Source organism: Hypanus sabinus, chromosome 4 (genome assembly GCF_030144855.1).
Source record: "Hypanus sabinus isolate sHypSab1 chromosome 4, sHypSab1.hap1, whole genome shotgun sequence".
Lineage (NCBI taxonomy): Eukaryota > Metazoa > Chordata > Chondrichthyes > Myliobatiformes > Dasyatidae > Hypanus > Hypanus sabinus.
This window is the reverse complement of record NC_082709.1, coordinates 3173267-3245355: the sequence shown is the minus strand read 5'-3', so window position 1 is coordinate 3245355 and position 72089 is coordinate 3173267.

Genomic DNA, 72089 nt, shown 5'->3' with positions numbered 1-72089 from the left:
TTACACTTTTCCAGGATCTGTTTCCCTATCTGCTCCCCGATATCCCTGTTACTATTGGGTAGCCTATAAAAAACACTAAGTTATTGACCCCTTCCTGTTCCTAACTTCCACCCACAGTGACCCCGTAGACAATCCCTCCATGGTGACAACCTTTTCTGCAGCCATGACACTATCTCTGATCAACGCCTCCACCTCTTTTGCCTCCCTCCCTGTCCTTTCCGAAACAATTAAGACCCAGCATTTGAAGTAACCATTCGTGTCCCTGAGCCAACCAAGTCTCTGTAATGGCCACCACATTATATCTCCAAGTACTGATCAACTCTCTAAGCTCATCCGCTTTGTTCACAATACTCCCTGCATTAAAATAGACACATCTCAAACATTTAGTCTGAGCGTGTCTCTTCTCTATCACCTGCCTCTCCTCCCTCTCGCACTGTCTACAAGCTTTCTCTATTTGTGAGCCAACCTCCTTTTCCCCATTCTCTTCAGTTTGGTTCCCACCCCCAACAATTCTAGTTTAAACTCTCCCCAGTAGCCTTAGCAAACCCCCTTGCCAGGATATTGGTCCCCTTGGGATTCAAGAGCAACCTGTCTTTTTTGTACAGGTCAAACCTGCCCCAAAAGAGGTCCCAGTGATCCAGCAATCTGAATCCTTCCTGCTAGCCTTATAATCTTCTAGATCTCTATCATTACATAGTTTTTGAACCTTTTGGAAGCATTTCTTTTCTTCTTGACTAGATTTGCAACAGCCTTTGTACACCACGGTTCCTGTATCCTACCATCCTTTCTCTGTCTCATTGGAATTTACCTAGGCAGAACTCCACGCAAATATCCCCTGAACAGATACCACATTTCTTTCATATATTTCCCTGAGAATATTTGTTCCCAATTTATGCTTCCAAGTTCTTGCCTGATAGCCTCATATTTCCCCTTACTCCAATTAAACATTTCCCTAACTTGTCTGTTCCTATCCCTCTCCAATGCTATGATAAAGGAGATAGAATTGTGATCTCTATCTCCAAACTCCCTCTCGCTGAGTGATCTGACACCTGATCAGGTTCATTTCCCAATACCAGATCAAGTACAGCCTCTCCTCTTGTAGGCTTATCTACATATTGTGTTAAGAAACCTGCCTGAACACACCTAACAAACTCCAAGGCAACACAAGTGAATCTGCAGATGCTGGAAATAAATAAAAACACAAGATGCTGGCAGAACTCAGCAGGCCAGACAGCATCTATGGGAGGAGGTAGTGACGACGTTTTGGGCCGAAACCCTTCATCAGGAGTTCGGCCCAAAACGTCGTCACTACCTCCTCCCATAGATGCTGTCTGGCCTGCTGAGTTCTGCCATCATTTTGTGTTTAACAAATTCCACCCCATTTAAACCCCTTGCTGTAGGGAAATGCCAATCAATATTGGGAAATTATAATCTCCCATCATGACATCTCTATTATTATTACACCTTTCCAAGATCTGTTTCCCTATCTGCTCCTCGATATCCCTGTTGCTATTGGGCAGCCTATAAAAAACACCCAGTAAAGTTATTGACCCCCTTCCTGTTCTTCAGTTCCACCCATAGAGACTCCGTAGACAATCCCTCCATGGCGCCCACCATTTCTGCAGCTGTGACACTATCTCTGATCAACAGTGCCACGCCTCCACCTCTTTTGCCTCCCTCCCTGCCCTTTCTGAAACATCTAAAACCCGGCACTTGAAGTAACCATTCCTGTTCCTGAGCTATCTCTGTATCTCTGTAATGGCCACCACATCATATCTCCAAGCACTGATCCATGCTCTAAGCTCATCCACTTTGTTCACAACACTCCTTGTGTTAAAATAGACACATCTCAAACCTTCGGTCTGAGCACGTCCCTTCTCCATCACCAGCCTATCCTCCCTCACACATGGTCTCCTAGCTTTCTCTATTTGTGAACCAGCTGCCTCTTCCCCAGTCTCTTCAGTTTGGTTCCCACCCCCCGAAAATTCTAGTTTAAGCTCTCCCCAGTAGCCTTAGCAAACCTCTCCGCCAGGTCAGAGCACACCCCTTCTCTATCACCTGCCTATCCTTCCTTTCGCACTGTCTACAAGGTTTCTCTATTTGTGAGCCAACCTCCTCTTCCCCAGTCTCTTCAGTTCGGTTCCCACCCCCCAACAATTCTAGTTTAAACTCTCCCCAGCAGTGTTAGCAAATCTCTCCACCAGGATTTTAGTCTCCCTGGGATTCAAGTGCAACCCGTCCTTTTTAATACAGATCACACCCACCCCAAAAGAGGTCCCAATGATCCAGAAATCTGAACCCCTGCCCCCTGCTCCAATCCCTCAGCCACGCATTTATCCTCCACCTCATTTTATTCCTGTGCTCATTGTCATGTGACACAGGCAGTAATCCCGAGATTACTACCTTTGCGGTGTTCTCTGCAGTTTGTCACCTTGTTGCGGTGGAGAAGCTTGTGTGGTCCCGAGATCCCGTGAGCAATGTTGTCTGGAGCTATGCTCCCAGTAGGGTCACCGATGGCGGTAAGGTCGAGGGTGAGGTGCCTGACAAAGAACAATCCAACCAAGACCTCAACGATGGAACAGGCGGACGAAGTTACTTCAAACTCAATGGCTGTGAAGGTGGATGAAGGCTGCAACAAATCCATCAACTCCAATCGTCGTGGTTTCCATGCCATTGGAATCAGTTGGTTGATTTGTGAAGTATCGTGTGTGTGGTGAACTACATATACCTGTCTGGACACGCCCCCTGCTGACTGCTCCTGTGGCTCCTCCCACAGACCCCAGTATAAAGGCGATTGAGGCCTGAGCCCGGCCTCTCAGTCTCCAGGATGTAGTAGGGTGGTCACTCACTGCTTGTTCCTTCTTCCAGTCAATAAAAGCCGATATCTCGCCTTTACGTCTCAGAGTGAGTTATTGATGGTGCATCAGTGTGCTTCTTGGAATGCAACATCAAGTACACGTCAAACAAATACACACACAGGCGTCTTCGCTCTGTGGAAACAGAACAAAGACCATCATCCTCGACCTCGAGGGATAGCCACGACTACCTTTGCGGTCCTGCTTCTCAACTTCCTTCCTAACTCCCTGTAGTCTTTTTTCAGGAGCTCTTTCCTTTTCCTACCTATGTCATTGGTACCAATATGTACCACGACCTCTGGCTGTTCTCCCTCCCACTGCAGGATATCTTGGACGAGATCAGAAACATCCTGGACCCTGGCACCTGGGAGGAAAACTACCATCTGAGTTTCTTTCCTGCGTCCACAGAATCGCCTGCCTGACCCCCTAACTATAGAGTCCCCCTATCACTACTGCCTTCCTCTTCCTTTCCCTACCCTTCTGAGCCACAAGGTCGGACTCTGCCAGAGGCACGGCCACTGTTGCTTCCCCCCTCCCCCCCACGACTGTGACCCACTTGTCTGTCTCCTGTGGCCCCAGTGTGACCACCTGCCTATAACTCCTTTCTATCATCTCTTCGCTCTCCCTGACCAGACGAAGGTCATCAAGCTGCATCTCCAGTTCTCTAACATGGTCCCTTAGGAACTGCAGCTCGACACACCGGGTGCAGATATGGCCGTCCAGGAGGCTGGGAGACTCCAGGACCTCCAACATCTGACACATAGCACAGAAAACAAGCCTCACACACATACTACTTCCTTTCCACAAATAACACAGGTAAACCTACCACGCTTTGCCCCATTACCACCTAAACCCGTTCAGCTAAAGCCCTATCACTCTGCTGCCTCTCACTCCGCTGCCCGCTGGATATGGCGGACTTCTTTTTAAACCTTTCCCGTTCTACTGGCTGATGTCACACGCCTGCGCAGTCTTGCCTCTCTTTTACCCTGAGTAGTAAAACTGCCTTCACTCCAGAAATCCTTCGCTGTTTACCCACAGCTCTCTTGCTTCGAATCAAAATAAGAAAATAAGAGAGTAAAATAACCTGTAAAGAAGGACCACTGCCACTGAACACCAAAAGTGCAATAAAAAAATCATGCGAACAGTAACCGCAAGCAAATAGCACTTCAGAAAAAAAGAGTCTAAGAGCCATAATTCAGTGCAGAGCCGAGTAAACACATCAAGCAAGGACCTGAACCAACCCGTATATTGTCTCAGGTCCTGACTCCTTGATATTTTCAGTCAGGCCCGGCGCTTAAACCTCCACCTGAACAATGGGTCTTGGGCTTGGATACGCCAGACTTCGTGCCTTGATTCAGCCTGTAAACCTCCATCTGCACATTGTGTTCAATTGCGTCTGGCGCTTGGACCCAGCAGATTCTATTTGGTCTGTGCCTAATCTTTCATGTTCTTCCACGCTCTCGGTGGCAGGTCCACTGTCTGGGTTCTGCCACATTGCAGGGATATTGCAGACGATTACTTTTGATGATTATTTGCCAGAGAAATATGGTCATCAAAGTACTTAGTTGCTATCCTTCTTTCGTTAGCTACCATCAGAAATTGAGAGGTTCACCAGTGCCATCTCAAACCAGAAGATTCCCACTGAATCTGGGAATATTTCTTTCAGTATAGTATTTAATTACTTTGTTTATTTAGTTTTACCAAAATAGGCTAAAGGACTGGAATATGAGATTTTCAGACAGATGCCTTAGGTAGACTGTGGAATTGGGTTGTTCAATTAGGCACAAAGGAGTCTGGCATATTCCAGGTGACCGAGCAGTCCTTTTTAGGAGCAGCACTGTTTACCCTCAGATGAGGGAAGGGACTAGAAAAGATGTCCAAAACATTGGTTGTCCCACAACATCAGGCAGTTTACCCCAACAGCAGTTGAAAACATACAAAACTGATATTTTTTAGAACTTGGAACGTGCGGACTCTTATAGATGGTGACATAACTTGGACTCAGTGGCCACCTACAAACACATAACAAAAATGCACAAATGTAACCGCCATCGGTGAATATTTCAAGCAACCAATCAAAATGGAGGGCAAAGGTTGTTCACAATTTGGTTCAATGGTGCTACAGAAAGAGAAAATGATCACATAAAAACACATGGAAGGACCCCAAGATCCCTCTGATCCTCCACACTGCCAAGAGTCTTACCATTAATACTATATTCTGCCATCGTATTTGACCTACCAAAATGAACCACTTCACACTTATCTGGGTTGAACTCCATCTGCCACTTCTCAGCCCAGTGTTGGATCCTAGCAATGTCCCGCTGTAACCTCTGACAGCCTTCCACACTATCCACAACACCCCCAGCCTTTGTGTCATCAGCAAACTTACTAACCCCTCCCTCCACTTCCTCATACAGGCCATTTATAAAAATCACAAAGAGTAAGGCTCCCAAAACAGATCCCTGAGGCACTCCACTGTTCACCAACCTCCATTCAGAATATAACCCCTCTACAACCACTCTTTGCCTCCTGTGAGCAAGCCAGTTCTGGATTCACAAAGCAATGTGCCCTTGTATCCCATGCCTCCTTATTTTCTCAATAAGCCTTGCATGGAGTACCTTATCAAATGCCTTGCTGAAATCCATATACACTACATATATTGCTCATCCTCCATCAATGTGTTTAGTCACATCCTCAAAAAATTCAATCAGGCTCATAAGGCACGACCTGCCCTTTACAAAGCCCTGCTGACTACTCCTGATCATATTATACCTCTCCAAATGTTCATAAATCCTGCCTCTCAGGATCTTCTCCACCAACTTACCAACTGGGCTATCTCTACTCCCTTTCTTGAATAAAAGAACAACATCCGCAAACCTCCAATCCTCAGGAACCTCTCCCATCCCCATTGATGTTGGAAAGATCATCGCCAGAGGCTCAGCAATCTCCTCCCTCGCCTCCCACAGTAGTCTGGGGTAAACTTCTGGTCCTGGCGACTTATTCAACTTGATGCTTTCCAAAAGCTCCAGCACATCCTCTTTCTTAATATCTACATGCTCAAGCTTTTCAGTCTGCTGCAATTCATCACTACAATCACTAAGATCCTTTTCTATATTCATTTAGTACCTCTGCTATTGCATTCAATTCCTTGAACACTTTCCCACTGACACACTTGATAGGTCCTATTCTTTCACGTCTTAGCCTCTTGCTCCTCACATACTTGTAGAATGCCTTGGGGTTTTCCTTAATCCTGCCCACCAAGGCCTTCTCATGGCCCCTTCTGGCTCTCCTAATTTCCTTCTTAAGCTCCTTCCTGTTAGCCTTATAATCTTCTAGATCTCTAACATTACCTAGCTCTCTGATCCTTTTGTAAGCTTTTCTTTTCTTCTTGACCAGATTTTTTACAGCCTTTGTACACCACGGTTCCTGTACCCTACCATAACTTCCCTGTCTCATTGGAACGTACCTACGCAGAACTCCACACAAATATCCCCCGAATATTTGCCACATATCTTCCGTACTTTTCCATGAGAACGTCTGTTTCCAATTTAAGCCTCCAATTTCTTTCCTGATAGCCTCATAATTTCTCTTACTCCAATTAAACGCTTTTCTAACTTGTCTGTTCCTATCTCTCTCCAATGCTATTGTAAAGGAGATAGAATTCTGATAACAATCTCCAAAAAGCTCTCCCACTGAGAGATCTGACACCTGACCAGGTTCATTTTCCAATACCAGATCAAGTGCAGCCTCTCCTCTTGAGGGCTTATCTACATGTTGTGTCAGAGACCTTCCTGAACACACCTAACAAACTCCACCCCATCTAAACCCCTTCCTCTAGGGAGATGCCAGTCGATATTTGGGAAATTAAAATCTCCCATCACGACAACTCTATTATTATTACACCTTTCCAGGATCTGTTTCGCTACCTGCTCCTTGGTATCCCTGTTACTATTAGGCGGCCTATAAAAAACACCCAGTAAAGTTATTGACCCCTTCCTGTTCCTACCCTCAACACACAGAGACTCCGTAGACAATCCCTCCATGGCGCCCACCATTTCTGCAGCTGCGACACTATTTCTGATCAACAGTGCCACGCCCCCACCTCTTTTGCCTCCCTCCCTGTCCTTTCTGAAACATCTAAAACCCCCCACTTGAAGTAACCATACCTGTCCCTGAGCCATCCAAGTCTCTGTAATGGCCACCACATCATATCTCCAAGTACTGATCTACGCTCTATGCTAATCCGCTTTGTTCACAACACTCCTTGTGTTAAGATAGACACATCTCAAACCGTCTGTCTGAGTGCTGAACAAACGCTGAACGTAGAAAGATTCTAGAAAAGAAATTCATCCTATTGTTACTAGAGGGCAGTGGAGTTGCATAATGCATCAGGCACAGCACTTGAGTTATATACTTACTTTACTAAGCTATTTCAAGCCTCAATGAACTGTGGTAGATTGCTCAGGGGCGGTAAGAAAAAAACTTCAATGTGGAACAGTTAAAGATATAAACATCTTGACTTCAATGTAAATATTTACAGCATTTCAATCTATGATCACAAAAGTAACATTAAATTACCAGTAAATGCAGTACTTATGTGAGTAAAAACATTTACTAAAGCTTATTTATTTATTTATTTATTTAGATACAGCGCAGAATAGGCCCTTACGGGTGGCACCACCCAGATATATTTGATTTAACCTCAGCCTAATCATGGCACAATTTATAATGACCAATTAACCAACCCACCAGTACATCTTTGGACTGTGGGAGGAAGCCCATGCAATCACGGGGAGAACAAACAAACTTCTTACAGACAGTGATGGGAATTGAACCGGGGTGCTGGTACTGTAAAGCACGTGCCTTACACTACCATGGTGCTCCATATGTAATTAAGTAAATAAGTATATCATTATGCTATTACCCAAAATATGATTTGGATTTTGTTGTTAGTCAAAAGCAGAAGCTGCAGAGAAGTTTGCAGAATGAGACATAAATTACAATGTGGAAACAGGTCAGACAACCCAAACAGTCCTTGCTTGAACTTCCCTTTCCCCACCTTAGTGCTCTGAACCCATCCTTGTTTCTCCTTTTCTTTCAGCTGGTTGTCTAACCAGAACCTGAATACAGACAGCTATCATGGTGTGAGTGTAGGGAGTGGTGGTAGTCATTGTTAGAATGTGCATTTCCTTCGACCTCTCAACCAGAGAAACAACCCTTGAGACATTTTCTATTCTCAACCCTGAGAATAGATTGTAAGTGTTCCCCTATTATGTGAAAATCTCTTCTGTGTAAATCCCCACAATGACCCTTGGGAGAACTTCATTAAGTATCTGTTACCTCCCTTTCTAATTTTAAGCCTTTCTACCAATACACTCTCAATCCCCACTTTTTGTTTCAGCTTTAATTATTTTTGTACATTCTGCACAGCAGATTTTGTCTTTGGGGATCCGTACTAGAACATCTCCTTTGGCTTTAGTATCCTTTCCAAAGTATAGTTGTGTTCGACCAGTAAGTGCAAACACTGTATCTCTTGTCATTTCTCTTCATAAATTTAAATGCTGTTATTAAATCACTTCTTAATCTCTTTTTAATGAAAGCAGCCCAAAAAATCAGGCAAAGTTGTTCATGCTAATTACTTCTAATCCCACTGCTTCTTTGCTTCCGGTGGATTATAGAACTAACTCTAATTGTGCCTTCAAAGCATCTGTATATTTATGTTGACATCCAAGGCAGAACTGAAATACAAACTGAGGCAGTTTCCAATAATCCACATTAATAAACAACCATCTCTTCTCTATATTAGAAGATCTAAAATGCCAAATATAAAGATTTCACTTGCAAATCAGCATTCTGGAAAAAGTCTCATCAAAAACGTTGAAGGTCTTGTTTCTATTCTTTCAGAAGTATTAAGGCCAGTTTCAACATCATTTCTTTTTTAGTCACCAAATACAGCACACCTAGAGAAACAAATAATGGTACCGTTTTCCTCCTCCTCATGTTGCTCTGACTTCCTTTTCCACCATTAAACGCTGCAGAGAATTGAATACTCATTGGGTTAGCTATGTCTAGCGCTCTGATATGTGTTATTAAGCAAAATATTCCAGATGATTCACAATACCTAACCAACTAAGTCCCTGTTCAAGGCAAAAATGTGCACTTTAACTCATGCTCTGCAACCCCGCCAACCTCTCTGCAATGTCTTTTCAGACAGGATTCATACAACTTTATTTCCACATTTATAGCAGATTCCAGCAGAAGCCTTTTCTGACTTCTTGACCTGCATTGTGAGTCATATCCCTTTGTTTGTCATTGCAGGCATCATATGACAGTGTTGCGTAGTGGAGATACGTCTCTACCAAAGGAGGCGTAAGGTTCTCCTTCCCTCTACTAACCTGCAGGTCACTCTTGGCCCAGGTGTAGCACCTTTCTATCCCCCCAGTCAGAGTCATGTGAAATCATGGGAGCAGGTGACGGATGATCATATGAGCAGCTGGTGCAGATCACAATTCCTGGTTACGTGACCACTGACGCGAGGCAGACAATCTCCTATCTGTATTGATAATGGCTGGGGTCACCAATCTTGTAAAGACACTGTTCAGAATAGAAAACTACTTCTACAGTAAAATTCCCCAAGAACAATCATGATTGCTGCTTGCTGCTCCATGACATTTACTTGGTTCTACGCTGAACTGAGGTTTGAGGCTATGGACTGCTCCTGGCTGCGTGTCTGAGGGCACTGCGACGTTTACTGGGTGCGGCACTGAGCTGAGGCTAAGGCTAAAGCTATGGCCTGCTCCAGGCTTCATCTCCATGGGTCATTTTTATTCTGAATGCTGTTTGCTTACTTTTATTGCTACATTTTATTGTTTATCTTCCCTGAAAGTATCAGTAAAATGAGCATTTCCTAATGTAATAAACAAATATTCTACATGTAAATAATTCCCAATCTTCTGTAAGCAATCTTGTCAGGTAGTAAGTTACTTCTCCAAAATCAGCTCAAGAAATTCAAAGCAGAATTGTTCATTTTATTTGATAGAGGAATGAAAACAAATTATACATAGTATGTCATGGGACTGTTTCAAGGATCAGTATCCGAAAACAATAAGATTTGATGTAATGAATACATATTAAACTGATACATGCGTTTTAAAAAATCTCAGATGGAAATAAGGATCAGTGATTTTTTTTTCTAGAAGCTGAGAAAACAAATAATCAAATGCAATCTGTTGCTTTTACTAGATTATATTTCATATCTTTTGTATTACAATTTTTAAAGAAGTTTTCTGACTGCTAACACAAGGTAAAGAAAACGTTCTCAGACATTACATTGATAATTGTTTTGTAAAGTTTGGTTGTGTTGACCATGGATGTTGCATTCCAGCAATCTACGTGGTCTGTAAGCCAGGGCAGTGGGATTTGGAGAGCAGCTGTTGCCCATGTAGTGGGCTCCCCCCTCCATGAATTCAGAGGAACGACAGAGACCAATAGAGTTTGGCACTAGCAGCATTGCGAGAGTTGCCGCTGGGCACTGAACTCAGCATAGGACAGCTCCAGGTACTCCAGCTCCAGGTTTATCCCAAAGCATTCTCCATGAGTGGGTATAGCCACAATGCAGCGGAGGCTTGAGACCAGAATTTTTCTTCTCCACAATGAGTGGATAACTATGGCTGATGAGCCCCATCTACTGAAAGCGACTTCTTTTAAGGAGCTAGTAAATCGTCTTTGGCCTTTCTCCTGTCGGTAGAAATGGTTCCACTAGTGATGACGAGAACCTTGTCTGGACCTTTACCAGCACACTGGCGATGATGGGAACCCTGACTGGACATACAACACCACACTGGCGATGACGGGAACCCTGTCTGGACCTTTCCCACCACACTGGTGATGATGGGAACCCTGTCTGGACCGTTACCACCACACTGGCGATGACGAGAACCCTGTCTGGACCTTTCCCACCACACTGGCGATGACGGGAACCCTGTCTGGACCTTTCCCACCACACTGGCGATGATGGGAACCCTGACTGTACATACAACACCACACTGGCGATGACGGGAACCCTGTCTGGACCTTTCCCACCACACTGGCGATGACGGGAACCCTGCCTGGACCTTTCCCACCACACTGGCGATGACGGGAACCCTGTCTGGACCTTTCCCACCACACTGGCGATGACAAGGACCCTGTCTGGACATTTACCACCACACTGGCGATGATGGGAACCCTGTCTGGACCTTTCCCACCACACTGGCGAAGACGAGAACCCTGTCTGGACCTTTCCCACCACACTGGCGATGACGGGAACCCTGTCTGGACCTTTCCCACCACACTGGCGATGACGGGAACCCTGTCTGGACCTTTACCACCACACTGGCGATGACAAGGACCCTGTCTGGACCGTTACCACCACACTGGTGATGATGGGAACCCTGTCTGGACCTTTCCCACCACACTGGCGATGACAAGGACCCTGTCTGGACCGTTACCACCACACTGGCGATGATGGGAACCCTGTCTGGACATTTATCAGCCCACTGGCGATGACGGGAACCCTGTCAGGACCGTTACCACCACACTGGCGATGATGGGAACCCTGTCTGGACCTTTCCCACCACACTGGCGATGACAAGGATCCTGTCTGGACCGTTACCACCACACTGGCGATGATGGGAACCCTGTCTGGACATTTATCAGCCCACTGGCAATGACGGGAACCCTGTCTGGACCGTTACCACCACACTGGCGATGACGGGAACCCTGTCTGGACCTTTACCACCACACTGGCAATGACGAGAACCCTGTCTGGACCTTTCCCACCACACTGGCGATGACGAGAACCCTGTCTGGACCGTTACCACCACACTGGCGATGACGAGAACCCTGTCTGGACCTTTACCACCACACTGGCGATGACAAGGACCCTGTCTGGACCGTTACCACCACACTGGCAATGACGAGAACCCTGTCTGGACCTTTCCCACCACACTGGCGATGACGAGAACCCTGTCTGGACCGTTACCACCACACTGGCGATGACGAGAACCCTGTCTGGACCTTTACCACCACGCTGGCGATGACGGGAACCCTGTCTGGACCTTTACCACCACGCTGGCGATGACGGGAACCCTGTCTGGACCTTTCCCACCACACTGGCGATGACGGGAACCCTGTCTGGACCTTTACCACCACGCTGGCGATGACGGGAACCCTGTCTGGACCTTTCCCACCACACTGGCGAAGACGGGAACCCTGTCTGGACCTTTACCACCACGCTGGCGATGACGGGAACCCTGTCTGGACCTTTACCACCACACTGGCGATGACGGGAACCCTGTCTGGACCTTTACCACCACGCTGGCGAAGACGGGAACCCTGTCTGGACCTTTCCCACCACACTGGCGATGACAAGGACCCTGTCTGGACATTTACCACCACACTGGCGATGACGGGAACCCTGTCTGGACCTTTCCCACCACACTGGTGATGATGGGAACCCTGTCTGGACCTTTACCACCACACTGGCGATGACGGGAACCCTGACTGGACATTTATCAGCACACTGGCGATGACGGGAACCCTGTCTGGACCGTTACCACCACACTGGCGATGACGGGAACCCTGTCTGGACCTTTCCCACCACACTGGCGATGACGGGAACCCTGTCTGGACCTTTACCACCACACTGGCGATGACGGGAACCCTGACTGGACATTTATCAGCACACTGGTGATGACGAGAACCCTGACTGGACATTTATCAGCACACTGGCGATGACGAGAACCCTGTCTGGACCTTTCCCACCACACTGGCGATGACAAGGACCCTGTCTGGACATTTCCCACCACACTGGCGATGATGGGAACCCTGTCTGGACCTTTACCACCACGCTGGCGATGACGGGAACCCTGTCTGGACCGTTACCACCACACTGGCGATGACGAGAACCCTGTCTGGACCTTTACCACCACGCTGGCGATGACGGGAACCCTGTCTGGACCTTTACCACCACGCTGGCGATGACGGGAACCCTGTCTGGACCTTTCCCACCACACTGGCGATGACGGGAACCCTGTCTGGACCTTTACCACCACGCTGGCGATGACGGGAACCCTGTCTGGACCTTTCCTACCACACTGGCGAAGACGGGAACCCTGTCTGGACCTTTACCACCACGCTGGCAATGACGGGAACCCTGTCTGGACCTTTACCACCACACTGGCGATGACGGGAACCCTGTCTGGACCTTTACCACCACACTGGCGAAGACGGGAACCCTGTCTGGACCTTTCCCACCACACTGGCGATGACAAGGACCCTGTCTGGACATTTACCACCACACTGGCGATGACGGGAACCCTGTCTGGACCTTTCCCACCACACTGGTGATGATGGGAACCCTGTCTGGACCTTTACCACCACACTGGCGATGACGGGAACCCTGACTGGACATTTATCAGCACACTGGCGATGACGGGAACCCTGTCTGGACCGTTACCACCACACTGGTGATGACGGGAACCCTGTCTGGACCTTTCCCACCACACTGGCGATGACGGGAACCCTGTCTGGACCTTTACCACCACACTGGCGATGACGGGAACCCTGACTGGACATTTATCAGCACACTGGTGATGACGAGAACCCTGACTGGACATTTATCAGCACACTGGCGATGACGAGAACCCTGTCTGGACCTTTCCCACCACACTGGCGATGACAAGGACCCTGTCTGGACATTTCCCACCACACTGGCGATGATGGGAACCCTGTCTGGACCTTTACCACCACGCTGGCGATGACGGGAACCCTGTCTGGACCGTTACCACCACACTGGTGATGACGAGAACCCTGTCTGGACCTTTACCACCACGCTGGCGATGACGGGAACCCTGTCTGGACCTTTACCACCACGCTGGCGATGACGGGAACCCTGTCTGGACCTTTCCCACCACACTGGCGATGACGGGAACCCTGTCTGGACCTTTACCACCACGCTGGCGATGACGGGAACCCTGTCTGGACCTTTCCCACCACACTGGCGAAGACGGGAACCCTGTCTGGACCTTTACCACCACGCTGGCAATGACGGGAACCCTGTCTGGACCTTTACCACCACACTGGCGATGACGGGAACCCTGTCTGGACCTTTACCACCACACTGGCGAAGACGGGAACCCTGTCTGGACCTTTCCCACCACACTGGCGATGACAAGGACCCTGTCTGGACATTTACCACCACACTGGCGATGACGGGAACCCTGTCTGGACCTTTCCCACCACACTGGTGATGATGGGAACCCTGTCTGGACCTTTACCACCACACTGGCGATGACGGGAACCCTGACTGGACATTTATCAGCACACTGGCGATGACGGGAACCCTGTCTGGACCGTTACCACCACACTGGTGATGACGGGAACCCTGTCTGGACCTTTCCCACCACACTGGCGATGACGGGAACCCTGTCTGGACCTTTACCACCACACTGGCGATGACGGGAACCCTGACTGGACATTTATCAGCACACTGGTGATGACGAGAACCCTGACTGGACATTTATCAGCACACTGGCGATGACGAGAACCCTGTCTGGACCTTTACCACCACGCTGGCGATGACGGGAACCCTGTCTGGACCTTTCCCACCACACTGGCGATGACGGGAACCCTGTCTGGACCTTTACCACCACGCTGGCGATGGCGGGAACCCTGTCTGGACCTTTCCCACCACACTGGCGAAGACGGGAACCCTGTCTGGACCTTTACCACCACGCTGGCAATGACGGGAACCCTGTCTGGACCTTTACCACCACACTGGCGATGACGGGAACCCTGTCTGGACCTTTACCACCACACTGGCGAAGACGGGAACCCTGTCTGGACCTTTCCCACCACACTGGCGATGACAAGGACCCTGTCTGGACATTTACCACCACACTGGCGATGACGGGAACCCTGTCTGGACCTTTCCCACCACACTGGTGATGATGGGAACCCTGTCTGGACCTTTACCAGCACACTGGCGATGACGGGAACCCTGACTGGACATTTATCAGCACACTGGCGATGACGGGAACCCTGTCTGGACCGTTACCACCACACTGGCGATGACGGGAACCCTGTCTGGACCTTTACCACCACACTGGCGATGACGGGAACCCTGACTGGACATTTATCAGCACACTGGCGATGACGGGAACCCTGTCTGGACCGTTACCACCACACTGGCGATGACGGGAACCCTGTCTGGACCTTTCCCACCACACTGGCGATGACAGGAACCCTGTCTGGACCTTTACCACCACACTGGCGATGACGGGAACCCTGACTGGACATTTATCAGCACACTGGTGATGACGAGAACCCTGACTGGACATTTATCAGCACACTGGCGATGACGAGAACCCTGTCTGGACCTTTCCCACCACACTGGCGATGACAAGGACCCTGTCTGGACCTTTACCACCACACTGGCGATGACGGGAACCCTGTCTGGACCTTTACCACCACACTGGCGAAGACGGGAACCCTGTCTGGACCTTTCCCACCACACTGGCGATGACAAGGACCCTGTCTGGACATTTACCACCACACTGGCGATGACGGGAACCCTGTCTGGACCTTTCCCACCACACTGGTGATGATGGGAACCCTGTCTGGACCTTTACCACCACACTGGCAATGACGGGAACCCTGACTGGACATTTATCAGCACACTGGCGATGACGGGAACCCTGTCTGGACCGTTACCACCACACTGGCGATGACGGGAACCCTGTCTGGACCTTTCCCACCACACTGGCGATGACGGGAACCCTGTCTGGACCTTTCCCACCACACTGGCGATGACGGGAACCCTGTCTGGACCTTTACCACCACACTGGCGATGACGGGAACCCTGACTGGACATTTATCAGCACACTGGTGATGACGAGAACCCTGACTGGACATTTATCAGCACACTGGCGATGACGAGAACCCTGTCTGGACCTTTACCACCACGCTGGCGATGACGGGAACCCTGTCTGGACCTTTCCCACCACACTGGCGATGACGGGAACCCTGTCTGGACCTTTACCACCACGCTGGCGATGACGGGAACCCTGTCTGGACCTTTCCCACCACACTGGCGAAGACGGGAACCCTGTCTGGACCTTTACCACCACGCTGGCAATGACGGGAACCCTGTCTGGACCTTTACCACCACACTGGCGATGACGGGAACCCTGTCTGGACCTTTACCACCACACTGGCGAAGACGGGAACCCTGTCTGGACCTTTCCCACCACACTGGCGATGACAAGGACCCTGTCTGGACATTTACCACCACACTGGCGATGACGGGAACCCTGTCTGGACCTTTCCCACCACACTGGTGATGATGGGAACCCTGTCTGGACCTTTACCACCACACTGGCGATGACGGGAACCCTGACTGGACATTTATCAGCACACTGGCGATGACGGGAACCCTGTCTGGACCGTTACCACCACACTGGCGATGACGGGAACCCTGTCTGGACCTTTACCACCACACTGGCGATGACGGGAACCCTGACTGGACATTTATCAGCACACTGGTGATGACGAGAACCCTGACTGGACATTTATCAGCACACTGGCGATGACGAGAACCCTGTCTGGACCTTTCCCACCACACTGGCGATGACAAGGACCCTGTCTGGACCTTTACCACCACACTGGCGATGACGGGAACCCTGTCTGGACCGTTACCACCACACTGGCGATGACGGGAACCCTGTCTGGACCTTTCCCACCACACTGGCGATGACGGGAACCCTGTCTGGACCTTTACCACCACACTGGCGATGACGGGAACCCTGACTGGACATTTATCAGCACACTGGTGATGACGAGAACCCTGACTGGACATTTATCAGCACACTGGCGATGACGAGAACCCTGTCTGGACCTTTCCCACCACACTGGCGATGACAAGGACCCTGTCTGGACATTTCCCACCACACTGGCGATGATGGGAACCCTGTCTGGACCTTTACCACCACGCTGGCGATGACGGGAACCCTGTCTGGACCTTTACCACCACGCTGGCGAAGACGGGAACCCTGTCTGGACCGTTACCACCACACTGGCAATGACGAGAACCCTGTCTGGACATTTATCAGCCCACTGGCGATGACGAGAACCCTGTCTGGACATTTATCAGCCCACTGGCGATGACGAGAACCCTGTCTGGACATTTATCAGCCCACTGGCGATGACGGGAACCCTGACTGGACCTTTCCCACCACACTGGCGATGATGGGAACCCTGTCTGGACCTTTACCACCACACTGGCGATGACGAGAACCCTGTCTGGACATTTATCAGCCCACTGGCGATGACGGGAACCCTGACTGGACCTTTCCCACCACACTGGCGATGATGGGAACCCTGTCTGGACCTTTCCCACCACACTGGCGATGATGGGAACCCTGTCTGGACCTTTACCACCACACTGGCGATGACGAGAACCCTGTCTGGACATTTATCAGCCCACTGGCGATGACGGGAACCCTGACTGGACCTTTCCCACCACACTGGCGATGATGGGAACCCTGTCTGGACCTTTACCACCACACTGGCGATGACAAGGACCCTGTCTGGACATTTATCAGCCCACTGGCGATGACGGGAACCCTGACTGGACCTTTCCCACCACACTGGCGATGATGGGAACCCTGACTGGACCTTTCCCACCACACTGGCGATGACGGGAACCCTGACTGGACCTTTCCCACCACACTGGCGATGATGGGAACCCTGTCTGGACCTTTACCACCACACTGGCGATGACGGGAACCCTGTCTGGACCGTTACCACCACACTGGCGATGACGAGAACCCTGTCTGGACATACAACACCACACTGGCGAAGACGAGAACCCTGTCTGGACCGTTACCACCACACTGGCGATGACGGGAACCCTGTCTGGACCTTTCCCACCACACTGGCGAAGACGAGAACCCTGTCTGGACCTTTCCCACCACACTGGCGATGACGGGAACCCTGTCTGGACCTTTACCACCACGCTGGCGATGATGGGATCCCTGTCTGGACCTTTCCCACCACACTGGCGATGACGGGAACCCTGTCTGGACCTTTACCACCACACTGGCGATGACGGGAACCCTGACTGGACATTTATCAGCACACTGGCGATGACGAGAACCCTGTCTGGACCTTTCCCACCACACTGGCGATGACGGGAACCCTGTCTGGACCTTTACCACCACACTGGCGATGACGGGAACCCTGACTGGACCTTTCCCACCACACTGGCGATGATGGGAACCCTGTCTGGACCTTTACCACCACACTGGCGATGACGAGAACCCTGTCTGGACCTTTCCCACCACACTGGCGATGACGGGAACCCTGTCTGGACCTTTACCACCACACTGGCGATGACGGGAACCCTGTCTGGACCTTTCCCACCACACTGGTGATGATGGGAACCCTGTCTGGACCTTTCCCACCACACTGGCGATGACAAGGATCCTGTCTGGACCGTTACCACCACGCTGGCGATGACGGGAACCCTGTCTGGACCTTTACCACCACACTGGCGAAGACGGGAACCCTGTCTGGACCGTTACCACCACACTGGCGATGACGAGAACCCTGTCTGGACATTTACCACCACGCTGGCAATGACGAGAACCCTGTCTGGACATACAACACCACACTGGCGAAGACGGGAACCCTGTCTGGACCGTTACCACCACACTGGCGATGACGAGAACCCTGTCTGGTCATTTATCAGCACACTGGTGATGAATATTCTTTCACCATTTCAGGTAGACTGCATAGGCTCCAGTTACTAATCGCTTGGTCAGTTCTTTGACATGGAATGGAAGTGATATGATAAAAATACAAATCACGATCCTTTTGGCTTTTGCAGTCAACAGAATTTACTTCCATTTAAAAGTCATTCTATGGCCTCTTGGAGCAGCAGAAAAGATCAAATATTTCAAAGCTTTGCAAGTCATTTATTTCTTCATTGATTTGGTATGGAGAAAACTGACAATCAGAAGTATGATGATCACAATCAGTATGACGAAAGTTGTACAGGAACCTGAAGGCAGACACTCAATGATTCATGTACAGCTTCTTCTTTTTATTTTCCTTTTAGCACTAATTATTTGATTTAACCATCCTATACATATATTTACTGTAATTCATGAGTATTTCTATTATTATGTATTACAATGTACTGCTGGTGCACAACAACAAATTTCATGACATTTGCCAATGATATTAAACTTGATGCTGATGAAGGTAGATAATAGCATTAGTCATATTTAGAAAAGGAATTCATGTAATAATTTAACTGTATGAACATCCCACGTAAAATCTGCGTATAACCACTATCATTGCATCCATCGCAGGAACTCAAGAGCTTTACTCATGTGTAAAAGGTCCTCATTGTTATTGAAACATGGATGAGAGGCTGGTTGGTCCCTGGTACATAAGTAAAAAGCAGAATCTGGGCAGAGTTGATAAGAATGAGGAGAGAATGAAGTGGGATGAGTTCCTTAAAGTTGTTATAGCTGGGAGTGGTAGTGAGGATAAACTCCCACTACCTGTTGAATGCTCCCAATGGTGTGCGTCTCAAATAGCCTCTGACAACCAAATCCACCCTGGCATTCGCCACGGAGCCCAGCTGAACTTTTTCCACTGACAGGAGAAGGGAAAGGGCAGGTTACTGGCGTCTTAAAACCAATCACTTTGGTAGAAACATAGAAAACCTACAGCACAATACAGGCCCTTCAGCCCACAAAGCTCTGATGAACATGTCCTTACCTTAGAAATTACCTGGGGTTACCCATAGCCCTCTATTGTTCTGAGGTCCATATACCTGGTAAATGAAGCCTGTCATTGGTATTGGTAGCTCACCTCGGAGAAGGAAAACTCCAATCTCAAACCTCTGTTAACTTGTGCCTATACCCACTCATGGAGAAGGCCAGGAGTGAACCTCAGGGGAAAATCCAGACCTGGAGCCCCTGCGTTAAGTTCAACACCAGCTGGCAGCTCCTGATGCCAAATATCAGTCTCTGCCATTCCCTTAGGTTCATCAGCTGCATGGAGAGGGAACGGCATCTGCGTGGACAACAGCCTGCTCTCCATTTCGTACTGGTCTGCCTTGCATGCTGGTTTACACATCACATAATAGAGCTGGGACACAACGTCCATGAAGGGATTAGTGTAAATCAATTTGCAATAGTCATCATGAACTCAGTGATTCCAAGCTCTGTGTATGTCTCTGTGACTCTATGTAAACACAATGTGAGATCTCCATCACACACCTTTGCTCTAATGAAGTCTTTAATGTTAGATAGTTGAGGTGATAACAAACAAATAGCATGAAATGGAGCGTAGCCATAAAGAGGAGGTTAAATAAAAACAGAAAATGCTGCAAATATTCTGCAGGTCAAGCGGCATCTATGGAAATGAATAAACAGTTGATGTTTCAAGCTGAGGCCCTTCTTCGGCACCCCTCTTAGGTCCTGAAGAAGGATCTTAGCCCAAGACTTCAAAAGTTTATTCATTTTCATAGATGCTGCCTGTCCTGCTCTGTTCCTCTCGCATTGTGTGTGTATTACTCTGGATTTCCAGCCTCTGCAGAATATCTTGTGTTTAGTTATTTCCATAGAAGCTGCCTGACCTGCTGAGATCCTCCAGCATTTTCTGTGAGTTACTCTGGATTTCCAGCATCTGCAGACTTTCTTTTGTTAAGTTTAATTAGAACAGAAAATGCTGGAGATACTCTGCAGGTCAGGTGGCATCTGTGGAAGGAGGATCAGTGTTCTGGTGACCTGAAACATTAGGTCTCTTTCCTTTTACTCATGCCACTTCTGTAATTTATAGTTTTACTTCTAAACCTCTGAACTTGGTTTTGCCAAACATCAGTTTAGATTTGAAATGCTGTACATAGCCCCAAGTTGACAAAATATTCACCTTCTGTGGTATAATCTGTTGATTCTATGAACTGTTTGAAATTATTGCAGCAGTTGAAATTATTGCCTACTCCCTTATAATCACGTCAGCTGGGCATTGCTCTGAGGTGCACATTACACTGGTGTTTTGGAACCAATCCAAAGAAGCTGCTATACACCAGACGACAGACTTATCTTTTGAATATTCCAAAGCTAAGTGGTCCAAGTCATGCAATGTATTTTCATTGATTATGAAATGGAGTTTATCTAGCGTCCTAGGTGGGGCAGGTACAATAAGTGTACATCATATAGATTTTATTTTGAATATATCTTGCCATGTATGCTGCCTTAGCATTTTAAAAAAAAGCTGCAAGGACAAACTGAGCTTACAAGCAAACAGCAATAAGTAGTGCACTAGTCCTGTAATCATGTAGGTAAACTAGAGAACTGAATACTGAGAAGTTGAAAGATTCCAGTAATATTAAAAAAGGGTATGGTGTGTTGGCATTCATCAACTGTGGGATTGAGTTCAAGAGCTGTGAGGTAATGTTGCAGTTATACAAGACCCTGGTCGGACTCCACTTGGAGTACTGCGTTCAGTTCTGGTCACCTCCCTACAGGAAGGATGTGGATACTATAGAAAGAGTGCAGAGGAGATTTACAAGGATGTTGCTTAGATTGGCGGGTGTATGTTATGAGAATAGGTTGCGTGAATTCGGTCTTTGCTCCTTGGAACAACGGAGGATGAGAGGTGTATAAGATGATGAGAGGCATTGATCGTGTGGATAGCCAGAGGCTTTTTCCCAGAGCTGAAATGGTTAACACAAGGGTGCATAGTTTGAAGGTGCATGGAAATAGGTACAGAGGAGATGTCAGGAGTAAGTTTTTCACACAGAGAGTGGTCGGTGCATGGATTGCACTGCCAGCAACAGTGGTAGAGGCGGATACAATAAGATCTTTTAAGAGCCTCTTAGATTAGTACATGGAGCTTAGAAAAATAGAGAACTAAGCACTGGGGAAAGTTTAGGCAGTCTAGAGTAGGTTACATGGTCGGCACAACATTGTGGGCCAAAGGACCTGTAATGTGCTGTAGATTTCTATGATCTGTGTTATGTATATCTTGCTTCAGTAGTCTGAGGTCCCCACCTGCTTTAAGCAACCTTTAATTATACTGGTGCCCAAGAAGAATATAACTGACATCCAGTAGTACTTATATCTGCAGTGATGAAGTATTTTCAGAGGTAGGTGATGAAATACATCAACTCCAGTCTGAGAAGCAACTTTTATCCTGCTCCAATTTGCCTACTGGAGCAACATGTCCAGAGCAGATGCCATTTCATTGGCTCTTCACTCAACCCTGGATCGTTCAGACAGAAAGATGCATACACCATACTGCTCTTTATCGTCTGCAGTTTGCCTTTCAACACACTATCCTCTCAAAACTAATCAATAAACTTCAAGACCTTGGCCTCAATACTTTGACCTCAATAGCTCCTTGTGCAACTGGATCCTTGATTTCCTCACTTGCAGACTCCAAATGTTTTGGAATGGCAACAACATCTCCTGCACAATCTCCATCAGTTCAGGTACACCACAGGGATGTGTGCCTAGCCCCTCACTCTACTCACTTCACACTTGTGACTGTGCGGCTAAGCACAGCTTCAAAGCCATACAGTATTTAAGTTTGCTGATGACACCGCTGTAATTGGCCGAATCAAAAACAGATGGATCAGCAAATAGGAGGAAGACTGACAATCTAGTTGTGTGCTGTCACAATTAACAACCTCTTACTCAATGCAAACAAATAAAGGACTTTGGGAGGAGGAAACCAGAGGTCCTTGAGCCAGTCCTCATCAGGGGATCAGAGGTGGAGAGGGTCAGCAACTTTAAATTTATCAGTGTTATTATTTCAGAGGACTTGCCCTGGGCTCAGCATGTAACTGCCATTACAAAGAAAGTATGACAGTTCCTCTACTAACTTAGACATTTGCAAAGTTTCAGCATGACTTCTATAGATATGTGGTGGAGAGTACATTGATAGGTTACATCACAGCCTGGTATGGAAACCCCAATGCCCCTGAATGGAAAATCCTAAAATATTAGTGGATATGAGCCAGTCCATCACGGGTAAAGACCTCCCCACCGCTGAGCACATCTACACAGAGCATTTTCACAGGATTAGCATCCATCATCAAGGATCCCCACCACACAAGACATGCTCTCTTCTCAATGCTGTCATCAAGGTGGTGGTACAGGAGCCTCAGGACGGCATAGAACCATAGGACCATAAAACACTACAGCACAGACAACAGGTCATTCGGCCCTTCTAATTTGTGCTGAAACTTTATTCCACTAGTTCCATTGACCTGCACCCAGTCCATAACGCTCCAGACCTCTCCCATCCATGCATCTATCCAATTTATTCTTAAAATATAAGAGTGAGCCCGCATTTACGACATCAGATGGCAGCTCATTCCACACTCCCACCACTCTCTGAGTGGAAAAGTTCCCCCTAATGTTTGCCCTAAACCTTTCCCCTTTCACCTTAAAGCCACATCCTCTCAAATTTATCTCTCCTAATCTAAATGGAAAGAGCCTGCTCGCATTTACTCTGTATATACCCCTCATAATTTTGTAAACCTCTATCAAACCCCCCCCTCATTCTTCTACACTCCAAGGAATAAAGTCCTAACCTGTTTTATCTTTCCCTGTAACTTAACTCCTAAAGACCTGGCAACATCCTAGTGGATATCTTACTGATATTCTTCCTATAGTTAGGTGACCAGAACTGCGCACAATGCTCCAAATTTGGCCTCACCAAAGTCTTATACAACCTCACCATAACATCCCAACACCTATACTCAATACTTTGATTTATGAATGTCAGGATGCCAAAAGCCTTCTTTACAACCCTGTCTACCTGTGACGCCACTTTCAGGAAATTATGTACAAGGGGTGACTGTTAAGTTCATAGCCTAAGGTAGAAGGAGTCAACTTTAGAAAACCTAGCACATTTACTTTTCAACATAGTCCCCTCCTACATGTACACACTTAGTGCAGCGGTCGTGGAACATGCAGATCCCTTCTTTGTAGAAGTGGTCCATAGCAAGGGTGATTGATAAGTTCATGGCCTAAGGTAGAAGGAGATGAGTTATTAACTTCAAACTTTCTTCATTATCACTCAGAGAGCTGAACTGCATGTGCATGTATCGAGAGCGTCTTGGACCACCAGGTGGTCCACAGCAGGAATGATTGATAAGGTCGTGGCCTAAGGTAGAACATAGAACATTTAACATAGAATAGTACAGCACATTACAGGCCCTTCAGCCCGCAATGTTGTGCTGACCCTCAAACCCTGCCTCCCATATAACCCCCCACCTTAAATCCTTCCATATACCTGTCTAGTAGTTATACAACTCTCGTTACATGCACATGAAGGTCAGCTCTTTTGAGTGAGTATGCAGAAAGTTTGAAGTTAATACTCATCTCCTTGTACCCTAGGCCACAAATTTATCAATCACCCCTGCTATAGACCACTTTTGGAGGTCCAAGACGCCAACTTCTACAAAGAAGGTATCCGTATGCTCCACGACTGCTGGACTAAGTGTGTAAATGTAGGAAAAATAAATGTGCTAGGTTTTCTAAAAGTGACTCCTTCTACCTTAGGCCACAAACTCATCCCTGGTATTACAAAGTTATAAAGCTGTGCATAAGTTCATTATGCCTAACAATGGAAGAATTTAGCATACACTGATGCGTTCTTTTAATGAACAAAATCAGTGCAGACAGCTCTCGGACTGGTTTCATACAACACTATTAACAATTGCTTCCTCTAAATCTTTATTTTCATTGTAACATTCAAAATAATTGTTTATACTTGCAAATTCTTCATAGTTCTTAACTTGTCGAAATAGTGAAATAGTTTCATTTTCACTCCCGACTGTTTCTAGCATCTCCAAGCCTGAATGCTTGAAGCCTCAGTGAGCAAAACTATTCTGAATTGTCTTCCTACTTATTTCTCACCAACTATTCAGTGGCACAAATCACTGCTTTTGGAACACAAGCACACGCAACTGATACTATTTAAAGACTGTTTGCTCCAAGCACAATGTAGTGCCTAATGGCCATGCAAGTATATGCTACTTCAATATTATAAGTATTTTTAACACCTCACAACCCTGGTTAAAGCCTAATTTTGAGATCTCCAATTCAAATTGATAACCACTGAGTGCAACACAGCCTGGTAGCCTATGGGGACAGGTATAATGGCAGGTTGAATGATCTCTCCACAAAGGAAAAATAAATGTGCTAGGTTTTCTAAAATTGACTCCTTCTACCTTAGGCCACAAATTACTCTCAGATCCCTTTGTCCCTCCGCACTCCTCAGTGTCCTACCATTTACTGTGCATGTCCTACCTTGATTTGTCCTTCCAAAATTCAACACCTCACACTTGTCTGCACTAAATTCAACCTGCCATTTTCTGGCCCATTTTTCCAGTTGGCCCAGATCCCTCCGCAAGCTTTGAAAGCCTTCCTCGCTTTCCACAATGCCTCCAATCTTAGTGTCATTGGCAAACTTGCTAATCCAATTTACCATATTATCATCTAGATCATTGATATAGACAACAAACAACAATGGTCCCAGCACAGATCCCTGAGGCACACCACTAGTCACAGGCCTCCAAGTCTGAGAAGCAATCATCCACTACTGGCTTCTCCCACACAGCCAACTTCGAATCCAGTTTACAACCTCTCCATGGATACCTAGTGTCTGAACCTTCTGAACTAACCTCCCACGTGGGATCCTTACTAAAGTCCATGTAGACAACATCCACACCCTTTCCTTCATCTACTTTCTTGGTAACCTCCTCGAAAAACTCTTCAAGATTTGTTAAACACAATCTACCATGCACAAAGCCATGCTGACTACCCTTAATCAGCCCCTGGCTGTCCAAATACTTGTATATCCAAACTCTCAGAACACCTTCCAATAATTTACCTACTATTGATGTCAGCCTCACCGGCCTGTAATTACCTGGTTTACTTTTGGAACCTTTTAAAACAACAGAACAACATGAGCTACCCTTCAATCCTTTGGCACAGCGCCTATGGCTAATGACATTTTAAATATTTCTGCCAGGGCCCCTGCAATTCCTACACTAGTCTCTCTGTCAAGGTCTGAGGAAATATCTTGTCAGGCCTGGGGGATTTATCTATACCTTTATTTGCTGTAAGGCAGCAAGCATATTCTCCTCTTTAATCTCTAAATGTTTCATGACATTACTGCTTGCTTCCTTCCTTCCATATATGCTATGCCAGTTCCTGAGTAAATACTGATGCAAAATCTGTTTAAGATCTTCCCCATCTCATGAGGCTCCACACATAGATGACAACTCTGATCTTCTAGAAGACCAATTTTGCCCCTTACTATTCTTTTACTCTTAATATACTTGTAGAAACTCTTTGGGTTTTCCTTCACATTATCTGCCAAAGCAACCTCATGTCTTCTTTTTGCCTTCCTGATTTCCTTCTGATGCACCATCAATAACTCTTGGAGATGGGAGGTGAACGATACGCTTTTATTAGTAGCAAAACGGAGCACAGCATCCCGGAGACTGAGGGGGGAGCAGTGCCTCCAATCGCCTTTATACAGGGGTCTGTGGGAGGAGCCACATGAGCAGTCAGCAGAGGGGCATGTCCAGACAGGCATACATAGTTTACCACACCTTCTTTAGTGTTTTCATACATTTTCTATATTTTCCAAGTACCTCATTTGTTCCTTGGTGCCTTTACCTGCTATACACCTCTCTCTTTTTCTTAACCAAATCACCAATATACTTTGAAACTCAGAGCATCAGGTTCAGGAACAGTAATTACCCCTCAACCATCAGGCTCTTGAACTAAAGGGGATAATTTCACTCAACTTCACTTGCTCCATCACTGAACTGTTCCCACAATCAGTGGACTCACTTTCAAGGACTCTTTATCTCATGTTCTTGATAATTATTGCATATTTAGTTGCTCTCTATTATTATTCCTTCTTTTTTATCTGCACAGTTTGTTGTCGTTTGCACACTGGCTGCACACTGTTGGTATGGTCTTTCAATGATTCTATTATGATTATTGGATTTATGAGAAATTGAATCTCAGGGTTGTACATGGTGACATTTATGTATTTTGATAATCAATTTACTTTGAATTTTGAAGACTGTCAGGTAGGGCCCACGTACATCATTTAGAAGGGCCTGAACTACCGGAAATAGTTTTAAAAAAGCAACAAATAGATCAGACAAAGTGGAGGCACAAAGCAGATGTGAGAGAAGGAAATGACGGGTAGAGAGATTACTGTTACTAGCCTGTTACAGATACATAAATGTATATGTATAAACTGGTGGCGCAATGGCTTCAGCGCCGGACGCCGGAGTGAAGGTTCCCGAGTTCGAATCCGAGTTGGGCCACCCCCGAGCACGTTTTCCATCCGTGCTGGGTTGAGCGTCGAGCTAGCCACTCGGCCTCATAAAAAAACAAGGGTCAAGTCAGGAACGTTTATATTGTGACCCTGGTAATCGGAAAGGAGACCAATCCTGACACCACGCGCCAGACAAGAATGGCTGGCTGTCTGGAGTGACACACTAAAAAATGTTTATACAGAGTCTTCAGGATAGTGAAATAACTCAAAGTAATTTAACAAGTCCTTATTGCTAAGCTGAAAGAGACTTCGGACTAGATAACCTAAAGTTTGGTGTAAAATATGTAAAAGGAGGAGGGAAAGATAATGATGAGGAAAGATTTAGAGACTGTAAATTAGGGCATCATTAAGTCCATTATTTATTTATTGATTTTATTTACTGATACAGTATGGAGTAGGCTCTTCTACTCCTTTGAGCTATGCCACCCCAGCAACTCCTGACTCTACCGTAATGCAGGGCAATTTACAATGACGAATAACCTACTGGGAACATCTTGGACTATGGGAGGGAGTCAAAGCAGCCAGAGAATACCCAAGCATTCTACCCCTTTCACAATCTTATGTTTCTACAAGACCTCCTCTCATTGTTCTGAATTCCAGTGAGTGCAGTCCCTCTCCTTAGGGTCTACTCCCCTCATCTCTAGAACCAACCTTAAGCTCCCTAGTAACCTCCAGTTCATCTTATATTCTTATACTGGGAGAATTGGATCACACCATGATTGAATGGTGAAGCAGACCTGATGGGCTGAATGGCTTACTTCACTTCTGCTCCTATGTTTTATGGTCTTAGCACATAACACCCAATCCAGTAATGCTGATCCCATGGTATTCTCAACAACAAATACTCTTTTTAAAAAAACCATCTCATATGCATTCAACAAATTCACTGCCTTGAGATCCATTTCCAACCTGATTTTCTGAATTGACTTACATGTTGAAATCTGCCATGACTACAAGTTCACTGATCTTATTTTGAATACTATGGGCATTCAAATAAAGTGCCCTTACACTCATTTTGTTTTTAAAATCTTGTGATCTTTCACTCTTTTGCACTTAACTTCTCTTCACTGACTTTTCTCTTTTTTCCGTTGCTTTTTTATCTTTTTCACATTTTTCTCTTTTACTTTAGCCACTCTTCTCCAGTCTGTTGAACCTCCCTCCCTACTATTTGGTTTAAAGCCCCATTCACTGCCCTAGTTTTGCAAATCTTTTGGACCGAAGTCCCATTATGGTTCAGGAGGAGCCCATCCCATTGGAACAGCTCCCTCCTTCCCCAATACCGGTGTGTTTCAGAATCAGATTTAATATAACCGGCATTCTGTATGTCATGAAATTTGTTAACTTTGCAGCAGCAATACATTGCAACATATGATAATATAGAAAAAAAACTGAATTATGTAAATATATATATATACACACACATTTGTTTTTAATTAAATAAATAGTGTTAAAAGAGAAATAAAAAAAAGTAGTGAGGTAATGTTCATGGGTTCAATGTTTATTCAGAAATTGGGTTTTTACATATGATAATATTCCTTTTAAAGTTACGGATTCTTTTAGATATTTAGGTGTTATAATTACTAAAAAATAAGGATCTTTATAAAGCCAATTTTCCTCCTTTAGTGGACTCTATGAAATATTTCTTTAGTAGATGGAGCCCACTTACATTTTCACTTGTTGGTCATATTCATATAGTTAAAATGATGATTTTACCAAAAATTTCATATTTATTTCAGAATATTCCTGTTTTTTTGACTAAGAAGTTTTTTTGAGCAGATTGATTCTATTATTCTATCTTTTATTTGATATAATAAAAGATCAAGAATTGGTAAATGTCATTTGCAAAAGTTGAAAAAGGACAGGGGTCTCGCTTTGCCTAATCTAAGAATGTACTATTGGGCTGTTAATTTGCGGCATATGTCCTTTTGGTTACATTGGGGTGATGGGAATGATTGGCCAATTTGGGTAGACCTGGAACTAACAGCTGTGAAACAGTTTTATTTAACTTCGTCATTAGGAGTTGCTCTACCTATACAATTAGCTAAAGTTGTTAATTTAAACCTATATCCTGTGGTTAAGCACTCTTTACAAATTTGGATCCAGTTCCGCAATTTTTTTAATCTTAAAAAATTTAAACTTTATAGTATAATTTATCATAATTACTTTTTTTTAAACCTTTTTGGAGTGATCCCATTTTTTTACTTCAGAAAAATAATGGTATTAATTCTTTTTTGGATTTATTTAAAGAAGGTAGATTGATGTCTTTTGAACAATTAGTCGATAAGTATTCTCGCTCATATTCACACTTTTTACAATATCTTCAAGTTACTTAGGTAATTTTCCTTACATATTGGAGGGTGACTGGCTAAATACTATTATGAATATGAATCCCTTGTTGAAAGGTTCTATTGGAAGAATTTATCAGTTATTATTACAATGGGACAAGCGTCCTTTACTTAAGATTAAACAGGATTGGGAGAAGGAACTCAATTTGACTTTTATATGGGAGGATTGGACGCAGATTCTGAAGCTGGTTAACGCTTGTTCGATCTGTGCTAGTCATTCACTGATTCAATTTAAAATTGTACATCGTTACCATTTGACAAAGGAGAGAGTTTCTAAAATATTTCCCAATGTTGACAAATATTGTGATAGATGTAAAACTGAGATAGCTATACTGACACATATGTTCTGGTCATGTTCTATATTAAAACAGTTTTAGAAGTCAGTCTTTTAGACAATTTCTAAAGCACTCAGAATCAACACAACCTAATAAATTGACTGTGCTTTTTGGAATAATTCCTCAAAATATCCATGGTATTTCTGTGTCTGACCAACATGTTATTGCGTTTGTTACACTGATAGTTAGGAGGGTTATCTTGTTGAAATGGAAGGATATATCAGCTCCTACTTTGTCACAATGGTTCTCTCAAGTGATGCTGTGTCTTTGCTTGGAGAAAATTAGAAGTTGAACCTTTGAACCTTTATTTGATTTTGCGAAGAGATGGGGCTCATTTGCTCGATACTATCATTTCAGTTAACTGATAGATTTCCTCCACGATCTAAATGTAAATTTTTTTTGATATATCTTTTTTTCTTGTTGGTGGTTTGATGTTTATTTTTAGAAGCTTTCTGTATGATGCATGGCTCTGGGGTTGTACCCCCAATGGGTTTCTTTTTTTCCCTCACTTTTCTTGCTTAGTAGGGTCTTTTTTTATTTACAAAAATTTTCAGTCTTTAAGATAGTGGTGTGCCACAGGGATCAGTGCTGGGTCCATTGTTATTTGTCATCTATATCAATGATCTGGATGATAATGTGGCAAATTGGATCAGCAAATTTGCTGATGATACAAAGACTGGAGGTATAGTGGACAGTGAGGAAGGTTTCCAAAGCATGCAGAGGGATTTGGACCAGTTGGAGGAATGGGCAGAAAAATGGCAGATGGAGTTTAATGCAGACAAGTGTGAGGTATTGCACTTCGGAAGGTCAAACCAAGGTAGAACATACAAGGTAAATGGTAGGACACTGAGGAGTGCATTAGAACAGAGGGATCTGGGAGTACAGATACATAATTCCCTAAAAGTGGAATCACAAGTAGATAGGGTTGTAAAGAGAGCTTTTGGTACATTGGCCTTTATAAATCAAAGTATTGAGTATAAGAGTTGGAATGTAATGGTGAGGTTGTATAAGACATTGGTGAGACCAAATTTGGAGTATAGTGTGCAGTTTTGGTCACCTAATTACAGGAAGGATATTAATAAGGTTGAAGGAGTGCAGAGAAGGTTTATAAGGATGTTGTCGGGACTTGAGAAACTGAGTTACAGAGAAAGGTTGAATAGGTTAGGACTTTATTCCCTGGAGCATAGGAGAATGAGGGGTGAATTGATAGAGGTGTATAAAATTATGATGGGTATAGATAGAGTGAATGCTAGCAGGCTTTTTCCACTGATGCCTGGGGAGAAAGAAACCAGAGGTCATGGGTTAAGGGTGAAGGGGGAAGTGTTTAAAGGGAACATGGGGGGGGGGGGCTTCTTCACGCAGAGAGTGGTGGGAGTGTGGAATGAGCTAGCAGATGAAGTGATGAATGCAGGCTCACTTTTGACATTTAAGAAAATCTTGGAGAGGTATGTGGATGAGAGGGGTTTGGAGGGATATGGCCCAGGTGCAGGTCAGTGGGACTAGGCAGAAAAATGGTTCAGCACAGCCAAGAAGGACCAAAAGGTCTGTTTCTGTGCTGAAACGTTCTATGGTTCTATAATATCCTCTTTTATGAGGCATTGTAGGTGTTGTTACTTCAGTGTACTTGTGTTATTTTTGAATAATAGAATAGAATAATAGAATAATTTTGAATAATTAATAATAATAATAATAATAATAGAAATAGATTTGGAAAAAAAGGAATCCGGTTTCTGTGAGTGAGGGCTGATGGGACTGTTATTATTTTTCTGCAAGTGTGAGAGTTGCAAACTGTTATTGTTGCTGCTGTTCTCCGTGGGGAAGGGTTGATGGCAATCTGGAGAAGATAGATATCAGGGTTGTATCATACAGACACACACTCTCTGATGATAAAATGAACCTTTGGATGGCAGAGGGGAAGAAGCTGTTCCTGAATCATTGAGTGTTTGCGTTCAGGCTTCTGTACCTCCTTCTGGATGGTAGCAATGAGAAGAGGGCATGTTCTGGGTGTTGCAGATTAGAGTTAATATAGAAACACAGAAAACCTACAGGACAATACAGGCCCTTTGACCCACAATGCTGTGCTGAATATGTACTTACTTAAGAAATTACCCAGGGTTACTTATATCCCTCTATTTTTCTAAGCTCCATGTGCCTATCCAGGAGTCTCTTAAAAGACCCTATCATATCCACCTCCATCACTGTCACTGGCAGCCCATTCCAAGCACTTACCACACGTTGTGTAAAAACTTACCCCTGACATCCCCTCTGTACCTACTTCTAAGCACCTTAAAACTGTGTCCTCTTGTGCTAGCCATTTCAGCCCTGGGGAAAAACCTCTGACTAGCCACATGATCAATGCCTCTCATCAACTTATACACCTCTATCAGGTCACCTCTCATCCTCCATTGCTCCAAGGAGAAATGGCTGAGTTCACTCAACCTGTTCTCATAAGACATGCTCTCCAATCCAGGCAACATCTTTGTAACTCTTCTCCGTACCCTTTCTATGGCTTCCACATCCTTCCTGTAGTGAGGTGACTAGAACTGAGCACAGTACTCCAAGTGGGGTCTGACCAGGGTCCTATACAGCTGTAACATTACCTCTCGGCTCCTAAACTCAATCTCATGATTGATGAAGGCCAATGCACCATATGTCTTCTTAACCACAGAGACAACCTGCGCAGCAGCTTTGAGTGTCCTATGGACTCGGACCCCAAGATCCCTCTGATCCTCCACACTGCCAAAAGTCTTACCATTAATACTATATTCTGCCATCATATTTGACCTACCAAAATGAACCACTTCACATTTATAAAAATCATGAAGAGTAAAGGTCCCAGAACAGATCCCTGAGGCACCCCACTGGTCACTGACCTCCATACAGAATATGACCTGTCTACAACCACTCTTTGCCTTCTGTGAGCAAGCCAGTTCTGGATCCACAAAGCAATGTTCCCTTGGATCCCATGCCTCCTTACTTTCTCAATAAGCCTGGCATGTGGTACCTTATCAAATGCCTTGCTGAAATCCATATACACTACATCTACTGCTCTTCCTTCATCAATGTATTTAGTCACATCCTCAAAAAATTCAATCAGGTTCGTCAGGCATGACCTGCCTTTGACAAAGCCACGCTGAGTATTCCTAATCATATTTTGTCTCTCCAATTTTCATAAATCCTGCCTCTCAGGATCTTCTCCATCAACTTAGGGCTTCTTTATATTTAGTATGAATACTCTCAAGAAAATGAATCTCAGGGTTGTATATTGTGACATATTTGAACTTTGATTATAAGTTTCTTTTGAAACAAAGGTTCAGGTGAACTGTCCAGGTGCAGATGGAAGCAGCATGTGGATGGAAACACAATAGTTTGTAAGAAATAAAAGTTTGTTTCCATCATGCCCACTGTTTACCATTTTGGGAAACACCTCTTTATTATCATTTTTATAATCTAAACACATGTTTCATTTGATCACCTCTACTATGACAATGATATTAATTCTAAACATGTGAAAATAATCTCCAAGTTGATCTGGTCACTTTATCTAAGAACTAAACTGGAGAAAGGAATTCTTACTACATTTGTATGTGGCCGGGGTAAGACAACGCCTGAAATATTTTGTGCAGCTTTGATCCTCTTATTGAAGATATACTTGCCGTGGAGAACATGCAGTGAAGATTTACTAACCTCATTTGCAGGCATGAGAAGTTTCCTAGAGAAATTGTGCAATAAAACCTGTATTTTCTGGAATTTAGAGGACATTAAGTGGAATTTACAAAACTGTTATGTATCGCTTGTGACAGGCTGGCTTCAAGGAGGATCTGTCCTCTGACTGAAAATCTACAAGTAGGATCAACGTCTCGGAATGAGAGGCAGGTTGTCTGTCAGAAATGGTGTCAAAATTCCTTTACTCAGGATAGGTGAATCGTTTGTATTCTTTGTGCAAAAGGGTTAGTAAAAAAGTTCAGCTGTTGAGTTAATTGAATTCAGACATGAGTAGATCTCTGGATATTAAATGAATTGTTGGATATGGAGATGGTGTAGGAAGATGGTGCTGAGATAGAAGTCCATCTAAGGTCACGATAAATGGCAGAGTAGGTTCCAAGGTCCAGGTAGTCTCTCCCTTTATGTTTCTAATATTCTGATAAACTGGACTTGGGAGTGATATGAATGTAGAGGCCCTTCCAGACCAGACCAAGGTTTCCAAAGGACTTCAGAGTGAACAGTTTCAAAGTGTGATCGTTTCTATGCAACAGAAAATCATCAGCAAAAGCCAGATTCCAACTTCTGTAACGTGAAAATGTAGCAAATGATCTGTTTTTACCCCCAAGGTAGTTAATTGATGGGTAGCCACAAGTCTGCGTGTTTTCAAAGTATACATTATATTTACATTATAGGGGAAACAGAGTGTTGGGCTTTGAGTGTATCCCTGTATGCTTGTCTGAGAGACAATACCACTGTCAATGCTAAAGCATTCCCTTGTGAGTGCACTGAAATATTCCACTAGTTTATATGCCCAGGTCTCTGAAGAGACATATAGCTATGAAACTACTTATGTTTCTTCTCAAGCAAAGATTCAGACAACTTATTTAATTGTGCAACTAGAACATATAAGACTTGAACAGTACCATGATATTACTTGAAGGGCACCCGTTCATTATCTCATCTGTACTTAATCTTTCCTGAACAGCAGTTTTTCACTGCCACAACCTATCAGCTTGTCAACAAAGTAAGTCCATCAGCTCCATTAAAAATTGCATTGATACATTTTATTTCAGGTACATTTTTACCTTAATCAAAGAGGTTTACCTGAAACTTAATGCATTTATGACTACTATAGCTTCATGGGATTTAGTGTTTAATAGTCACACTGCAAAGTTTATTCAATGTCAAGTATCAATGGCTTGAATAGGTGTTCTTTGCTTAATAGGCCTGGCAGAATCAGAGCTGTCTAATATTCGTGCCCACTGCATTGATTTTTAACTGACCTTAATATTTTAGTTAATTGTGTTGGAAATCATATACCAGTTTGTGTTTATTGATTTTTGTAAAAATGAATAATTTGCTGTTATATAAAATGTATAGCTTTGTTTCTCCTCTGTGCTGTCAGATAGTAAGAATCTTAGCCTTCAGATGGAGTGGGTCCCTATGTACTGCCTTCCACTTGGAAGCCAGCTCCTGGCTGATCTGTGTCACAATGCAAGACCTTTATGAACATAACTGTTATGTATTTGCAGTCTATCTTGGTACTTAGTTAGATAAGTGTCAAACTACATTAACTGACCTAACCAATTCAATACATAGCATCACTCCTTTCCACAGAAATTAACTTCAATGTTTTATCACACATTTAACTCACGGATTTAACCATTTCAATTCAACACATTCTGACTATAACCAACACATTTTCTGTTTCAACTTAATGATAACTCCGGAACTGAAAACTTCTTTTTCAAATTACAACAGTTTTCATTGTTTTGAAACCCTCAACTTAAAGCTCTACCTCAATACAAAATTGTTAAACTTCAGAAGTTGTTTTCTAACTCTTTGAGGTCTCTCTATCCGGTTTCTCTTTGCTTTCAATGTCTGGTAATGGCTTTTGCTCACTGTGAACCTTCAGCTTATCTATAACTGTCCATCATCTTGTCCTCCTGTCCCGGTACCTCATTGTCAAATACTTGAGTTTCCTCCTGTTTGTCAGAAGTCTCTCTAGTATTGAACTTTTTTTTTACATGTGTGGTGTTCCTTGCATGCTGCACACTTGCTGGAGATTCGGCCTCCACTTGATTCCCTGTTCTCCTCACCACCCTGTGGCATGTTGTGTTGAAAAGAGTGGTGAATTTATCCACTTTTTCTTGCATAAATAAGCAGTGTCCCCAACTTTTACAGTAGACTTTTGTGCTCCTCTTTGATCCTCTGTATACAGATAGTAGTTTCCTTTTTGTTCTGCATCCCGATCTCATACTCCCAGTTCTGCTGTGTGTATCTCCTTGATGTCTGGTAATTTCCCCCTCATTTTGTGGTTGTAGAGAAGTTCAGCAGGATTTCCCCTGTAGTGACATGTTCCACACATCTGTACACAGTCACATACTTTCTCAGTTTATGTTTCCAGTCAAGTCTTCTGCCTGAGCAATCCTAATCCTTTTCATCAGTGATGCATTTTGGCGCTCCACTTCACCATTTGCCTGAGCCCATTTTGGTGCTGTTTACAGGAGTTTGATTCCATTACTCTCACAATATTCAGATCTGAATGGAGCTCCATTATTGATTTGATAGACATGGGCAGTCCATGTCTACTGAAAATGTTCTTCAGACACTCAATAACTTTCTGCAGTTGTAGAGGTCAGACCGTCATATTCATAAAATTGGCTGCAGTAATCAACTACTACTAGAATGAATGGTTTGTTGTTAATGGTCCAAGCAAATCAACAGCTATTTCCTGTCAAGGATGATCCAGTAATGGTGCCAGTTTTAGTGGTTCTGGAGGGTTGGGTCTAGATACAGTTTGACAGCTGTGACAAGTTTCGCAGTTTTTCAGTTGCTTATCCATACCAGGCCACTGAACCTTGATTCTGGGATGTTGTTTTGTACCAACTATTCCCAAGTGTCCTTCAAAGTGTCTATTCATGATGGCTTTGTGCACATCCTGCAGTTTTGGATCTGTGGCTGAGGCTCTGCCCACCTCTCGTGTTGTCAGGGGTTTAGGCTATGAACTTGATATATTCCTCGGAATCATGCTTGTGTCTCTCTTTTTGAGCAGTCTCTGCCAGTAACCTCTACATTGGGTCTGCAATGTTCTGTTTCCCTGGCTTGTGTATGATTCTGTAGCCATATAGTTGCAATATCGAGACCCACCACTCTATGCATGCACATACTTTAGATCTTGGGTTGTAAATTATCTCCAAATGGTTGTGATCTGTGATCAGGTCACATTTTCTTCCAGACGAATAAGAATGAAAATTTTCATAGACCCATACTAGTGTTAATGCTTCTTGCTCTGTTTGTGAATATTTTCATTCACCGTTTATCAGACTGTGGCTCACATTGCAGATAGGTACCGTTTCTTCATTTTGTTTTTGTATGAGTACTGCCCTAGCCCAACTGTTTCCAATTCTCATTTCACATTCAAACACCCCCCTGTGCTGGATGAATATAGGTTTAGCTTTCTCTTCTGCTTAGGAATATATGTAAGGCACTTTATTTTCTCAGACTTCAATTTTTCCCCACACATTTTAACCCAGTTTATTACCTCTGGCTCCTGAATCTACTAACATGCACAGATTTACACCCCCTGCACCAAAAGTAATTTTTTTAGATGACTCTGTCTCATTAATAACATACAAATCCCTCTGTTCACCCCAACATTGTTCACTTTTTGTCCTTTTGTCCTGCACATTTTTGCAAAATGGTCCTTTCCAGTGCGTTTTCTGCACTTCTGTCCACTTTCGGTCTCTACCCAGGTGATCCGTGTTTCCACATCTGTAGCATTTCCTTTCATTTGTATTAGTAGATTTTCTTTTTCCCTCTGTCTTTTTGCCATGTGTCACTGCATATCTGGTCCTCTGGCCCTGCAAGGTGCAAAAGTAGTGCTCTCTGTGTCTGTTTTCTATCATCTGTTGCATTATTGTCCACTATCAACCCTTTACCATCAGCATAACATTCAAATGATTTGAGCTACCACATCCATCTCAGACCTGATGTAGCTGGCTCCGTAAAACATTGATAGTGTTGGATCTGGGATTTCTCCATTTCCATCAACTAACGTTAAACTTGCTTTCAATGTCCATATCGTAGCCACTGTAGCATATCTTCAACCTATATTAGTGTATATATCATGACTCAAAACTCTGAACATGTCTTTATTTCTCATTTCTGCTTCCATGCTCCCTCACATCACGTGTTGTTCTGTCTCTGACTGATGACATCATCATCGTACTTGACAAGCGTCAAACTACATTAACTGACTTTACTATTTCAGTATGTGACAACACCATCAGGCCCTGGCCTCAGAGCTGACTTAGCAGCTGCTTAAATTATGCAGTTGGCATAACTAACAAAAAATATTTGTGATTACCCTTGACATTCAAAATTTTAAAATAAACATGTTTAACAAATCTTAAAATGTAAAATACTGAAGAAGAAGAATAATATACAATTTAAAATTTTTCAAATTCAGTCAATTAAATAAAAAAGACAGGAAATTACTAGGTATTGATTCGGATTGTCCTACAGTGGAAGTGCTTGGAGGTTTGTTCCCTGTAGACTCAGCTGTAATATCAGAGAGCAGCTGCTATCAAAGCAAAGAGCAGCCAAACGGAAGCTCGGAGCTGTCAGTTTTTGAGTGGAAGACCTGGTGCTTCACCACTCCATCCATGGAGTCTTCAAAAACAGAGTAGCAAATGTGAAAATCTAACACAAAAAATGAAGATGGAAAATATTGGAAATGCTACAAAGAAGGCATGATGATGCTATATTTAATTACGAGTTTGAGAAGATTTAGTGTGTCACCGGACACTGGCATATTTCTACAGATGTACCGTGCATCTAACTGGTTGCATCACCATCTGGTCTGGGAGAAGCGATGGCCATTGCACAGAATCAAAAGAAACTGCAGAGAATTGCAGAAACGGAGTCAGCTCCATCATAGGCACTAGCCTTCATAGTATCCAGAACACCTTCAAGGAGCAATGCCTCTAAAAGGCAGCATCCATCATTAAGGACCTCCATCTCCCAGGCCATGCCTTGCTCTCATTGCTACCATCAGGAAGGACGTACAGAAGCCTGAAGGCACACACTCAATAATTCTTTCCCTCTGCCATCTGACTTCTGAATGGACATTGAACCCATGAACACTACTTCACTAGATTTTACTTCTGTTTTTGCAGTACTTATTAAATTTAACTATTTAATATATATATATACTTACTCTAATTCACATTTTTCTATTATGCATTGTATTGTACTCCTGCCACAAAGACAGATTTCACAATATATGATGGGATTTTAAGCAACCTGCATTTTTTTAATTTCTAAAACTTCTTTTTAAAACCAGATTTAAATATTAGAGGGGTGAAGGGAAGCGAAAGGGAGCATAAGTTGATGCTATATGCTGACGATAATTTATTACTGATTAGTGACCCTCCTAATTCCTTACCCATACTAATGAAAACAATTCAATTATATTCTGAAGTGTATGGTTATAAAATCAACTGCAGTAAATCTGAAGCTATGCCAATGTCAAAATTGTATTATTCAAATTCAGTATCTCAGTTTAATTTCAGATGGGTGCCAGTTGGAATGAAGTATCTAGGGATCAAACTCAGTCAGAACTTGGATGAAATAATTACTTTAAATTATGATCCATTATTGAGTAGGATAAGAAATAATCTGGATAAGTGGGGGGCACTGAGACTGTCACTCTGGGGTAAAGTCAATGTAGTTAAAATGGTCATAGCACTTCAGTTTAACTATCTTTCTATGATGTTTCCTTTAAATATTTCAGATTTGATCTACAAGCAATACAACAAAATTATTAGTGACTTTCTATGGGATAAGAAGAAGCCCAGAATTAAAATTAGTAAGATGTGTATGTCCAGGGACATGGGTGGGCTCAGTCTACCAGATGTCAGGGCATATAAATTATCCTTTGAAATGACCAAGTTAGCTAAACATTGGGACAGGGCTGATGTTGATTTAGATTGGGAATGGAGCTTGGCTGCACCACATTCTCCCCTTAACATTCTCTCACAACATGTGAGAGACAAGACTAATCTAAATCCTATACTATTTCACTCAAGGAGTGAAATCATAAAGCCTGTAAAATGTCACATTTAAATCAGTTATACTCCTCGCTCTGGAATAACCCTGTGATATGCATTGGGAAAAGAATGGTGTACTGGAAAGAATGGAAGATTAAAGGTGTAAATACAATAGGTGATCTCTATGAGAATGGGATTTTTATGTCGTATGTAGATTTGCAGAGGAAATATAGCTTTGTAGATAAAGGGAATTTCTGGAAGTATTTACAAATAAGACATTGCGTTAGTAGCATATTCAAGAATGGTGGCCCACAAGGTAACCCTTTAACTGACTACACTACCACAGGAAGTTCATAAAGCATCAGTGTTTTATAAAATGTTCAAGCACTCTGTGGGTGAACCGTGTCACAATCTCAAAGCAGTGTGGCAGAAGGATCTTGGAAGCGATATTGAAGATAATGAGTGATCAAATATTTTATCAAATGTGGGTAGACATATTAGGGAAATGAGAGGGAAACTTATTCAGTATAAGATAGTACACAGCTATTATTTGACACCAACTAGATTCTACAAAATGGGAATTGTTGATAATCGTTTATGCTGGAAATGTAAAAATGAGGTGGGCACATGTTTTCACATGATTCGGGAGTGTTCCATTTTTCTTCCATTTTGGTGTAAAGTTCTTGATTTGTTGGGGAATTGGTCGGGTCCTACACTGCCCTTGTGCCCACGGCTTTGTCTCCTGGGTGATAGGACAATGATACCTAATGTAAACAATGACAAATTTACTATTTTAAATGTGAGTCTCATCACAGTTGCAAGAATTACACTGCAAAACTGGAGAAAACCCAGATGTCCCACTGTGAGGTTAAGATTTCATCATATGAACACATGTTTGGAAGAATCAACAGTGAGGGGTAAGTGCAAGATGCATGGGATCAATTTTGGTTGCATGCTAACTTAAACTTAAATTAGAAGTTTTTTTTCTGTTTCTTAGTTTTATATGTTTTCCTGTCATGGGATGGCTGTGTAAATATGCTGTACTGTATCTGCTCTATGATATGCTGTGCTGCTTTGTAAAATAAGAATAAATAATAATAAAAATTTGAATTACAAAACAAAGTGTGCTTATTATGTTACTGCCCTCCACCACCCATCCTACAGGAAGCATTTTGTGTTATTTATAAATGGTTCTCTCTGTAAGCGTTCGGCGCGGTCTAGAAGGGCCAAGATGGCCTGTTTCCGTGCTGTAATTGTTATATGGTTATATATAACAAGGACAAGGGGAGGAGGGTGACAGGAGGTACAACAGAGTAGATGCCCTGGAGTAGATAGAGCCAAGCTTACACTGGTTCAATGGGAAAACTAGCAGCAGGAGAAGAGGAGAGAGGATGAAGGCTTTGTTCTTCTTACCATTTGCATTGATGGCACAGAATGTTGAAAAACCAAACTGACAACACAAAGTTAGAGGGTGGATAGAAGCGAGAGAGTTCAAAAATAAAACAAAGCACATAGCTCAAGTCCCTGAGTGACGTAGATGGCAGGGGTATGTCGGGCAATGGCCCTGGCCAATGATCCCTTAAACGTCTGTGTGCACACACCTTTTGCTATTAGCATACAAAAGAAGTTATATTGCGCACAAAAGGTTGTTATCCTGTGCCTCATTTGGCATGTTAAGTATCTTTCATGATCATACACTATCACATTTCCTTTTCTGGTGCGGATGGTGCTGACAACATGGGGTCTGCAATGATATGTCTGCAGACTTTAGAATTGACTTAGTTCAAGATTTAGAAGCAGAGCTTCACAGCAGTTTCTCTCTCTCTCTCGTTCATTCCTCATCTGTTTAGGGCATAGTAGATTAGAGAGAATGGCTCTAGCGGCAGGGTTCTGTACTGTCTGTGGGAAGTTTGAGAGACCTCCAGTCTCCCTGATAAACACATCTGCACCAGGTGCACCGAGCTGTAGCTCCTGAGAGAACGTATTAGGAAACAGGAGCTGCAGCTCAATGACATTCAATTCATATGGGAGAATGAGGTGGTGATAGACAGGAGCTACAGAGAGGTAGCTACTCCTAGATTTCAGGTAACTGGGTGACTGTCAGGAGGAGGAAGGGAAATGCACAGCCAGTGCAGATTACACCTGTGGCCATTCCCCTCAATAATAATTATAGATCTTTAGATAATATTGGGGGGAGGGGGTGACATACTGGGGGAGCCACAGTGACCAGGTCTCTGGAGCTGTGGCTCAGAAGAGCAGAGAGGTGAAGAGGACTGCGTGTTGATAGGAGATTCCATAGTCAGTGGAACAGAGAGGAGATTCTGTGGGTGCAATAGAGACACCCAGATGGTATGATGCCTCACTGATGCCAGGATCAGGAAAGTCTCGGATCGTGTCCACAGCATTCTCAAGGGCAAGGGTAAGCAGCCAGAAGTCTTGGTACATATTGTCACAAATGACATAGGTAGACAGGTTGAGGAGATCCTGAAGAGAGATTTTAGGGAGCTAGGTAGAAAGCCGAGGAACAGGATCTCCAGGGTAGCAATCTCTGGATTGCTGCCTGTGCCATGCAGCAGTGAGGGTAAGAATAGGATGGATGTGTGGCCGAGGAACTGGTGCAGGGGCTGGGATTCAGATTTATGGATCATTGAGATCTCTTATAGAGAAGGTAATAGCTATACAAAAAGGATGGGTTACACCTGAACCCGAAGGGGGTCTAATTTCCTTGTGGGCAGGTTGTCTAGGGTTGTGTGGGTGGGTTTAAAGTAATTTGGCAGCGAGATGGCAAGCGGAATGATAGTGATGAAGATGAGGCAGCTGGTTTACAAACAGAGTCAATGTGCAGTGAGGAGAGGTTGATGACAGGGCAAAACTGCAATCAACAGGATGAGTTGCAACGTAAAAGTAGACAAAATTGAAAAAGGGTGAATCAAGGACAGAAGGTGTTATATTCAAAAGCTCGTAGTATACGGAATAAGTCAGATAAACTTGTAGCACAGTTACAAATTGGCAGGTATTGATGCTGCAAGCATCACAGAATCATGGCTGAAAGACAGTTATAGTTTGGAGCTTCATATCCAAGGATATATATTGTATCTAAAAGGTGGGCAGGAAGGCAGAGGGAGTAGTGTGGTTCTGTTGATAAAAATTGAAGTCAAATCATAAGAAAGAGAAGGCATAGAGTCAGAAGCTGTTGAAACATTCTGGGTAAAGTTATGGAACTGCAAAGGTAAAATGAGCGTGATGATACAGCCCAGCTAACAGAGGTAAAGATGTGGTCTACAGGTTATCAGAATCAGGTTTATTATCACCGGCATGTGAAGTGAAACTTGTTAACTTAGCAGCAGCTGTTCAACGCAACATGTACGTAATATAGAAGTGAAAAAAATAATTAAACAAGTAAATCAATTACTGTATACAGATACTTTACGGATTTTTTAAAATGTGCAAAAACAGAAATACTGTATATTTAAAAAGTGAGGTAGAGTCCGAGGGTTCATTGTCAATTTAGGACTTGATGATGGAGGGTAGTGGTAGATGAAGTTACTCTGCCTGAAAGTCTGTGATCGGTTCAGGGATCTTTGTTGCATTGTTATACAAATAAATTAGATGAAAATGTAAATTAATAGGTTAGTAAGTTTGTGGATGATAGTAAGACTGGTGAAGTATAGGACAGTGAAGAGAGTTCTCAAAAGATACAACAAGATATAGATCAGATACTGATGAGTAGAGAAATAGTAGATGGAGTTTATTGTGAAGTATGCACTTTGGGCGGCCGAATCCAAGAGGAAGCCACACAATTAATGGAAGGAAGCTTAACAACATTGATATACAGAGGGACCAAATTTCATTGGTGGTGGCAATGAGCGTGAATGAGAAAGGAAGTCATGTTGCACCAATACAAAATGTAGGTTAGCTGCATTTTGGTCCCTCATCACAGAAAGAATGTGGAAGCTATGGAACGGGTACAGAAGAGATTTGCTGGACTGGAGATGTGAGCTGGAAGGAGAGTTTGGACAAACATGGATTGCTTTCTCCGGAGCACCAACAAGGCTGAGGGGACCTGATGGAAGTTTATAAAATCATGACAGGCACAGATGGAATCTTTTCTTTGGAGTAGAAATGTTTGACACTTGAGTACATGCCTTGCACTGTTCACGGCATGGAATAAGTGCAGCCTCGCAGTAAACCTCAAACAACTACAATGTTTCTACCACCAAACAAGTGTACAGTGAATGCCATCTCCCCGGCCCGACACGCATCTCTAGAGCATCTGCATAATCAAACACCTGACTAACTGACCACAGTCAACAGGATAGGGAGCAGTAACTCTGCCCCACAAGCTTCATCCTCAACCCCCTACTCTACTTGCTGCACACTCATGTTTGCTTGGATATGTTTTGTTACGTGTTTGCAGATAACACCACCGTCATGGTTTATATCTCAAATAATGATGAATTGAAGAATAGGCAGGAATAACATGGTGTCATGACAACCGTCTTTCCTCAGCGTCAGTGATACAAAGGACTCGTTTATTAGCTTCAGTAAGGGTCAGTGCACATGCTCCTTTGTGCTGAAACTGGGAGGGTTGAGAGCTTCAAGTTCCGAGCCATGAGTGAGCATCACTAGTAGCTTGTCCTGGTCCAACAATATAAATACCATGACAACGAAAGCTCAGCAGCATCTCTAATTCCTCAGAACACTAATACTTTACATTTCCCTCAGACCAGCTCTAATGCACCATAGAAATCACCCTATCCAGGAGCATCATGGGTTTGTATGATGACTGCCCTGTTCATGACCAGAACTAACAGCAGAGTTGTTGACACAGCTCAACATGGTGAAAACCAACTTTCTCTCCATAAACTCTGTCTGCACTTCTCCCCACCTTAGTAAAGCAGCCAACATAGTCCAGGATCCCACTTACTCCAAATATCCTCCCTTTTCTCACTCGATCAGACAGAAGATACAAAAGCCTGACTGCACAGACCACCAGGCTCAAGGACGGTTTCGATCCCGCTGTTAAAGGGCTATCGATCACATTGACAAAAGCAATATATAAACTGGAATTTGGCAAAAATAAATTTTATTTAACTTGACAACTGAGCAGAATTTTTATATTGTGGTTGATCATGTCAAAAGCCGCTGAGAAATCAAGAATGTAACTATTTTATTAGTCTCCACTGTGCAACAATTCACAGGCAAGAAACTTGAAACTTCCTGAACACGGACTGTTCCCATCTGATCCAAACATGAAACTTCCTGAACACAGACTGTTCCCATCTCAATCAGACATGAAACTTCTTGAGCACAGACTGTTCCCATCTCAATCAAACATGAAACTTCCTGATCACGGTCTGTTTCCATTTCACTCTGATGACTGTAATGTCTAATGTCTAGTGCAATTAAGTGAAACAGCCAAGCATTAATGCATATTAATACTGTTTTAATTAGTTTCACATTACATCTATAAAGTTAGTAACCTTCCCAGTCACTCAATACAATAAATTTGCAGTATTTAATGTCCTGTTGAATTCCTACTTGTCTGCAACAATGATGCTCATCTTGAAAAGTTAAAAGTTCACCACATTTTCAAAATGTTGACATGACATTTAAAGGTAGGTCTGGTTCATCTTAAAGGCCAGAAGATGTGAAAAATACTGAAGATTTCATCAAAGGACCCATGACCAATAGCAACAATATTGTACCTCATAGCAAAATCAATATCATGCAATTTATTAGGCTCAATGTGCAGGCAGATTGCAACAGACCAAGTACATCTAACATTCATCTTACAATAGTAATTTACTATTTAATATATCATCTCACCTGGATTATTGAAGTCAGTGAGCAACTTCAAAGCTAAGTAATAAATTCTCAGAACCTTTTCTGTTACACTCTGTCAAGTTACACTATCAACTTGGTATCACTCCAGGGTTCTCAGATCCTCAGATCCATTACGTTGATTCTGATTACTTGTTACCCAGGCTTTTATTGTGAGAGACCAGCACTTGCTTGTCATACATTATCTATTTTCTTTGCTTTGGCAAACCCAGCTTGTATTTTAAGTTCATGATGTACAATGATATCAGAACAACTGTGTAGTTTTCTCCAACTATCCAAATTTTCCTTTCACAAAGATTGCTAATCAAATACTAGTGGGTGTAGGCTTTTCAAATGAAGCAGCATCGTCTGCACGATGTACTTAAGTCTGATGAAAAGGCAGCTGTTCATTAAAAAGTGGCTCTTTGTATGTGTTTTATGCAAACTGAACATCTGAATTTTTTGTGAGGAGAATTAATGATGAGATCTAAGCAGCTAAACTTTCCAGCATTTCTGAAGAGTAGGCTGAATATTTAACAATAAAATGTACCTGATGGCATTGGACTTAAGCGGGACAGAACTCATGAAGAATGGCCTGATGGATAAATTATCAAAATATTTGTTAGGCTAAACTAAGGAAAAATGTTCTGTTGTACTAAAGGTAAAAACCCAGATCTGTAATCATATGAGGGTCACTGATAAATTCAGTAGAGAATACAGGAGAATCTGATTTAACCAGAGAGCTGTCAGATTAGCTCACACACTGGGGAGAAAATTATTAAGTTTTTGAAATGGTGACATAAACCCTCTGATATCCTTTAATAAGAGCTGATGAAGAACTGACTGAAGATCTCCTCAAAGACAAAACCTCATTGCAACAATTCCTCAATGCTGCCCTGAAGTGTCAGCACAGATAACACATTCAAAGCCTCTAAAATGACAACATCATATCTTTCTGCTTTGAAGGCAAGGAAGATAGCAGCTGAACCACAATTTTCATTAAGTTTCTACTCTGGTTCCACTTAGTAAATTTGCATCACGCTCTCAGTGTTGGCTTGAATCACGTCAGTGCTGGATTGGATTAACAGTTTCGATCATATGTGCTGAAATCTGCAAATTGGGAAGAAGCTTTGGACCCGAGACGTTAATCACAAACAAGAAAAAAATCTGCAGATGCTGGAAATCCAGAGCAACCTTACAAAATGCTGGAGGAACTCTGTAGGCCAGGGACCATCCTTAGGAATCATTCAGGATGAGTCCCTTCATCAAGATTGGAGAGAAATGACGAGAGGTCAGAGTAAGAAGGTGGGGGAGGAGAGGAAGAAATTCCACAAACTAGGTGATAAGTGAGAGGGGAGAGGTGAAGTCAACAGCTGGGAAGTTGATTGGGGAAAGATACAGAGGATGGAGAAGGAGGAATCTGATAGTAGAGGACAGAAGGCCGTAGAGGAAAGGGAAGGGGAGGAGCACCAGAGGAATGTGATGGAGAGAAATAAGAATGGGGAACAGTGGAGGAGAGGAGAGGCTTTGGTGCTTCCATATCAGGTTGTGATGCAGCCAGTCAATATACTCTCCACCACATCACACATCTATAGAAATTTGTCAAAGTTTTAGATGTCATGCTAACTCTCTACAAACTCCTAAGGAAGTAGCTGCAACACACACAAAATGCTGGAGGAAGTCAACAGGCCAGGCAACATCAATGCTTTCTTTGCAATTGCACTTACATGCTGGGCCCAGGACAGGTCCTCTGAAATTATAACACTGACGAATTTAAAGTTGTTGACCCTCTCCACCTCAGATCCTCCTATGAGGACCAGCTTAAGGACCTCTGGTTACTTTCTCCTCCAGTCAATATACTCTCTACTACACATCTAAAGAGTTTTGTCAGAGTTTTAAATGTCATATCAAATCTTTGCAAACTCCTAAGGAAGGAGAGGCGCTGCCACGCTTTCTTCATAATTGCACGTACGTGCTCAGCCCAGAACAGATCCTAGAACCATAGAACACTACGGCACAGTACAAGCCCTTCAGCCCTCCATGTTGTGCCGACCGCTATCCTCTGAAATGATAACTCCATGGAACTCCATACAAGGCACTGGTGAGGCCAAATTTGGAGTATTGTGTACAGTTCTGGTCACTGAATTATAGGAAAGATGTCAACAAAAGAGCGAGATTACAGAGGAGATTTACTAGGATGTTACCTGGGTTTCAGCACCTAAGTTACAGAGAAAGGTTGAACAAGTTAGGTGTTTATTCTTTGGAGCGTAGAAGGCTGAGGGGGGACTTGATAGAGGTATTTAAAATTATGGGGGGATAGATAGAGTTGACGTGGATAGGCTTTTTCCATTGAGAGTAGGGGAGATTCAAGCAAGAGGACACGAGTTGAGAGTTCAGGAGCAAAAGTTTAGGGGTAACATGAGGGGAAACTTCTTTACTCAGAGAGTGGTAGCTGTGTGGAAAGAGCTTCCAGTAGAAGTGGTAGAGGCAGGTTCGATTTTGTCATTTAAAAAAAAATTGGACAGGTATATGGACAAGAAAGGAATAGAGGGTTTAGGGCTGAGTGCAGGTAGGTGGGACTAGGTGAGAGTAAGCGTTCAGCATGGACTAGAAGGGCCAAGATGGCCTGTTTCTGTGCTGTAATTATTATATGGTTATATGGAATTTAAAGTTACTGACCCTCTCCACCTCTGATCTTTCAATGAAGACTGGCTCATGGACCTCCTTTTTCCTCCTCCTGAAGTCAATAATCAGCTTCTTGGTCTTGCTGACTTTGAGTAAGAGGTTATTGTTGTGGCACCACTCGGCCAGATTTTCAATCTCCCTGCCATATGCTGCTACATCACCACCTTTCATTTGTCCTACGACAGTGATACTTGTTGGCAAACTTAAACATGGCATTGGTGCTGTGCCTGGCCACACAGTCATAAGGGTAAAGCGAGTAGAGCAGGACGGTAAGGACACAGCCCTGTGAAGCACCTGTGCTTCTGGAGATAGTGAAGGAGAGGTTGTGGCCAATCTGAACTGACTGGGGTCTGCAAGTGAGGAAATCGAAGATCCAATTGTACAAGGAGGTATTGGGGCCAAGGTCCTGAAGCTAATGGATTAGCCTTGAGGTGATGATAGAATTGAATGCTGAGCTGTAGTCAAAAAGAAAGCATCCTGATGAATGCATCTTTGCTGTCCAGATGATCTAGGGTGGAATGAGATGGCATCTGCGGTGGACTTGCCATTCCAGTAGGTAAATTGGAGTGGATCCAAGTTACTTCTCAGGCAGGAGCTGATATGTTTCACCATGGTTGGGGAAGACTCTGAATGATTTTCTCATCTACAACTGTTCTAATAAAGCTTGTGACAATTGTGGTGTATTCATTCAGATCCACTGATGAATACTTGATCGTGGCCCAATTCGAAGCAATCCCACAGCCACTCCTCTGCTTCTCATGATCTCTTCTTTTTTGCCCAGAAAGCTGGTGCCTTTCTCTTTAGCCTCTCCCTGTAAGCAGGTAGGAGGGGGACACTAAGTGATCCGATTTACCAAAGTGCAGTCTGAGCATGGAATGGCAGGCATTTCTCATCTCAGTATAACAATAGTTTGATGTGTTGGGAGTTCTGGTGCTACAGGTTATATGCTGATGGTAATTGGGCAGGGTTTTTTTCAAACAAGCCTGACAGAAGTTCCTGACTATAATATAAAATGCATCCGTGTGGACTGTTTCTTGTTTGGAGATGACATCATGCAGTATCTCAAGCGTTTGATTATAGTCCACCGCTGGTGGTAAGTAAACTCTGGTTAGGATCACGAAACAAAACTCCCTCGGTTAACAGAACAGAAAGCAACAAAGAACAACTAAACAAGAAATAAGGAAAAGGAAGATAGAGTATGAAAGTAAATTAGCACAAAATATAAAAACAGATAGCAAAAGATTTTATAAATGTATGAAGCGGAAGATGGTGGCTAAAGTCAACATAGGTCCCTTGGAAGACGAGAAGGGGAAATTGATATTGGGTGATAAGGAAATGGCCGAGGCATTGAACGACTATTTTGTGTTGGTCTTCACAGAGGAGGACGCATCTAATATGCCAAAGAATGATGTTATGGACGAAATGGGAGTTGAGGACCTCGATAAAATCTCTGTCACTAAAGAGATAGTGATGAGAAAACTAGAGGACCTGAAGGTAGGTAGGACCTGGTCCTGATGGGATGCATCTCAGGGTGCTGAGGGAATTGGCAAAGGTTATAGTAGACGTGTTGGTAATCATTTACCAAAATTCTCTGGACTCTGGGCAGGTCCTGGTGGATTGGAAGATGGCAAATGTCACGCCACTTTTTAAAAAAAGGACGTAAGCAAAAGATGGGCAACTATAGGCAGGTTAACTTAACATTTGTAGTCAGGAAAATGCTTGAAGCTGTCATAAAGAAAGAAATAGCAAAACATTTAGAAAGGAATGGCTTCATTAGACAGATGCAGCATGGATTCTGAAAGGGCAGGTTCTGTTTGACAAACTTACTGGAGTTCTTTGAGGACATAACAAGTGCAGTGGATAGAGGGGAACAGGTGGATGTCGTATACCTGGATTTCCAGAAGGTGTTCGATAAGGTGCCGCACAAGAGACTTATAAATAAGATGATGATGCATTGAGTCGGAGGAAGTGTATTGACATGGATAGTGGATTGGTTAACCAATAGAAAGCAGAGAGTTGGTATAAATGGGTGTTTCTCCGGTTGGCAGTCAGTGGTGAGTGGGCTGCCGCAGGGGACGGTGCTGGACCCGCAGCTGTTTACCATTTACATTGATGATTTGGAAGAGGGGACTGAGTGTAGTGTAGCAAAATTTGCTGATGACACTAAACTGAGTGGAAAAGCAAATTGTACAGAGGATGTGGAGAGTCTGCAGAGGGATATAGATAGGTTAACTGAGGGGGACAAGGTCTGGCAGATGGAATGCAATGTTGGTAAATGCAAGATCATCCACTTTGGAAGGAATAATAGAAGAGCAGATTATTATTTAAATGATGAAAGATTGCAGCATGTTGTTGTGCAGAGGGACCTGGGAGTGCTTGTTCATGAATTGCAAAAAGTTGGCTTGCAGGTACAACAGATTATTAAGAAGGCAAACCAAATGTTGGACTTCATTGCTAGAAGGATTGAATTCAAGAGCAGGGAGGTCATGCTGCAACTATACAGGGTACTGGTGAGGCTGCACCTGGGGTACTGTGTGCAGTTCTGGTCTCCATACTCAAGGAAGGATATATTGGCTTTGGAGGCAGTGCAGAGGAGGTTCACCAGGTTGATTCCAGGGATGAAGGGGTTAACCTGTGAGGAGCGATTGAGTTGCCCGAGACTACACTCTCTGGAGTTCAGAGCAGTGAGAGGGGATCTTATAGAAACATACAAAATTTTGAAAGGGATAGATAAGATAGTAGGAAAGTTGTTTCCATTGGTAGGTGAGACTAGAACTAGGGGACAAAGCCTCAAGATTCGGGGGGAAGATTTAGAATGGAGATGAGGAGAAACTGTTTTTCCCCAGAGTGGTGAATCTGTGGAATTCTCTGCCCAGGGAAGCAGTTGAGGCTTTTTTACTAAATATACTTAAGATACAATTAGATAGATTTTTACATAGTAGGGGAATTAATGATTATGGGGAAACTGCAGGTAGGTGGAGCTGAGTTTATGGACAGATCAGCCATGATCTTATTGAATGGCTGGCCAGGCTCGACGGGCCAGATGGCCTACTCCTGCTCCTATTTCTTACGTTCTTATTCGATGTTACGTTTTCAAGTTTGGGGGAATACAAATACGACAAAACTGCCTCATCAAAAAATACCTCCAGGAGTTTATCATGAAACACACACCTCCAGCTTTTGCCTTTTCTGAATCAGCAGTTTGGTCCATCCTGTGCATCGAAAAGCCTTTGGATCAGATTGCTCAGAGTAAGCCATGTCTTAATAGTTCAGTCTAGTTTTTGTATTGTTTCATGTAGCACCATGGTCCTGAAAAACGTTGTCTCATTTTTACTGTGTACTGTACCAGCAGTTATGGTTGAAATGACAATAAAAAGTGACGACTTGAAGACACAGAACACAAGACAACCATCTTGCCCTCATGTTTTCAGTCTTGTTCTCCAGTAACTGCACACTTGTTAATAAGGTAGAGGCAGTGTCATCACTCTACATTTCAGTTTGGCTTGGAGACCGAACCCCCCCCCCCCCATCCCACTTCCAGCTGTCACAATGAACCTTCATCCACCTAAAGGTGCCGTGCCTGCTTGCTCAAGAGGTAAGTCTGCCGATTCTTTCAGAAGGTCGTGAAATCTGTAGTTCATTAAGTTGGTTCAAAAGTATGTTGCTTAAAGGGAAATTACATGCTGCAGGTTGTTCAAAAGGGGGTATATTTGGAAATTTTGTATGTAGCCTGCAGAACATTGCCTTAGCTCAGTGGCACCATCTCTCAATCTCCAAACTGATCTGCACCTAACAAGATTTCCTTCTAAGCCAGTGCCATTTGCCTGCATTTGACCCATAAACCACGTGCTCCTAACCTGTGGTCCATGTCATAAAAAAGGGTGGGAACCTCTGTGCAGAACCTTTCCTGTTCACGTACCTTTGAATTGTTGTTAATGCACATGGCTCAACCATTTATTTTGGGATCTCTTTCCATATACTGACCTCTCCCTAGGTCAGGGGTTCTTAATCTTTATTATGCCAATCACTGAGGAAGCATGGACCCCAGTATGGGAACCATTGCCATGGGTAAAAAAAGTTGCTCCTCAGATTCCTATTAAATCCTTCACCTCTCATTTCAAAATCTATGCCCTCTATTGATTCCCAACCTTGGGAAAAAGCCGAGGACAATCACACACTCTATGACCCTCATGATTTTAAACCAATCAATAAGACCATCCCTCAATCTGCTACACTCCAATGAAAATGGTTACAACCTGCTCAACCTTGGTGCATAACTCAATCCCTTGAGTCCCAGCAACATTTTCTGTTTATGATGCTCATTAATCTTCTCTGTTTTGGTCCATAACCAAGTACTGACAGACTTCCCTGCCTTAATATCTCCAACCATTCTGGTTCAACTTGACACCTGCCAGCACACTAACACACAAGAATATCTGACTTCTGTGGGTTTAATTCTATTTGTAATTCTTCAAAGGAAGACTTGTATTCATCGATCTTGTTGTAATCTTTCAAGAATCCCCATACTACTTGAAAAGCAATTGCTTTGAAAACTTTTCTTAAGGCGAGAGGTAAGATAAGAGCTTATAAACACCAGGAAATAAATGTAATTTGCTTTGTGCATGCTCGTTGAAGGAGGAGAGCTACAAATACATTGATATGATTCCACTATTCACTGAATCTTACTGCTAACATTGAAAGACACTAATGAAATCTGACTGGGAAATGACAATAGGTGAGGTACAACGAGGTTTGAGGTAATGGTTGTTTCTCCCAATATTGCAAGTGGTAGATGCAGTACAAATGATTTGACAGAAGAGATTGTGCTGATGCTGGAAGATTTCACAACAGGAACTACATAAACTGAAATGTTCAGGAGGGGAGATAATTGAACAAAGTGTAGATAAGTAAACTATGCATGGATTTTTATTTCATTATGGATGTCATTATGGATCACATCTACAATTAAATTAAGAATCCATTGTCTGATTAACTTACAGAAATCAAAGTACTGTGTATTTACTGCAAAGTCTCAGCATATGAACCAAAGTACAAAGTATTTTTTGTATCAAAATACGTAAGTGTCACCATATGGAAACAAAGTGCAATACAGGCCCTTTGGCCCACAATGCTGTTTCGAACATGTATCTACTTTAGAAATTACCTAGGGTTACCCATAGCTTTCTATTTTTCTAAGCTCCCTGTACCTGTCCAGGAGTCTCTTAAAAGACCCCATCGCATTCACCTCCACCACCGTTGCTGGCAGCCCATTCCACGCACTCACCACTCTCTGAGTAAAAAAACTTACCGCTGACATCCTCTCTGTACCTACTTCCAAGCACCTTAAAACTGTGCCCTCTTGTGATAGCCATTTCAGCCCTGGAAAAAAGCCTCTGACTATCCACACGATCAATGCCTTTCATCATCTACAACCCTGAAATTCATTTTCTTGCGGGCTTACTTAATAAATCCATAATAGAATCAATGAAAGACTGCTCCAGTTGAGTGTTCAACCAAACCTGTGTGCAACCAAACCTGTATGCAAAACACAACAGACTGCAAATACAAAAAGAAAGAAATAAAAATGATAAAGAAGCAGTATTTATCAAGAACGTGAGACCCAGATTCCCTGAAACTGGGAAGGCAGTGCTTAGAAGGGTTAATGGTGCCTAATGGCAACTCCTTCGCTTGCTTCTTTGGAAACAGCTCTATTCCCATCTTTAATATCTCTATTTTTCCCTTTCAGGGTTCTTTTGAAGACCCTGTTCTGGAGTTTCATGCTGACAATGGTTCTTTAAGGGATTGGCACCCACTCTCAGGGTTTCACAACCGGCTGTTGTTGTTCGGCATGCCAAGGGTTCTGCCTAAGAGTCCGTCTCGGATTTGGAAGCCTGGGATCTCAGGGCTCTGGAGACGGGCGGATTGAGGGTCGGTGTCACGACAGGAGACCTGTGTGTCATCGGGGGAGTCAGGACATCTGTGACTGTGTCCAGTTCTTTGGGCACAGAGCTGAATAAAGGTGATGTGGCGGACTTCTAACATCGTAAACCAGCAAGTTGTTTGTTATGTCTCCCTGCTCGCTGGGAAAATGGAGACATCTCTTTCTCCCTTATTTGGGAGATGGAGAACCTGTGGTATATCGAATGCCAGGTGAAACACAAAGTCTTCGGGGTATCTGCAAGTCTGTGTCTTTGCTGTTGCTTTGCTCACACTTGAGCACCCAGTGGAGATGACGGTGATTTACATTGCTGGTGAGGGCAGGGAGGGTTGCTGCTCGGTGCCGCTTACGTGCGGGAAGGGGGAGCTGGGGGGGGGGGGGGGCGGTCTTTGGGGTTCTAACTTTTAACTGTTGTTCACTCTTTGGGGCACTCCTCGGTTTTCATGGATGTTTGCAAAGAAAAAGCATTTCAGGATGTATATTGTATACATTTCTCTGACATTAAATGTAGCTTGAACCTTTCAACTGAATCCAGTGATGGGCAAGTGAAGTTATCCCCTCTTGTTCAATATCCTGCTAGTCTAGGGGTAATAACTGTCCCTGAAACTGGTGATGTGAATCTGGAGGTTCCTTTACCTTCTTCCTGATGGTAATAGTGAGAAGAGAGCGTGATCTGGATGGCGAGGGTCCCTGATGATGGACGGTGCTTTCTTGTAACAACACTCTGGGCTGGTGTGCTTAGTAGTGGGGAAGGCTTCAACTGAGATGGACTGGGGTACATTCACTGCATTTTGTAGGATTTGCTGTTCAAAGATATTGGTGTTTCCATACCAGGCTGTGATGCAGCCAGTCAGTATACTCTCCACCACACATTTATAGAAGTTTATCAAAATTTTCGATGTCATGCAGAATCTCTGCAAACACCCAAGGAAGTAACAGCAATGCACACAAAACGCTGGAGGAAGTCAGCAGGCCAGGCAGCATCAATGCTTTCTTACGTGCTGAGCCCAGTACATGTGCTCTGAAATGGTAACTCTGCAGAATTTATAGTTGCTGACCCTCTCCACCTCTGATCCTCCTATGAGGACTGGCTTATGGACCTCCGGTTTCTTTCTCCTGAAGTCAATAATCAGCTCTTTGGTCTTGCTGACATTGAGTAAGAGGTTAGTGTTGTGGGCACCACTCATCAGATTTTCAATCTCCCTCCTCTATGCTGAATCATCCCCACATTTGCTTCAGCCTCTGACAGTGCACTGCAGCTGTGCTTAGCCACACAGCCACAAGTGCATAGCGAGTAGAGCAGGGCGCTAAGCACACAGCCTTGTGGGGGAGATGTTGTTGCCGATCAAAACTGACTGAGGTCTGCAAGTGAGAAAATAGAGGATCCAATTGCACAAGAATGCATTGAGGCCAGGTCTTGAAACTTATTGATTAGTTTTGAGGAGGTGACAGTATTGAATGCTGAGCGGTGGTTGATAAAAAGCATCCTGATGTATGCATCTTTGCAATCCAGATGTTCCAGGGTTGTGGACTTGTTCTGCCACTAAGCAAATTGGAGCAGATCCCAGTTACTTCTTAGGCAGAAGGTGATATTTTTCATCACTGATCTCTCAAAGCACTTCATCACAGTGGATGCAAGTGAAGCTGGACAATAGTCATTGAAGGGCGTTACTATGTCATGTTTTGGCACTGATAGAAGTGAAGTTTGCTTGAAGCAAGTGGATATCCCAGACTGCTGAAGTGAAAGGTTAAAGCTCTGTGAACACTCAGTTGATCAGCACCGGTCTTTCGTACTTGGCCAGGTACCCTTTCAGAGCCAGATGTTCTTCATGGTTCACCCTCCTGAAGGCTGCATGCACCTTGGCCTCAGAGACTGAAATCACAGGGTCACTGGAGCCAGTGGGAGTTTGTGATGACTCTCCCATGCAAGCACAGAAGGAATTGAGCTCATCTGGAAGTGAAGCCCTATTGTTGTTTGATTTTACTTTATGAGAAGTAATAGTACTCAAGCCCTGGCATGTCTGTCAAGCACCAAGTTGATTCAAGTTTAATCTGGATGGCAGCAATATTTTTTCCAATTCTACTAGCTTCCCAGAAAATATCTGTAAACATTTTTCCACTACACTTCGTGGGCATTATCACAAGCAACAGCTATGCTGAGACTGACTAATGATTAATTTCAAGTTTCATGCAATGAGAAGTCAAATGCCCTGAAGTATCAGATTGGACCTGTGATCACAGGGTTACAGGAAAGCACAGCTCAGAGACAGGCCCTTCGGTCCAACTAGTAATGAAGTCTCGACCAACGTTGGCCGCTGTTTCCCAAAGAACTTCAAACAGGAGATATAAGTGATCTGTTTCAAAAAAATTATCCCCCTCCAAATTAGGAGACAAATTACATTAAACATTTTAATTGTAACCTACAATATTTATCGAGTGTTGTTGAGGAAGTGGCTTATTAATTAAGAGAATGAATAAAATGAAATCAAATCAATTGGACAACCAAGACAGAAAAGTCAACTGTATTTTTAAAATCAGATTTTTTAAAATTCACTTGACAATGGCTGAAGAAAGGCATATTTTATGAAGTGGTGGGGTCAGGCCTCAGTCATTAACTCTTGGGGACTTGCTTTAAATCTAGTCATTAGGATTTCTCATTGAATTTGTAGCAGTCTCATTTTATTAAGATGAGCATTGAGAATATGATCCATCCATGCTCACCCAGGTTATCATAATAACAACACAAATATTTGTATAATAATCACACAAGTCAAGCTTACCTTTACATTTCAAATGCATTTCTTTCAGCATCTTTGCCCATCCTGCTGCTGATGTTTCTGGGGAGACTCATTTTGAACATTTGCCAGAACAGCACTTACACAAACTAACATCTACCTGGATATTCCACATTAGTGGGTAACTAAAGCAGGGTACACACGAAGCATCAGGGAAAAATATGGTGTAGCAGTAGGTAAATGACTTGCAAAACTATATGCTTTCAGAGAGCCTGGAGGAAGCCACCTCAAACGCCATGAAACTGCAGCACTTTGTTTAAAACCCATTCACAAGATGTGGATTCTGCTGAATATTGGGCAAGTCCGAATGAATTGAGTCAGCCTGATTGATTGCATCAAATATCACATTGAACAAGATCCATGAAATATAATAATGAGAAGAGCTCTGAAAGTATTTAGGATTTAAAAAGTGGTGAAGATTAAACCATAAAATACAAGAGCAGATTTAGGCCATTCAGCCCATTGAGTCTGCTCTGCCATTTCATCATGACTGATCCCAGATCCCATTCAACCCCATACACATCAGGCTGGATAAGAGAAGCAAGGGGGAAAACATATAGTAGGTACTCTGAACATCTCCAATTTGTTCTGGCCATGGTGATATTGATGCAACTTTGAAGCATTGCCAACATTGTTCTCTTTAAAAAGGACAGAAAGTAATAGAGCAAGTAATTACAAATCATTCAGCCCTAGCTCGTGTAAGTCAAGAACAGTTATTGTGGGTTTATTAAGGGAAGTTAGCATGGAAAGTTGATGTTGGTACGCTACATATTTAATACATTCTGTGAATTTTGTAGGGTATTTCATGCAGCTAAAAAAACTGTCATTGGGTCCAGGGCAATGGTGCAGGATGGATCTAAAACTGGCAGTGTGAAGATGCAAACAACAATGGTCTGAGTGTCTCAGTGACAGGAAGGAACGTGCACGTCATTAATCTAGACAATGTTTAGCAAGTGATGCAAAAATTGCTCATGATTGATCGTGAGAAAGCAAGCTATAGATAACAGAGGAAAAAAAGAAATCTATGAATAGGTAAAGTATGAAGTAGGCAAATAAGATAAGGTCCAGAGTAATGTGAAGAGAAAATAAGACAAGGGAATATAGAATAAGCTAAATGATATGACAAGTGATAGCAAACAGAATGACCTTGGAGTGCTTGTCCACAATTTCTGAAGGAAGCAGGTCAGGTAGTTAAAAGGAGAGAGGATGTAAAGTTTATTTCTCTTTATTGAATGAGGCACGGGGTAACGCAATATTAAAATGCTGAACTGTTACAGTTCTTGTTGTTATTCTTCAGGAAGGATGGTGGCATTACACTGGCAAAATCTCAAAGGATGTTGCCAATGCTGAAGATGTTTAAAGATTGGCTGAAGTGCAGCTTTTTTTTTTTTTAAGAACTAAAGTGGCAGAATGGAAGTTTCATTCTCTGAGAGAGCAAATGAGAAATAGTGCGATAACTGCCCTTTCAGCCCGACAGCCCTGCGCCATCCAATTACTCCCCTGTAGCCAACTAACTTGAACATCTTTGGACTGTGGGAGGAAACCAGAGCACCTGGATGAAACCCATGTGGTCACAGGGACAACATACAGACAGTGGTAGAACCTACCATCTGAACCCATGACAGGCAGGGTCAGCAAGTTCATTCATTCAAATGAAGATGAACTTCCAGACAAAAATATGACAGATGTGAAGTAAGTCACATTAGTCATTGGTTTGGTGAGTGGAGCCGGTCGTTCACACCCAACCCGAACAGAAAATCCTGTAAAAAGTACTGGATACGGCCCATTCTGTCACGGGTAAAGCCCTCACAACCATTGAGCACGTCTATATGAAACACTCTCACAAGAAAGCAAAGACCTCCACCATCCAGGACATGATCTCCACTTGCTGCTGCCATTAGGAAGTTACAGGAGCCTCAGGACTCAGACCACCAGGTCCAGGGATATTTTTTACTTCTCAACCATCAGGCTCCTGAACCAATTGAGATAACTTTACTCAACTTCACTTGCCCCATTATTGAAGTGTTCCTACAACCAATGGACTCACTTTTAAGGATTCCAGCTCATGTTCTTGATATTTATTACTTAGTTATTATTATTGTTTCTTCTGTTTTGCATTTGCAATTTGTTGAAAACCCTAGTTGGGTAATCCTTCATTGATTTTGTTATAGTTATATCCAAAGGAAAATGAATCTCAGGTTTGTATCGGGTGATATATATGTACATTGACAATAAAATTTCTTTTGAACTTCCACGTTACCTGGAATTGCACCATGAACCTCCTCACAGGTCTCATGGGTGAAGGAAAACTCATCTCATCTGATCAAACTCTTTGAAAGTCAAATTCTCAAATTTCTCACCCATTAGATTTCTTTTCTTCCTGCCCCACTCCCTGTGTTTCTATTTGTCAGGTATATTAAAAACTAAATTTAAAACATTTACTCAAAAATGAAAAAAGAAACAACAATGTATTGGAACTTGTTATCCAATTGAACGTAGAGTAATTAGTATTAAAGCACAAAGGGTCTTCACATGGAATTGTGACGTTGTGGCCATTACAGAGAGTTGGATGTCTCAGGAGCAGGAATGGCTGCTGAGTGTACCAAGCTTTAGATGTTTCAAAAAGGACAGGGAGGAAGGCAGAAGCCGTGGGGGAGTGGCTCTGGTAATCAGGGATAGTATCACTGCTGCAGAAAAGGAGGAAGTCTACTAAGTCATTGCAAGTAAAAGTCAGAAACAGGAAGGAGGCAATAACTCTATTGGGTGTTTTTTAAAAAAAATAGAATCTCCAATAGTAACAGAAACATCCATAAGCAGGTAGGGATGCGGATTCTGGAATGGTGAAATAAGATTAGGGTTGCTGCAATGGGAGATTTTAGTTTTCCTAATATTGACCGTCATCTCCTTACAGCAAGAGGTTTAGATGGGATGGAGTTTGTTAGGTGTATTCAGGAAGTTTTCTGACACAACATGTAGATAAGCCTCCAAGACGAGAGGCTGTACTTGATCTGGTATTGGGAAATGAACCTGGTCAGGTGTCAGGTCTCTCAGTGGGAGAGCATTTTGGAGATAGTGATCACAACTCTATCTCCTTTTATCATAGTGCTGGAGACAGAAAGGAGAGGAACAGAAAATTTGGGAAAACATTTAATTTGAGTAGGGGGAAATATGCTGCTGTTAGGCAGGAACTTGGGAACATAAATTAGGAGCAGATGTTCTCAGGGAAATGCATGGCAAAAATGTGGCAAATGTTCAGGGAACGTTTGCATGGCATTCTGCATAGCCATGCTCCATTGAAGTAGGGAAAGAATGGTAGGGTAAAAGGACCATGGTGTACAAAGAATGTAGAAAATCTAGTTAAGAAGAAAAGAAAAGCCTATGAAAGGTTCAAGAGACTAGGTACTGTTAGATCTCTAGAAAATTACAAGGTTGTCAGAAAGGAGCTCAAGTCACAGAAAGGCCTTGGTGAGCAGGATTAAGGAAACCCCAAGGCATTCTACAATTATGTGAGGAGCAAGAGGATAAGATGTGTCAGAAATGGATCAATCAGGAGTGAGAGAGGAAACTTGTGCATGGAGAAGGTGGTGGTAGTGGAGGTACTTGATGAGTACTCTGCTACAGTATTCACCAGTGAAAAGGACCTTGGCAATTGTGGGGATGACTTACAGTGGACTCAAATGCTTAGTATATAGACATTAAGAAAGAGGATATGCTAGAGCTTTTGAAAGGTATTAAATTAGATAAATCACCAGGACCAGAAGAGATATACCCCAGGCTACTGTGGGAAGTGAAGGAAGAGATTGCTGAGCCTCTGGTGACGATCTTTATGTCATCAATAGGGACGGGAGAAGTACCAGAGGATTGGAGGGTTGCAAATGTCGTTTCCTTGTGTAAGGAAGGGAGTAGAGATAACCCAGGAAATTACAGACCAGTGAGTCTTACTTCAGTGGTGGGCAAGTTGTTGGAGAAGATCCTGAGAGGCAGGGTTTATGAGCATTTGGAGAGACATTATCTGATTAGAGATAGTCAGCATGGCTTTGTCAAGGACAGGTCATGCCTTACGAACTTAATTGAATTCCTTGAGGATGTAACAAAACACATTAATGAAGGTAGAACAGTAGATGTCATGTATATGGATTTCAGAAAGGCATTTGATAAGGTTCTCCATGCAAGGCTCCTTCAGAAAGTATTGAGACATGGGATTCAAGGAGACCTTGCTTTGTGGATCCAGAATTGGTTTGTCCATAGAAGGCAAAGGGTGGTTGTTGATGGTTCATATTCTGCATGGAGGATGGTGAGCAGTGATGTTTCGCGGGGATCTGTTCTGGGACCCCTCCTCTTTGTGATTTTTATAAATGACCTGGATCAGGAAGTAGTAGGGCAAGTTAATAAGTTTTCTGAGGACATAAACTTTGGGGATGTTGTCAGAGGTTACAAAGGGACATTGATAGGATGCAGAATTGGACTGAAGTGGCAGATGGAGTTCAACCCAGTTAAGTGTGAAGTGGTTCATTTTGGTAGGTCAAACTTGAAGATAGACTATATTACTAATGGTAAGATTCTTGGCAGTGTGGATGATCAGCAAGATTTGGGGTCCATGTCCATAGGATACTCAAAGCTGCTGCACCGGTTGACAGTGTTGTTAAGAAGGTGTATGGTGTGTTGGCATTCATCAACCGGGGGATTGAGTTCAAGAGCTGTGAGGTAATGCTACAGCTATGCAAGACCTCAGTCTGACCCCACTTGGAGTACTGTGTTCAGTATATGGACAGCTCATAAGAGGATGTGGAAACCATAGAAAGGGTGCAGTGGAGATTTACAAGGACATTGCCTGGATTGGAGAGCATGTCCTATGAGAATACATTGAGTGAACTTGGCTTTTTTTCCTTGGAGCAATGGGGGATGAGAGGTGACCTGATAGAGGGGTATAAGATGATGAGAGGTGTTGATCTTGTGGATAGCCAGAGGCTTTTTTCCAGGGCTGAAATTGCTAACACGAGGGGGCATAGTTTTAAGGTGCTTGGAAGTAGGTACAGGGGGAATGTCAGAGGTAAGTTTTTCCACATAGAGGGTGGTGGAATGCACTATCAGTGAAGATGGTAGAGGCGGATATATTAGTGTCTTTTAAGAGACTCTTAGCTAGGGACACGGAGCTGAGAAAAATAGAGGGCTATACGGTAGGGAAATTCCAAGTAGTTTCTAGAGTAGGTTACGTGGTCAGCACAACATCGTGGGCTGAATAGTCTGTAATGTGCTGTACATTTACCATGTTTCTATTCATGCTGACTCCCTCTCATCCACTTCAACCCCATCTACTCTCATCTCAATTCTATGTGGTACAATCATATCTTTCTATGACTTACTTATTTAATTGTTTGCCGTGGTGCCCTATGGTGGCAGGTTGGAAATACCTTGCTACCGAAGGAGGTGTAAGTTTTGCCCCTTGCCTCCACTAGCTTGCACGTCACCCTTCATTAAGGTGTAACACCTGCTTAGCTCCCCCAACCCCACCCCACCTCTGATCAGGGTCACTTGAAGCCATGGGAGTCAGTGGTGGATGGTCATATGAGCAGCTGGCGTATATTACAATTCCTGGTTATGTGACCGCTGATAGCAGGCAGACAATCTTTGAGGAGTATTAATAATGACTGGGGTCACCTGTCTTGTAAAGACACTGTCCAGAAGGCAGCAATAGCAAAACACTTCTGTCAAAAAATTTGCCACCAACAATTATGGTCATGATCGCAAACATCATAATGACCAAACGAGGCACCCTTAAATGTAATAAATAGTTAAAAATAATTATATCTGAATCCATCAATACCTCTGGTAGTAATTCCAGATAACAATCAGTGCACCTAGGCAGCCTCGTAATGCAGTACACTGTCAACAAAGGTACCAGATTTAGGCAGAAGTATCAGGTACCTTGGCTATGTAGAAAATACATTGTTCCTGCTATCATTATCTCCCCAGGTCCTCCTCCTTCACACACAACTCTCAATATGATAGACTGCCATCAGATCATATCACACTTAGACTTCAGATAAAATAGATCGCAGATATTAGAGGGGCAATGTGCTAATGGTTAAGATTCAAAATATATGTACTATCAAAGTATGTATGCAGTATACAGCCCAGAGATTCTTCCTCCCACTGACAGCCCCGAACCAAAGAAACAGCATGGAATCCATTCAAAAACAAGATTAACTTGTATTGCTTGAACAATTTTCACAAACTCCAGCAGCTCCAAATGTTTGAAGTATTTTTGAGGCAAGCCGATTTGCTGAGAGCAAGCTTCACATGACTGTGGCAAGGTAACAGACCTCCATGATCTTAGTTGAGAGATAAATATTAAATCATGAGACCATGAAACATAGGAGCAGTAATAGGCTATTCAGTCCATTGACTCTGTTCTGCCATTCCACCCTGGCTGATCCCAGATCCTAACTCAACCCCATACACCTGCTTTAACAACATATCCTTTGATGCCCTGATCAATCAGGAAACCATCTGCTTCTGCCTTAAATATACCCACGGACTTGGCCTCCAGCACTGTCTGCAGCAGAGCATTCCACAGATTCATTACTCTCTGGCTAAAAACATTGCTCCTTACCTCTGTACTGAAAGGTCACCCTCAATTTATAGGCTGCACCCACTAGTTCTGGATAGTACCACCATAGGAAACATTGTCTCCACATTCACCTTATCTAGTCCTTTCAACATTCAGTAGGTTTCAATGAGACACCTCCTCATTCTTCTAAATTCCAGTGAGTACAGGCCCAAAGCTGCCAAAAACTCATATGTTAACCCATTCATTCCCAGAATCATCCTGATGAAGTTCTTCTGGACTCTCTCCAATGACAACACACCTTTTCTGAGATATGGGACCAAAATTGTTGACAATACTTCAAGTGCAGCCTGACCAATATCTTATAAAGCCTAAGCATTATATAATTGCTTTTATATTCTATTCCCCTTGAAATAAATGCCAAAATTACATTTCTCTTCTTTACCACAGACTCAACCTGTAAATTAACTTTCTGGGAGGCTTGCATGAGGAATCCCAAGTCCCTCTGCACCTCTGATGTTTGAACCTTCTCTCCATTTAGATAATAGTCTACACTATTGTTCTCTTTACCAAAATGCATTAACATACATTTCCCAACACTGTATTCCATCTGCCACTATTTTGCCCATCAATCCAATTTCTCTAAGTCCTGCTGCAATCACATTGCCTCCTCAGCAGTACCCACCCCTCCACCTATCTTCGTATCATCCACAATCTTTGCCACAAAGCCATCAATTCCATTATTCAAATCATTGACAAACAATGTGAAAAGTAGTGGTCTCAATACTGACCCCTGAGGAACACCACTAGTCACCAGCAGCCAACCAGAAAAGACCCCTTCCATTCCCACTTGCTACCTGCTGCCTGTCAGCCATTGCGTTATCCATTCCAGTATCTTTCCTGTAACGCAATAGGATTTTATCTTGTTAAGCAGCCTCATGTGTGGCGGCTTATCAAATGCCTTCTGAAAATCTAAATAAGTGACATCTATTGTCTCCCTTTTGTCCATCCCGCTTGTTAACTTCTCGAAAAGTTAAATGCCTCGAAACCTCATCCTTAATAATAGACTCCAACACTTTCCCAACTACTAAGGTTAGGCAAACTGGTCTATAATTTCCTTTCTTTTGCCTTCCTCCCTTGTTAAAGAGTGGAGTGACATTTGCACTCTTCCAGTCCTCCAGGAGCACGCTAGAATCAAGTGAATCTAGAAAGACCATGACCAATGCATCTGTTACCTCTTGAACAATCTCTCTAAGGACTCTGGGATGTAGTCCAGCTGGTTCAGGTGTCTTATCCACCTTAAGACCTTTGAGTTTACCTTGCACTTTTTCCTTTGTAATAGTAATGGCACTCACTCATGCTCCTTGGCACTCACAGACCTCCAGTGTATAGCTAGTGTCTTCCACAGTGAAGACTGATGCAGAGTACTTATTAACTTCATCTGCCATTTCTTTGTCCCCCATTATTACCTCACCAGCATTATGTTCCAGTGGTGCAAAATCAACTCTCACCTCCTTTTACTCCTGATATAACTGAACAAACTTATTGTCAGGTAGTTTGCCCTTATATTTAATCTTTTCCCTTCTTATAACTTCTTCAGTTGCCTTTTGTTGGATTTTAAAACTTCCCAGTCACCCAACTTCGCAGTTATTTTTGCTACCTTCTATGCCCTTTCCTTGGCTTGTATGCAGTCCTTAACTTCCCTTGTCAGCCACGGTTGACTGCCACTGCCATTTGGGAACCACAACTTCTTTGGGACATATCTAATCTGCACCTAGTAAACTATACCCAGAAACTTCAGACATCTCTGCTCTGTTGTCATCCCCGTCAGTATCCTCCTGCGCAAGTTCCTCTCTCATGCCTCTGTAATTCCCTTTATACGTTGTGAGAACAAATTTGTTCTTCTCTGAGATACATGATGTGACAATTGGACAGCTAATAGAGCTCTGTAGGTCCACTCCAGACCTGTGTGGAATTTGCACATTCTTCCCATGACCAAGCAACTCGGCAAGACTCGGGTCTCAGCCTGAAGCATTGACTGTACTCTTCTCCATAGATGCTGCCTGGCCTGCTGACTTCCTCCAGCATTTTGTGTGTATTGCTTGGATTTCCAACATCTGTAGATTTTCTCTTGTTTGTGATTGCTTTCCGTGACCATGTGGGTTTCTCCGAGATGCTTCAGGTTTGTCCTGCGTCTAAATGGTGTGTGAATTGGCAGCTTAACTGGTCACCATTAATTGCCTTTTTATTAGGGAACGGTGAAATTGCTACGCAGCACTGCAGCAAAGAACAGGGTGGTGACTTTTTAGCAGAAAAATAAAAGGGAATGGGTAAGGGGCTGGGTAAGTGCGGGAGCAATTCAAACCTACCTGACCAATGAACTGCCGGCTAAAGTGAGCTACAGAACAGAACAGAATAGAATAGAACTTCATTATCTTCAGACAGAAAGATTACAGTGTTACTGCAGTCTACACAAAATAGATATTTACAATGCATGTGGTATAGCTTAATTAAAAATAGAATTCCCATATTTACATGCAACAAGTGACATTAATACTCAAAGGCAATTGGTAAGCCAGGGTGTTGTATTCACTGCACAAAGCCCTTGGGAAGAAACTGTTTTCAGTCTGACTAACTTAGCTAAGATGTTTCTGTATCTCCTACCATAAGGCAGGAAATAGAACAGACTACCTCTGGGATAGGATAGGTTTTAACTGATGTTACGAGCATGACTTAGGAATTGAGAGTTGTAGAGTGTCTCCAGGACTGGTAGTTGAGTCCCAATGCTGTGCGGAGCCATCAGCATGCTGTGTGATCTGCCTTGTTGCAGCTAGAATAAACTCGTGCCTGGTTGTCGACCTAGCAACCATCCCATAAATCCAAGACAGAAGCTTTCCATTGTACATCCAAGGCAAAGACAGAAATGCACATAATGTGGAGGTAATGATGCTTGACACTGTGAAAGACTTGACTTGCTCTAAATTATACATAAAATAGAGAAAGAAAGTAGATAAGAAATAGTATAAAAAAAAATGAAAATTATGGATTGGGAGCATTTGTTTCAGAATGCATAGCTCCCCTGACATCAACTTGTAACCAACTTGTTCTGGAAATTATCCCTGGACTCTAGGTGAACTCTTTCCATCTACAGCCTCTAATGCAGGTGGGCTGGTAGGCTCAGGGGAAGTTGACAGGAAGTGGTTACAGAGAAAAGTGTGAATGAATAATGCCTCCTCATCATACCGTTTGAAGAATGGCATGACCAAGACAATTCTCCCTCAGTCTTTGGGGCACGTAGCTCAGAAAAAAAGCTCTTTTTGCCTACTTCAGCCATGCTGGCCAGCAAATACCTATCAATACTATCCCATTTTCCTATTCTGCTACAAAGGTCAGTCTGAAATATCAGCTCTCCAGCCATGTCTGGGCTAACATGCTGACATCATCAAGCACCGTAAATAGTGACCAATACAAGGTTTCATGTGTAACTTACATTAACACTAGACCCGACTAATAGAACATTCATTTTTCTGAAACTGTACATGAGAGAGTTGCCGTCAGGAGTAACAACAGAGACAAGGAGCAGCTCCCCTCACTTGCTGGATGTGATTTAATCAGCAGCACAGTGCAGTGCCCAGCAAGTGAGGGAAGCTGTGTTCATCAGCTTCTCTTGCCTGCCCCTTTAATTTTCATGAATGGGCCACTGATTTACCACATCATTTTGAAAGCAAACCCAGCAGTTCAAAAGTTCCTGTGGACTAGACAAGTTAAGACAATTTGGAGCTAATGTTTGAGGAATGGAATTTGTGGCAGTGATGTAAATGCCTCAGCAAAAAGTTGCTTAAAATTCCTTTCCATTCATTTCAGTGTGCTTTTTTGTGCAGAAGCAGCAAATTTACAATGATTTCTTTATTTTCTAGTCACTTTCATTCACTGACCCCACCTTGTTCTTCCAGCATATCCCTTGCAAACTTAGAAATACTAAACTTTAGTACTGCATGGAAGTCATCAACAGAGATTGATGAGGAAGTTCAGGAAGTTTGTATTTGTTAGTGTCTGAGGGAGAGCACTGGCAGATTCAGGATCAGGAAAACCCATAAAAATTTATCACAAACATGAGAAAATCTGCAGATGCTGGAAATTCAAAGCAGCACACACACGATGCTGGGGGAGTTCTGTAGGTCAGGCAGCATTCATGGAAATGAATAAACATTTGATGTTTCAGGCAGAGACTCTTCAGCAGGACTCATGATGAAGGAGGTCGACCTGAAATATCAACTGTTTATTCTTTTCCATGGATGTTGTCTGACCTGCTGAATTCCTCCAGCATAAAAATGTAAGCCATTGACTAAACACATATACAAAGGAACAATTAACATAAGAAAGGGTGCTGATGGAAATAACTGCAGACAATTTATCAGAAGTACTCCAATGTTCCAAGTGTGAACATTGAGTAGATACAAAAGCGTGTTCATACATCCCTCATCTGCCTCGAGATCAGTTAAGTAATTTTATTCATTCAACGATTCCAGTAATAAACAGTGACATGATGTGTTAAATTTAGTGATTGGAGACCTTGATGCAAATTTACTTTGTATTTGAAACTGGTTCGGATATACAATGCTTTTTACAATGATATGAAATTTAAAACACTACAACACATTTCTGATATGATAAATTAACAGCCTATTATGCATTTTTAACAAACTTTAAGTCTGATGCGAATGTAGAGGTCATTTCTCTCCTCCAACTCTGCATTTCATCTGGGTGACATTCTATACAGACAGCAACAGTGCTCTCATTGGCTTCTGCCCCTTCAGGAATATGTTATTAAAGCTTCATTGTACAAGTTATGGAAATTAATAGGGTCTTGTTGTCTTTCCTTTGGGAATTGGTGCTAAAGTCAAATGACAGCATTTTATTGAAAAGCTGAGCTTTGCAAAAGGAAGCTGCATTTTACTAATGTGGTATTAAGCCTTGTGCAGCCAAGCTCTGAAATCAGTTTCAGTTTATTGTCAATATTATCATTACAAGCATTACAGTTATGATCTTGCCCATATTGCAGTCATGAAGTATTTTTTGTTTAATAGCATCAATTGGATTATCACTACTCCAGATGTCGATAATGCAGAGATGCTAAGATTTAATACAATTTCTATCAGTGCTTTAAACTTTAATTGTATTTAAAGATTGGGTATAACTGGTTCCATTTTAAGTGAATGCATTTATTTAGAGTGAACACAGGTCCATATTAGAAATTATAATGTACTTCAATGCATAATCCTAAATGAGGATTCATTTCTCCTACAGCAAATATAGCAGGTCACTGAACTGGCTGGTTTACAAAAGTGATTGCAAGGATACACACTGGAGAAAACAGCTTGCGCTGTATTTTCTAAGTTGTCAACTGTATATTATTAAATAACCTTTAGCCTGTTAAAATGCATTTAATGCACTGTAGAAATCCATCTGCAGCAGACTTTATGTATTGATCTGGATAAACCTCTTTCATGATAATAGATAGGATGTAGATCAAGACCTTTTGCTCTGCTCCAGAGTTCTTAGTGATTTCACCAAGGAATTCATTCCTTCTTTTGCTCCTTGCTAAGAGTTCAATGTATATCATTCCTCAGAGATCCCACCTCACGGATATAATGTCAGAGAATGTTACATAAAACTTAAGGAACTTTATTCTTTCCTAATATTTCAAATCCAGATGTAAACCCGTATTAGACCATCTGTTTTAAATAACTATATTACCTGTATAAAAAGAGCCCCGATTCACACAAAATAAAGCTTTCAAAACTCTATGGCAATTTGTGAGATAATTCTTAATTTGTTTGTGTAATACTACCATTGTCTCACAGACCAGTAAAAAATTATGCATCACTACGTATACTCTCATTTCTATTACCTTTTAACAGGCTTGTATCAGGTCATTTAAGTGATTTCACCATGGTGTCAAATCCTTTATATCACAATCTTCATAACTGCCATCCTTCATCCCTTATACTGTGGTAGCTAGTAAATCTACTCTATTTCCATTGTTTTAAACAACCTTCCCTCTAATTCATTTAACAACTGTGCGGACCAACTACTGCTCTGTGCTGGAATTTATTGATTGATTGATTTATTTATTTTTATAAACACAGCCTGGAAACTGTGTGGCACATTAAATTATATTTTTGTAATATACATAGCACAAATATTTAGAATGAAAATTGCAACATATACTTTATTTTTACTTGTTAATTGAAGGGAATAATGAAATATAGCACAACAAAGAAAATGTTTCGTGTTTCGTAAACTTTTTCTGGACTGTCTTTATTCCAGCTTGTGACAATGATGGCTATGTGCATGGGGGCATTTCAGCTACTTCGTGACTGTGTACATTAAAGCTATAGCCGTAACTCCACATACAACTGCAATCTAAACAAGATATTGCTGTAGTTCACTATTATCTCTGCGTATTCCATGATATTGGAAACAAATCAAAGAGCACATTGCATTTCCATGGTTTTATTTACCTACACTGCCATCTCTTGATGCACCATTCCACTCAGAATCTCTCTAACTACTCACCATTTACCTATACGAGCATCATCAGCTTTTAATTTTTAGGGACAGAATAGCAGATAGTGCAAGACTATTAGAACAGCAGCAAGCAGCGATTGCGGCTCAGTTCTCATCACTGTCTGTAAAGAGTTTGCCCCTTTGCTCCGACACCACATGAGTTTCCTCTGGGTGTTCCAGCTTCCTTGCACATTCCAAAAAGATGTATAGCTAGGGCTGGTGAGTTGTGGGCATCCTAAGTTGCTGTAGCACCCAGCACAATTCTCACTGATCTGATTTGATGCAAACGATGCATTTTACTGTTCATTTTGGTGTTTCAATGTACATATGACAAATAAAGCTAATCTTTATCTTCATTTCCAGCTGACGATATTTCAGAGTACCAACCATAAGAAAAGGAGCAGAGTTAAGCCATTCAGGCCATTGAGTCGACGCAGATTGGGGGACCACTTCGTCGAGCACCTACGCTCCATCTGTCACAATAGACAGGATCTCCCAGTTGCCATCCACTTCAACTCTGCCTCTCATTCCCATCTAGATATGTCCGTACGTGGCCTCCTCTACTGCCACAATGAGGCCAAACTCAGGTTGGAGGAGCAACACCTCATCTACCGTCTGGGTAGCCTCCAGCCTGGTGGTATGAGCATTGAATTCTCCAATTTCCAGTAATTCCCTCCCCCTATCACAGGTCCCTCGCTGCCTCTCTCCCCTTTCAACTTTCTGCTTCTTTCTACAGTTCTTTCATGCTTATCCCCTCCCCCTCCCCCCTTTATCGTTCCTCTGATTGGTTTTCCACCTGGCACCTCTAGGCTCTACCCCCTCCCCTAACTCTATTACTGGGCTTTGGCCCTCTCTTCCCCCCCCCCCATTCCTGATGAAGGGTTTCGGCCCGAAACGTTGGCTACTCTTTTCTCATGGATGCTGCCTGACCTGTTGATTTCTTCCAGCGTTGTGTATGTATTCTTTGACCCACAGCATCTGCAGTTGTATTTTTGTGTTTTGAGTCCATTGAGTCTGCTGTGCTATTCTATCATGGCTGATTAACTACCCTTTTCAGCTCCATTCCCCTCCCTTCTCCCCGGCAGAAAACATAGTGAGAATCAATCCTGTTCAAGATAGCAGGAGGTGACTAATGGAGAGCTGCAGGAATGAGAGCTTGGGCCTCAGGCACTCACATCTACCAAATAGTGTGGATGAGAAAACAGTAATATTTCTGAGTTAGTTCATAACAAAAATGAGTTGTGAGGAGGATTCAAAGAGACTTCAAAGTGATTTAGGAAAGCTGAGTGGCTGGAGATAGATGGAATAAAATTGGTTATCCACTTGGACAACAAAAAGATCGAGGATTCTCGAAATAGTGACAGATTGGAATATGTTGATGCAAGGAAGGCCCTGATTATTCTTGCAAACCAATCACTGAAATTAAACATGCAAACACAGGAAGTGTTTTAGGGGACAAGTGGTATATTAGCTTTCGTAGTAAGGGGTGTTAAGTACAGGGAAAGGGAATAGGCATCCACTAGTCTCAAGAGACCATAGATTTGTGCCTTGGAAGGTTTCCAGGGCACAGGCCTGGGCAGGGTTGTATGGGAGACTGGCAGTTGCCCAAGCTGCAAGTCTCCCCTCTTCATACACTGATGTTGTCCAAGGGAAGGGCCGATACAACTTGGCACCAGTGTCATCACAGAGCAATGTGTGATTAAGTGCATTGCTCAAGGACACAACACGCTGCCTTAGCTGAGGCTCGAACTAGCGACTTTCAGATCACTGGACCAATGCCTTAACCACTTGGCCACATGCCAGCACAGGGAAAGGAAATATTACCACAATTATACAGGCACTTGGCAAGACCACTTCTGGAATATTGCGTGTAGTTTTAGTGCTATCCAAGATATACATGCCACGCAGGGAAGTGTAATACAGGTCATCAGTTTGATTTCTCAGTTAGTAGAATTAGAACCAGGTTTAATATCATCGGCATATGT